The sequence below is a fragment of the Physeter macrocephalus genome, chromosome 11 (assembly GCF_002837175.3).
Source record: "Physeter macrocephalus isolate SW-GA chromosome 11, ASM283717v5, whole genome shotgun sequence".
Classification (NCBI taxonomy): Eukaryota; Metazoa; Chordata; class Mammalia; order Artiodactyla; family Physeteridae; genus Physeter; species Physeter macrocephalus.
This window is the reverse complement of record NC_041224.1, coordinates 171,191,018-171,260,674: the sequence shown is the minus strand read 5'-3', so window position 1 is coordinate 171,260,674 and position 69,657 is coordinate 171,191,018. Positions and strand designations below refer to the sequence as shown.

The 69,657-nt window shown below is 53.3% G+C and overlaps 2 protein-coding genes across 3 annotated transcripts in view; one reads left to right on the top strand and one right to left on the bottom strand.

The window, feature by feature from the left end:
* The window catches only part of LGMN (legumain), a 36,709-nt gene extending 25,051 nt beyond the window's left edge, over positions 1–11,658 (top strand). The window contains exons 6-14 of the mRNA XM_007127325.3: positions 1,382–1,457; positions 2,080–2,142; positions 3,494–3,560; positions 4,448–4,566; positions 4,653–4,742; positions 6,483–6,683; positions 8,534–8,704; positions 10,772–10,839; positions 11,108–11,658. Coding sequence (XP_007127387.1) covers positions 1,382–1,457; positions 2,080–2,142; positions 3,494–3,560; positions 4,448–4,566; positions 4,653–4,742; positions 6,483–6,683; positions 8,534–8,704; positions 10,772–10,839; positions 11,108–11,150 — 898 coding nt within the window. The 3' untranslated portion in view covers positions 11,151–11,658. The remainder of the gene's footprint in view (positions 1–1,381; positions 1,458–2,079; positions 2,143–3,493; positions 3,561–4,447; positions 4,567–4,652; positions 4,743–6,482; positions 6,684–8,533; positions 8,705–10,771; positions 10,840–11,107) is intronic.
* An 8,042-nt stretch (positions 11,659–19,700) lies between these two features.
* On the bottom strand, positions 19,701–45,988 carry RIN3 (Ras and Rab interactor 3). Of its 2 annotated transcripts, none has more exons than XM_028496349.1 (6): positions 45,929–45,988; positions 43,271–44,809; positions 41,016–41,324; positions 29,180–29,311; positions 23,882–24,045; positions 19,701–20,847 (listed from the first exon to the last, which is right to left on the bottom strand). In XM_028496349.1, the coding sequence occupies exons 2-6, from the start codon at positions 44,715–44,717 to the stop codon at positions 20,527–20,529; spliced, it is 2,373 nt and encodes a 790-aa protein (XP_028352150.1). In that variant the 5' UTR covers positions 44,718–44,809; positions 45,929–45,988; the 3' UTR covers positions 19,701–20,526. The 2 variants fall into 2 exon arrangements, with proteins under 2 accessions (XP_028352150.1, XP_054944663.1); XM_055088688.1 differs by lacking the exon at positions 45,929–45,988 and having other exon boundaries at positions 43,271–44,374; positions 44,521–44,602.
* Positions 45,989–69,657: the final 23,669 nt, after the last annotated feature.

Below are 69,657 nucleotides of genomic sequence, written 5' to 3'. Positions count from 1 at the left end.
TTCAAACAGGCCTTGCCCTTTGTTCCCGGACTGTTTCCCAGCAGCGTGGGGCCCTTTGCCCTGACAGGCTGCACAGACCTGGTGGCTTCTTTTGGCGGCCCATTTCTGTAACGAATTAACCCTGTGATCCAGGGTCCCTGGTTAGCCTCAGTGAAACGTTCCCCATCACTTAAACCCACTGCGTTCTGTTGTCTGTGGATTCTAGTGTTGGTCGGCTCCACTACCAGTGGAACACACGCCAAGACAGGCGTGAGGCTGTGTGGCCAGTCGGGTTGTAGGGCCCCCGCCCCGCCTCCTGCCGACCCCGTGCTCTGATGGCAGGTCAGCCCAGTGGGAGGAGGACCTTTGTGAGTTCAGAGCAAACCTCCGTATGGGAGAAAACTCATCCCATTGCTTGCCCTGTTGGCTGTGGGTTAGAGATGTCTTGTTTAGCATCTCTTTATGCAGCATTTTGACGTGACGTCAGGGACCTTAGAGCATGACTTCAGAGAGTCTCAGGTACTTGGCAAATGGTGCTGTTTCCCTTATGCCCGAGGGGAGACCTGGGCACAAGTAGCTCGTGTGAGTTAGAGCAGAGACGGACATCTGCGCGGGATGAACCACATTGCCTCCGGGTGAGTTACTGCATCTCTGCAGCCTTGAAGCAGGGCCCTCTGAGTGGAAGCCTGCTGAGGGGCGCAGGTGGGCATCCCAGGCCGTGTGCAGGCCGAGGGCCCGGAGGGGCAGCTGGAGCTGCAGGACCGTGCTTGGCGCCGTGTCCCGGCTCCCTTACTCGTTTCGGAGCGGTCTGGTGGCCCAGCGTGGCCACCCGGGATGAGGCCCTATTGCCAGAGGCCTTGCTATCCAGGTCACCCTGGGCTGTCTGCTGAGCACCCTCCAGGCTCTGGGATACGCCTTGTGGTTCAGAACGGCACCCAGTGGGAACAGAGGGAACAGGCCGGGCCGCGGGCTTTTGTGCTCCTCCTCCCACCTGGTTGGGAGACTGTAATCCTCAGACCTCTCCTGAGTTGTTTTTTTTGTTTTGTTTTGTTTTTTTGTTTTTTTTGTTTTGTTTTTTGTTTTTGTTTTGTTTTGTTTTGTTTTTTTGCGGTGCGCGGACCTCTCACTGCTGTGGCCTCTCCCGTTGCGGAGCGCAGGCTCCGGACGCACAGGCTCAGCGGCCATGGCTCACGGGCCCAGCTGCTCCGCGGCATGTGGGATCTTCCCGGACTGGGGCACAAACCCGTGTCCCCTGCATCGGCAGGCGGACTCTCAACCACTGCGCCACCAGGGAAGCCCTCTCCTGAGTTTTTTTGATTGGGGTGGCTTTTCAGAGAAATGGAAGTAGAAATAAGCAATGGTCCACTTGGACTCTCATGCTCGTCTGCGTGTCTCTTGGCAGTGGCCCCCGGGACCACGTGTTCGTTTACTTCACTGATCACGGAGCCACTGGAATACTGGTGTTTCCTAACGACGATGTGAGTTTTTCTTACTGTTTTAAAGACAAGCTGGGGGGAACTCCCTGGCGGTCTAGTGGTGAGGACTCCACACTGTCACTGCCGAGGGCCCAGGTTCAGTTCCTGGTCGGGGGACCCACAAGCCATGTGGTACGGCCAAAAAAAAAACAACAACAAGCTGGGAGATTGGGAAACTAAACCTCAGTGTTGGCAGGCCACCTGTGATGTGTGTCTCTAACATCCTACAGCGTAGGTTCATATGTGGCTGCTGAGGGTGAGGTCACATTTAGCAGCTTGAAATCTATCCAGAGGCATCTCTTCCAGCAGGTTTTCCCTGCGTGTCTCCTGACATCACAGCATGAGTCGCCGTCCCTGAGCTTGGGTGCGGTGCACTAGACGCAGTCATAGAACGTAGTCCCCGAATGCTCCGGACAAAGTGATGAGGAAGCACGTCTGCGTCCCCTTTTTATTATGTGATTAAAGCCCTCGATGAGGTTCCGGGATAATGCTGTTCACCACGATTATCTCTCAGGGTTTCTAAATAAGAATTTATAAAGCATCATTCAGACTTGATTAGTGGGTTATCCAGCAAATGGTTTCTCTTGATGTGTTTGGTCTGAATGTCCATATTCTTACCTTTCAGCTTCACGTCAAGGACCTGAATGAGACCATCCATTACATGCACAAACACAAGATGTACCAAAAGGTAATGTCAGTGCTTGGGGTGGCCTTGGGGGAGGAATGTGAGGGATGCAGTGGAAGCAAAGCCCATGGTTCTTCGACAGGCCTCCTAACTCTGGATTGGCTGTGTTTTTTGGAAAGGGTGTCCTTTCAATCAGTCTTGACCTCTGGTCTCCCAAGATTAACTTTTTGTGATTCTACAGCTTTAGCTGTTAGACCAGAATCGCTGGCGATCTTGTTAAAGTACAGTGTGGGCCCCAGCCGCAGAATTTGGCCCAGTTGTTCTGGGGAGGGGCCTGGGGGTTTGATTTCTGAGTTTTCGGGTGATTCTGATGCTTCTGGTCCAGGGACCACGCTTTGAGGACTCCTGTTTCGAGGGCTGTCACCAGTCTGGGGCAGCTGGGGAGGAAAATACCACCTTCTTAGTTTCCCTTTGGCCCTCTCTGGCCCCTTTTGCACCCTCTACGGAACCTGTGTAGCTCAGGCGTGTATGTGTTAGTAACATGTTTTGCTCTTGGAAACTGCTCCCTGCGTTGGATGGCAGATCAGTTTTCCTTAGCATCATCTATGGCTCCATTTTTTTCTGCCTTATTTCAGCGAATAGATCATTTTATTCTATTAGCCGTGCATAAATTTGGGTCCTTCTGGTTTGTATGACAACAGCTTCTGTAGCCTCTGCTTCTTACAGCAGAGATGTCTCCCAAAAGCAGAAGTGAAAGACTCTTAAAATAGACAGCTAGTGGGAAGCAGCAGCCGCAGAGCACAGGGAGATCAGCTCGGTGCTTTGTGACCACCTAGAGGGGTGGGATAGGGAGGGTGGGAGGGAGGGAGACGCAAGAGGGAGGAGATATGGGGATATATGTATATGTATAGCTGATTCACGTTGTTACAAAGCAGAAACTAGCACACCATTGTAAAGCAATTATACTCCAATAAAGATGTAAAAAAAAAAGATAAGTACTAGGGATGTAAGTTACAATGTGATAAATATAATTAACTGCTGTATGTTATGTATGAAAGTTGTTAAGACAGCAAATCCTAGGGGTTCTCCTCAGAAGGAAAAAATTTTTGTCTATTTATTTAATGTTGTATCTGCGTGAGATGATGGTCTTCACTAAACTTATTGTGGTAATCATTTCACAGTATATGTCAATCCAACCACCTTAAACTTACACAGCGCTGTATGTCAATTATATCTCAATAAAACTGGAAGGAAAAAAAAATCTATAGAGCAAATCAATATCCTCTACTAGAGATATTGTTTTAAAGATCTCTAAAAAAAGAAACAGGTCAAGAGAGTGGGCAAAGTCGAAGTAGCATTTGCGAGAGGTCTGTGCCTAGGCGGGGTGAGTTCACCTGTCTCATTCGCCTCCCAGATGGTGTTCTACATTGAAGCCTGCGAGTCTGGGTCCATGATGAGCCACCTGCCCCCCAACATCGATGGTAGGTGGTAGGAGCACTGGCCTCTGGGCCGGGCTGGGTGAGCACCTTGCTACCCGGTGCAATTGGACATTCTCTGAATCTGCCCGTGGGAAGAACCAAGTGTCTTTACATAAGCCAGGCCTAGGCCAGCCTAGTGCTTGGAAGTAGGCGGATACCTGTGGGCAGCTCTGAGCTTCTTCTACTCCTGGAGGATTAGTGGTCAGGGGATGAAGGGATGTAAGCTCTGGATGTGAACTCTGTGGTGCTCTGCCGGGTTCTAGTAGGGCTACTTAAGACCAAAATCACAGCCTTTGCACCGGCCTCTGTCCTTTGAGATGTGTTGCTTGCCGGCTCTCTGATCTTGGGCAGGTGACTTACCCTCTTGGACCCTCAGATTTACTCATCTGTAAAATGGGGATAAAGATAGCGTCTGTTAGGAGAGTTACATTTTAAGCGATGACATTTGTCCAGCATAGTTCTGAGCCCGTGGTAGCTAGGTAGTCAATGGTAGCTATTTCATATGTTCAGTCCATCTAAGTGTTTCTTTAATAAATGTCCACTTTCTGTGGAAATGAAATGAGGTCCATATCCTTCAAGCTTCCAGAGCTACTCAAATCTGTTAGCACTATTCCAAAACAGCTGGATGTCCTAATAAGCACTCCTGCTTGCTCATTGCTGCAGAAAGTGTCTATCAGCTGGCTTCTCTTTTTCCACATTTAGTTTTAGATGAGTTACTGAAACTCAGTGAACAGGGCTGGCTACAAGGAGGTCTCCCTGCCCTCCCTGAGCTGATCATAGGTGACCTGCTTTGATTGCACTGGGAAAGGAGGAGGAACTCAAGCTTCAAGTGGAATCCGCAGACAGCCGAGAATAAAATACCACTGAAGTGTGTCTTTAATTCCTCGTAGTTTATGCAACTACTGCTGCCAACCCCAAGGAGTCGTCCTATGCCTGTTACTACGATGAGACGAGGTCCACGTTCCTGGGGGACTGGTATAGTGTCAACTGGATGGAAGACTCGGACGTGGTGAGCCATCTGGGTGCCGGCTGCTCAGCTGAGGCTTAGCTGTCAGCTGCGATCATCAAAGGACTTGACTGTTTTCATTTTTGCAGGAGGATCTGACCAAAGAGACCCTCCACAAGCAGTACCAGCTGGTGAAATCCCACACCAACACCAGCCACGTCATGCAGTATGGAAACAAGGTGAGTAGGGGAGCCTCGCACTTCTGATGATGCCTCGAGTCTCAGGCTGACTTACCGGGGACGCTTGTCTCCCGGTGGAGAAACGGGATCCAGCCGGGTGAGGCAGGGCTGAGGCAGGGCTGGCTCTGCCTCTCATGGCCGCTCCGTCCTGGAGATTCCGCCTATGCTTTGGAACCGGACTTAGGTTCAAACTCACAAAGTTGTGAGACTTTGGGCAACCTACCTGGCCTCTCTGAAACCTCTCGTTTCCTCCTTGGTCAAAGCCCTAGCGCACAAGGTGATGAGGAGCAAAAAGAAGGGGGTCCATCACGTGCACGAAACACACAGTGAGGGGTTACTGAATCGAAAGCTTCTCCTGTGAGTTTTGTGGCTTTGCCCCGTAGAACCCCACACCCTGAATCCTCCGGGGTCCAGCCTTCCTGCAGTTGCAGGATGTTATCTTGACCCTTTGGCTATAAATTCGAGACTTTTACCGCCCCTAACCCCCCACCCCCAACTACCTTCGGAAGGGACCTAGGTGGTGAAATAGGTCAGTCCATCAGGGCTGTCCGGACAGAGGTCATAGCGGGTGGCTGCTGAAGGCTTGGGCCTTAGGTGCCTCCCCTGGGGCTATAGCCCTCGGGATGTGCAGAGGAGGTGATCTGTGCCGGGTCCCCCGTAGTCTGTACGACCGGACATCATCCCCCGGGTGGCCTGCCACCAGCTGAGAGCTCGCCAGCTGAGTTCTATTCCTTTGATGTGAGCATTGGCCTTCTAGAAGAGCTTGTGAGCAGTCAGTCCAGCTGTTCCCTTCAGCACTTCTCGGCCAGAGCGTGGACTGGAGGGCCCGGGAGCCAGCAGGGGAGTCACAGGCCACGAGAAGTGCCCTCAGGATGTCGTGGGCTTGGTCAGGCTTTTGAGGGGGGGTAGTGGGGAGGTGGAGCAGAGAGAAGGCCAGGGAAAGGTAATTCAGAGGGGGCAGGGTCAAAGGTGGCCCTGCCCCAGCTTTGTCGGGGGATTGGAGGGAGGGAGGGTACCAGCAACCACTCTTCTGCCCTGAGCTTTCTGTTCTCTTTACAATTTCCTCAGCATTAGCCACGTCTGCTCTTGGTTGAGGAGGTATGAAGGATCTCTTCTAAGCACTATGTTTCTACATACGTGTGTGTATGTTTTATTTTTTGTTTTAGAACTGTTTTTAGATTAGCGTCGCTTGGTTTAGGAACATGACTGCTTGTAGCATTTCTTTCCCTCTTAATCGGGATCCGGTCTGCAGTGACCCCTGCAGGCAAACGCAGCCAGGCAGTCGGGCCCGCCTGTTAGCCCTGATGCCAAGTCGGCCCCGCCCCTCGGTGGCTTTAGCTCTGCCCATCTCAGTGGACCCAGACCTCAGCTCTGACCTGGACAGGTGCTCTGCACCTTCCTTCTGCTGGCCACTAGGGGCAGGCGGGTGAGCACAGCCCAGGGTCACCCCTGGCTGAAACGACTCTGGTACGAGCGTGGCAGAGCTGGGTAGCGGTTCTGCTGCAGAGGCCGCCAGGCAGCTTCGAAGTTCATCATCGGTGGATTTCAGGTGGTCAGATGCGTTGCCTCGCCCGCCGCTGAAGACCAAGCGCGTGCTTTCAGGCTGCGATTGTGACCCTTCAGTGGTCCTGAAACCACGTGGGGTGAGCTGTGGACACCAGGACCCAAGGGACGTTTGGCACATCTGCTCCTCTCACTCAAACTGACTCTCTCTCTCTCTCTCTCCCCCTCCCTCCCCAGTCCATCTCTGCCATGAAGTTGATGCAGTTTCAGGGTCTGAAACACAAAGCTAGTTCTCCCATCTCCCTGCCCCCAGTCAAACACCTTGACCTCACTCCAAGCCCCGAGGTGCCCCTCACCATCATGAAAAGGAAACTGATGAGCATCAATGATCTGCAGGAGTCCAGGCGTCTTGTCAAGAAGATCGACAGGCATCTGGAGGTAAGTGGTGGCGAAGCTGCGCCTCCCAGCCTTGCCGGGCAGCGTGTGCGAGTCCCGTCTCTGCCTCCTGACCGTAGATCCGTGTTGGTGGGAGCCAAGCGACAGAGCTCTGGGATCACCCTCCTCCTGCCACGCTGGGAGTACATGGGAAAGGAAACCAGGCTTTGTACTCGCTGTAAGATGGACGCGAGTGAGCAGGGCAGTGGCCAGCCTCATTCTTCATCGGTAAACTGGCCTTGACCTCTTTGGAAGGAGGAGGCAAAGGGAGGGAGCCTGTCTCCTGCCAAGAAGCCAGGGCATATGGGTGTTTCTTCTTTTACACCTAGTTGCTTACGAGACATTTTTATTTTGCTGCTTGGTGAGTTAGTAGCTAATCGTATTTAAAAACAAAAATCCAGTCCACAGAAAATTTCTGCTGCCTTAGGAAATCATAGTCACAGCCCCAAATTCTTCCTAAAATGCTTGAGCAATCTTTTACGGTGACTGGGTTTGTTTTCAGGAGCTCATCAGTTTGTTTGCAACCGGCCGAGTTTCTTTTCAAATTCTAGCTGTGTGGCTGGAACCACCAGGTGTGTACTCACGAGACGCTGGGCAGACTATCTGTTGAACAAAGCCAGCTGTGCTGACTCTGTCCCCTCATCAGCACAACACAGGGATTGATGTGCTGGGATACAGCCTGAATTTTCTAGGAAAGAAAAAAAAAAATCTGTATGGCCTGTCTTAAAGTCGTATATCTCATAATCCTGGCAGGTAGCAATCCTACACGTGGTACATTAACCAGGATGGGGTTTTTGCTGTAGTTGTTGGCACCACAGGGTAATACAACAGTTCTCATATTTTTTTTTGCTCTCGGACCTCTTTACACTCTTAAAATTATTGATCCCAAAGAGCTTTTGTTGGTGTGGGTTATATCAATAGTTACTGCGTTAGAAATGAACACTGAGATTTTTAAAATAGTAACTCACTTAGAAATAATAATAAACCCATTCTGTGTTAATATATGTTTTATGAAAAAGAATTATTTTCTAAAATAAAAACAATTTGGGTGAGAAGAGTGGCATCACTACACTTCTGCAAATCTGTTTTCTGCCTGGCGTTACAGGAGACAGCTGGGTCATCGTACCTGCGTCTGCATTCACTGTTGGGCTCTTTTGTTCTGGTTGAGATAGATAAAGAAAATGTAACCTTACACAGATACATAGTTGGGAAAGGGAGGACATTATGGAGCCCCCAAGAAGCCTGGGGGACCCCCGTGGTCCTGGACCACATGTTGAGACCCACTGGTCTGGCACACAATGGGCAGGGAGCATTCGGGCATGAATGGAGCAAACCCTGGCCGGGGAGCGGGAGGGCCAGGGGGCTCGACTGTAAGTTTTGGTTGACGTGGAAGCAGCTTTCTCCTTATGATGCTGGTTTTCTTTATCTGGGAAGAAAATGAGGTCCACCCTTTGCATCCTTCTGTCTAAGCATCTGATGGTTTCCAGAACGGACAAAGGTGCCTGTGAACACATAGCACCGCTTATGGGACAACAGTCTACTTTGGGGCACAATTTCTACATGCCCTCCCCCCCACCCCCACTTCCTTAACCTGGGCCATACCTGCTCTTCAGGTATGCAGATTTAAATGCTTCCATCATGCCCGAAGATCCTTAAAAGGCAAGGCATTCCTGAAGGGTTCTAGCTGTAACAGAAGCCCCGCGTGTGCATCTTTGGCCGCAGAAAGCATCTGTTGGCATCTCTTTCAACGTACTGGGGTGGAGGCTCTATGAAAGAAGCATCTAACTGGTCCAGGGTTCCAGGAGAGACTACGTTACGTAAGATACATTGAGAAAAGATGTGTTTCTTCACAGGCCAGAAATGTCATTGAGAAGTCAGTGTGGAAGATTGTCGCCTTGATCTCAGGGTCCGATGCCGAGGTAGACAGGCTCCTGTCGCAGAGAGCCCCGCTCACGGCACACGACTGCTACCAGGCAGCCGTGTCGCACTTCTGCACGCACTGCTTCAACTGGCACAACCCCACGGTAAGCCCAGACCCTGGGGCTGCCAGCCTCTGCACCCTGCCTTCCGTGGGCCAACTAGCTTGGCCTTCCTCTGCATCTTAAACCCCAAACCTGAGTTGGTGCTGTCCACTGGGAATCACATTAGGTGCATTGCCTTGTAGAAGGTTCTGTCTTGTAGAAGAAGCAACAGGCTCATTCAGAGGCCTTTGGTGGGGATGTGAGAGGAGAAAGGTCATCCAAAATCACTGACCCTAAATCTTGGCCCCAGACACTCTGAGCTGTCCCAGTGGCTGGGAGAGCTTACCAGTCATAGACCATTCAACTGCCATTTCCATTGGCCTTTGAAGGGGACTTCCTTCTCTTCACACCGTGCCGTCCCTGCCAAACCCCACCCCTCCGCCCTGCCCCTCACACCAGCCACGCAGGTTTTCTCCCTTCTGGGTCTCTTCTGACCTCCTTCCCAGATCTGTTGTTGACGCAGGCCCTGGCCCATGGAGGAGAAGAAAGGACCTAGTTTCTGCAGATTGTCGAATGTCAGGGTTGGAAGGTACCTAAAAGGCCTCCTTTCTGGTCAGTACTTACATGATGCGTGGCTCCTTATAGGGAAGGGGTTGGCAAACTGTGGCCCGCAGGCCCATTCCTGCCCACAGCCTGTTGGGTTTTTCCCTCCACAGCCTGTTTTTATAAATAAACTTTTATCGAAACACAGCCACACTCCACTCAGTCACATAGCTTTCACCCTGCAGCAGAGTTGAGTAGTTCACGCAACCTACAAAGCCTCAAATATTTATTGTCTCGCCCTTGACAGAAAAGTTTGCCAAGTCCCGCTTTAGACCCAGGCTCTTCGATAACAGTAGTCACTAGCCTCACGTGGCTCCTTAAACTTGAATTTAAATTGATTAAGGATTGACGTATACACACTACTCTATATAGAATGGGTAACTAAAAGAACCTACTAAATAGCACAGGGAACTCTACTCAGTACTCTGTGATGACCTATACGGGAAAAGAATCTGCAAAAGAGTGGATATATGTGTATGTGTAACTGACTCACTTTGCTGTGCAGCGGAAACTAGCACAACATTGTAAAGCAACTCTACTCCAGTAGAAAAAAATTAATTTAAAATAAAGAAATAAACGGATTAAAGTGAAAGCAAGCGTAAAAGTCAGTTCCTTAGCTGCGGTAGAGGCACATTTCCCGTGTTTAGGAGCCACATGCGGTGAGTGGCTACCGAGCTGAGGACGTTATAGAACGTTTTCATTGTTGCAGAAAGTCCTCTCTGGGCTGTGACACGCAGACCATGGTCCTCCTCATATACTCCTGAGGATGGAGTGCTGGGCACTTGGGAGGTAGCTCTCCATTATCAAGAGGCTCTGAATTTTATTTTTCATTTATTTAACAAAGCATTCTCTTTATTGAATGATTTTTAAAATTCCCATTTATTTAACAAATACTTAATCCTCTGGTGTTAACATTTTTGCCTGCTGGAATCACAGAAAGTGAATCTCTCCTTTCTTCCTCTCGTGAGTTCTCAGGTTCCCTTGAGGTGTTTTTCAAGGTAAACACCCCCAGTTATTTCCGTCTTAGTTGCCATCTGTCTGGCAGTCACTTACCATCTGTCTCCCTCACCACTGTGTCCCAGACTAACAGCCAGGCTGCCAGGGGGAGGTCCGAGCTAACAGAGGGGAGCAGGGCCAGGGGGTTCTCATCCAGGAGTCCTTACCTGGGCTCGAGGCTGCTGTCCATCCCCTGCACGTGTGCATTTTTCTTGCGAGACGGTCCATAAATCTCACCAGATAATCTAAAGGTGGGAGGGGGTCCCTGACTCGATAAAGGTCAAGAACCACCGGTCTAATTTTTTTTTTCTTTTTTTTGTGACTGCACCAGGTGGCTTGTGGGATCTTAGCTCCCCAGCCAGGGATCGAATCTGGGCCCTCAGCAGTGAAAGTGCAGAGTCCTAACCACTGGACTGCCAGGGAATTCTCAGGAACCACTGGTCTAGATGCTTTACATATTCCCATGTTAGGAGTTGATCGTGTTATAAAATGATGATGTTTGATCGCGCTTTTTGGTTTGTTTTCCTCCAGTACGAGTATGCTTTGAGACATTTGTACGTGTTGGTCAACCTTTGTGAAAACCCTTATCCGATTGACAGGTAACCCTGCACCTGGCATTTAAAGGGTCGGTGTCCTTCTGAAAGCAGAAGGGCACGTGTAGCGCTGCTGTCCTCTTCTGCACCTGGGCACTTTGCTTCTGCCGGCTTCTGCCTCTCCCTGTGGGCGAGTTCAAAATAGATGCATCCCCAGGGTTGCTGGGTTGGGTGGGTCTGTCATACACGTTCCGTGGCGGGTTCTGCTCATCCTCGTTTCCTCAGAGTTGACCAGCTTCGGGTTCAACAACTTCTTCTTCCCGTTTTCTTACAGAATAAAATTGTCCATGAACAAGGTATGCCTTGGTTACTACTGAAATGCTGTCGACGCTTTTCTGAATGTGAACACGTCCCTTAGAATGTGTGCTGATCAGAGACAGAAGAGCTGGGGCCAGAGGGAGGCTCCCCGCGCGGCTGCAGGCCCTCCCGGGGATGTGATCAGGCCGTGCGGGCCGCGCTCCAGGCCTCCCCCAGGATGGCTTGCTCACCTTTACCTACTTCCCCAGCTCCTACAGGTCCTGTGTGATTTGGGAGGCTAAATCTCTGCACTGAGAAAGGTGCATTTGCTTTTTAAGCGGGTTTTTTTGCTCTTGACTTTTAAGGAGCGACACGTTCACTGGGGCTTCTGCAGCCAGTGAAAGTCTTTGAGGAATTTGAAGTCAGAACCTCTTCAGTCTTTACAGTGATTTTATGGAAGAGGGACATAAACCCCAAATGGAAAACTATTTTTAGAAAATAGTATAATTTTTGATTGCTTTTGTATTTTATTTGTCAATAATGGACAAGTCTGAAAAATAAAGATTTATAACTGAATCCGAGTATTAATTTCAGGTCCCCGACTTTGTAGTCTGTGCTCCTGGCCCCTCCTGATGGGGTCCACTCCCCATCTGTCTGTCTTCCAGCCTCCCCTCTCCCACACCGCCACCTACCACTTTGCTCTCCCTGCTCCCCCGACCGCCCGGACTTTTCAGCCTCCTGTGCCTTTGCTCTTTGCTGTGCCTTGTACCCTGGAGTGCCTCTCCCTCCATCTGACCCATCCTCAAGGTGTATCTGAAAGTGCCCTGTCTTCCTCAGCTGCCTTCTCTCCCACACACAAAAGTCCCCTCTCCTCTGTCCGTTGGCATTTTTGCATTTTCCTTGGGTCTTTTCCAGCACTTGTAGGGGTCTGCCCTTACACCGTGCCTGGGGGCTGGGAGGTTATCCAAGCTCCTCTGAGGGCACGGGCTGCCTGCCTTGCCTTTGTTGCCCTTGGCCCAGTGTCCCACACAGGGTGGTACTCACCGTGGGTTTGTAAAAGACATTTAAAAGTAGCACTAACTCTCTCCATGTACTGGAATATTACGCGGCCACATAAAGGATGAAGCATTGCTACAGCTCCAGCATTTGGCCAAGGGAAGGAAGCCAGTCACGCGAGACCCTGTATTATACGATTCGACTTGTATCTAATGTGCAGAATAAGCAAATCTATAGAAACCGAAAGGGGATGTGTGATGCCGGGAGGCAGGGAGAGAGGGAAATGGGGACGTAGTGACTGCTGATGGGCGTGAGGATTCTCCTGGGGGGCTGATGAAAATGTTTGGAAACCGGTCGCGATGATGGTTGTAAAACTCTGAATGTACTAAATAAAACCCAGTGACTTGTACACATCAAATGGAATTATGTGGTTTGCTAATTATGTTTCAGTAACGTTCTTTTTAAAAAGAAGCCATATACCTAGATGACTTTAAATAGAGAGCAAAGAAAAAAGGAACACTAAACCACGACACTTGTGGCCGCCTGTCTTTATGAAGTGAAACCTGTCTTATTTAGCAGTGGCTGACGCCTTTAAAGTTCGGAGGTACGGACTGGAAGTTGAGATACTGGCCAAGAGGGTTATTTATATCCGTGACAGATTCAAGGGTGATACTTTTGTTTCTAATGGGCCCATTTTGCATCAGTTTATCCTTTCTCCATGAGGTTGTCCTAATACATCCAATCACGTGACCAGGATAAAGAACTCTTATTGTCATACAGATTTGGGGGAGCTTTCGGGATTTAAGTAACAAGTACAAGAAGCGTAAGGTGTGTGAACATGTATCACTAAAGCTCAAGAATGGGCAGCCCTGAGGGCCGGCTGATGTTCAACGAAACGCGAATACTGACAAGTGGAATATTTAAAAGGAGTCTCTTAAAAGGCCTCAATGTTCAGGTGGTAAAAATTCTGTTCTTCTATTTTCTAGAACCGTTAACTACTTCGTGACCCCGCTTCTCTCTCATTATTTGTCCTCCCTGTAGAACAAAAATATACTTAACTATTTAACAAGTGCAGTAACTTGAACGTTCATGGCTCTAAAGGTTAAAAGCAGCTTGTTCATTTCTCAAGTAAACGACAGTTTCGTAAGTAAGTCACACTGCCTTGACTTTCCTTTCTCCTCATGTGGTTCATAGGGCCCCAGCAGACATGGCTCTCCATCCCTCGTATTAAGCCATTTTCTGTTGGATTTCTGGTAAGGGTGACCTTTCTATGTGTATCACAACTAGGACCAGCATTGTTTCCCTAGTTACATCCAAAATGTACAGACATGTTCTGTCATAAGAGGTACATAGTACAGAAACCTTCGGAGTAAAACGTGGCCAACCCTTTTCTTCCCCAGAAATCCCAAATGTCAGTTTGTATTCATCATTAGAATGCCCCTTCTACATATTTACATACCTATATACAAATAACACTTTTTTGCCTTTTCATTATAAAATAAAAACAGATCTAGAAAACCTTACAAAACACGTGTAATGCTTAGTGAATTAAAAGATGAACATCCTTGTGACTACCACCCAAGTCAGGAAATAGAACTTTACCAGATGTATTAGTCAAGATTCTCCTGAGAAATAGAACCAGTTGGATGTGTATACATACAGAGAGAGACGTTTATCTGAAGGAATCAGCTCACATGATTGTGGAGACCTGGTAAGTCCAAAATTGCAAGCTGGAGACCCAGGGGAGGAGTTGCGGTCCAGGCCAAAGGCCACCTGCTAGCAGAATCCCTTCTTGCTCAGGGAAGGTCAGTCTCTGCTCTCCTGAGGTCTTCAGCTGATTGGATGGGGTCCCCCCGCATTGTGGAGGGTCATCTGCTTTGCTCAGAGTCTACTCACTTAAATGTTAACATCATCCAAAAAGTCCACAACATCCAGAATAATATTTGACTAAATAGGCACCGGGGCCTAGTCAAACGGACACATAAAATCAACGATCACACCAGCCACCCTGGAAGCCCGGGCTGTGTGTGCTCCATCCCAGTCACAGAACACGCCAGTCAATCCCCGCAAAGAGTAACCACTCTCCTTGTGTTCTTTTTGGTTTTATCACAAGTGTGTATCCCTAGACACTCGCTTTAGTCTTTTTAAAAAAAAATTTTTTTTTTAATTTATTTATTTATTTTTGGCTGTGTTGGGTCTTCGTTTCTGTGCGAGGGTTTTCTCTAGTTGCGGCGAGCGGGGGCCGCTCTTCATCGGGGTGCGCGGGCCTCTCACTGTCGCGGCCTCTCGTTGCGGAGCACAGGCTCCAGACGCGCAGGCTCAGTAGTTGTGGCTCACGGGCCCGGTTGCTCCGCGGCATGTGGGATCCTCCCAGACCGGGGCTGGAACCCGTGTGCCCTGCACTGGCAGGGGGATTCCCAACCACTGCGCCACCAGGGAAGCCCTGGTTTTAGTCTTTATTCTGCGGGTTTCCTCGTCCTTTTTTTTCCTTCCAGTTTCTGTTGAAGAGTCCAGGCTGTGGATCGGTAGAGTTTCCGAGTCTGGACTTTGCTGATTGCACGTTCAAGCTGCTGTTCAGCATGTTTTTCTGACGTCCAGCTCTCTTACGGATCAGCATTAGGACCCAGAGGACTTATATGTGTCTAATGGGTTTCAATCCATTGCACTTCTGTACTGAAGCTCAAATTGTTCATTTTTGGCTGATGGAATCTTAAAGGTGGCCTCCCAAGCCCTTTTGACATGACCCTAGGAAATTTCCGTAGCTTCCTTCGTATCTGGTGTATCAAGATGTTTCATTCTACATTTCCTGTCCCAAAGCTGAGATCAGTTATTTCTCCAGGAAAAGCTGGTTTCTTTTCACGAGACATAGTCTTTCAAGGCAACAGTCTGACTGCTAGGAGTGCTCACCGCTCCCGCCCCCAGGCTGGCCCCCTCCAGTTCTGTTCTACGTGGGTGGAGAATTTCCAGACTCCCTGTGCTGCCAGACAGGGCTATTCAAGGGCCTGGCCAGCTGCCCCTCATCCTCACCTTCCACTACTCTTTGCCTCAGGCTTTATGTACAAGCGATCTGGAAATGACTGGTGACCCTGCATACAACACACTCCTATTTCATTTTTCTGTGATTTTTCACTTTCTTTCATCTTCCTTGTCAGAAACTGTCAAGAGCCAGAGATTTCACCCCACTTGCACGTTAACAAGGTCACCTGCCACAGTTTCACAGGTGCTGGCAGGAGACTCCTGGGACCATGACAAGGGACTTCATTACCCCTGGCAACCAGGCGCACGTGCTTCATATTTGCTTTGACTCCTCTTGCCTGCCGAGTGCCCTGAGGGGGATGCGGAGGTGGGGCCTGGTAGAGGCTATGCACACAGTGGGTCTGGATCAGGCTGAGAAAACTCGAGCTGAGGAAGAAGGCTGTGAGCAGACCTGTCCCCCTTGTACCCTGCGGGGAGACACTCTCTTCCAAAGTGAGAGACATTATTTTATCATCTTGGTCCGGAAAAAAGAATCTGCCCTCTTCCCAGAAGGGAGAAATTATCTTTATCCTCCAAGGATAGTCAAATACTCTTAAGAAGATAGTCTTGGGCTTCCCTGGTGGCGCAGTGGTTAAGAATCCGCCTGCCGATGCAGGGGACACGGATTCGAGCCCTGGTCCGGGAAGATCCCACGTGCCGTGGAGCAACTAAGCCCGTGTGCCGCAACTACCAAGCCTGTGTGCCACAACTACAGAGCCCGTGCACCTAGAGCCCTTGCTCCGCAACATGAGAAGCCACTGCAATGAAAAGTCCGCGCGCCACAACGAAGAGTAGCCCCCGCTCTCCACAACTAGAGAAAAAGCCCACGCACAGCAACAGAGACCCAATGCAGCCAAAAATAAATACATAAGTAAATTTAAAAAAATTTTTTTTTTTTAAAAAGAAGATAGTCTGGAATAAAAGCTGTGAGTCTTCACCAGACATGCAAGAGATCCATGGAGAATTCCAGCAATCTTCAGGGGTTCTTCAATTCCCTTCTGCTTTTGGCCAACCCTTTACCCTTCAAGACCGAGCTCAGGCATCCCTGTCTGCAGGGAAGCCCTCTGCTTCCTCCACGGGGGTTACATGCCCTCCCCTCCCTCAGGACCCCGTCACATCCCATGCTGACTGTTGTCAGCACACTGCTCACATTAAACAGACAATGCGTGCATGGCTCGGTGGCCCCCAGGCTTGAGTTCACCGGGACTCCCCGTAGACCATTTAATGCCATCATATGGAAAAGGTGTCCCTTTCTCTGGGTGGACACAGTCCTGTGCCAGGGTGACAAGTGGAGCTCAGACTGGATTTCAACCCCTCTTGTCCCTCAGCCGTGCAGCCTTGGCCGTGAACAACTTCCCTGCCCTCATGTGCTAGCTCTGAATTTATTTCCCTTTTCTGAAAGATCTAAGGCTTCGCTTGCCCGCACCCGGGAGCTTGTCTGGTCCCTGCGACAAGCCTGGGAGATCAGGGCATAAGCTTTCTTAAGAATGGGGACACTGAGGCACAAAGATGTTGAGCATCTTGCCGAGGGCTCGCAGCTGGCCTGGAGCCCAGGTCTCCTGACTACAAGTGGAGGTTCTTCCCACCTTCCAGCTGAGCAGTTTCCCCGACTTTGAAGCCAGATTTCAGAGTTCCCTTTTGGTTGAGGGCTGCGTCAGCAGCAAAGAGGTTTCCTGGAGGGCATTCCTAGGAAACCGCTGTCTTCCAGCGAATAGCTGACAGCTGGGGAAGAGGAAAAGCCGCAGCCGCTGTGAATCAGTGCTTTTCTCCCCGAAGCCCTGCTCTACGTGACCTTCCTGCAAAGGAAGGGCCCAGTTCCTGCCCCAGCTTCTCCCCCACTTCCCCGCCCCAGATGACCCTGCAGAGCAGGAGGTGGCCAGTTCCTGGATTCCAGCCAGCTGAGCGCACACACAGATTGCATCTGCAACCGCATCTGCAACCGCATCTGCAGACGGGTGCCGTCTCCACTGCACCCAGAGGACCCTCCCCTCCTCCCACTCAGGGCCTCTGCTCTTCTCTGCCCACCCCCCTTGCAGGCCTGTCCCTTGTCCCCCAGCAGAAACTTGCTCATACTAGGGAGACATGGATTCAACACATTAAGGTGCTGTGAGGCCATCGTGGGCCAGGTGTCTGCAGGGGCAGTTTGGGACTTCTCACGATGGGCAGGGCTTTGCACCCAGCTGTCACTGGTAGGACAGCTCTTCCCTGGGGACGCAAGAGCAGCAGGGCCTGGGCATGCCCTGGTCTCTGCAGAAGCCCTCGTGGCTTCTCCCAGCACCGCTGGCTCCAGCCTCAGCCTCAGGGACTGGAGGGGGCCAGTAAAAGCAGAGGGAAGGAGGGAGCCAGCCGGCCAAGGGGAGAGGGGACAAACGCTAGGGAGGACACACAGCCGAGCCCCTGTTTATTTTCTCACAGGGGAGAAATGACACAATGACCGCCTGCTCGGGGCCTGTGGAGAAACCAGGCCGCTTCACTTGCATCTTGGGCCCCTGGATCAGGTCAGCCCTGCCATGCTCACCATGGCCTCAGGCAAGTTCACCCAGAGCGGGCCTGGCGGGCGAGGCTCATCTGACTTTGGTTTTCTACCAACAGGTCACTTGGGATGCTGCACCGGGCAGAAAAGAGAGCCCTGAATTTGGGGGGAGGTTAGCCCTGAGTTCAAACCTCACTTTGGCCTCTAACCAGCTGTGTGACCTTGGGCAAGTCATCCCTTGTTATGGGCCGAGTTGTGATCCCTCCAAGTTCATGTGTTGAAGCCCTAACCTCTAGCATCTCAGAATGTGACTGTGTTTGGAGACAGGGCCTTAAAGGGTGAATTAAGGTAGAATGAGGTCATATGGCTGCGCCCTAATCCAATAGGACCTGTGTTCTCAGAAGAGGAGGAGACCAGGGCTGCTCAGGCCCAGAGAAGAGGCTGTGTGAGGACACAGCGGGAAGGCAGCCGTCTGCAAGCCAGTCCTGATCTGCGACCTCTAGCCTCCAGAACTGTGAGAAAATAAACGTCTGTTGTCTAAGCTGCCCCATCAGTGGTATTTTGTTAAGGCCGCCCAAGTAGACTAACTAATTCTCCCGCTTCCTTTGAGCCTCCGCGTCCTCATCCATAAATACCTCCCACAAGGGTCTCGTGTGTGGATTAAATAAAATCACACAGGGCAGCCACTAACCAGTGCCAGGCACCCCCGTGAGGGCTCAGTACATGAGAGGCTGTTTCTGCGCCCTGAATCGGGCCCCCGCACGTCCCCGGGGGGAGAAGGCATCCAGAAGAGAGGGGTCCAGGTACCCCCACCCCTCCTGCTCTCTGGCCTCTCCTGATGGGAGAGGCCCCAGGACGGTGGGCCCGGCACATATGCTTGTGCACATACATGCATACACACACACACACACACACACAGTGTTCTTACAGTGGTCCCCGGTCCAGCTCACTGGCTGGACAGAAGACTCCCAAGGCTGGGCTGGTGTCCGATCCACCCTCTGAACTCCAACCCCACCCCAAGTTTGGGGCCCACTTGGCCAAGAGGGTCTTTGGGTAAATGGACCCGCCTCTGACGTTCCCCACCAGCCTCAGGCCTAGTGGGAGGCGGTGGGCACTTTGCCGTACAGCTGTGGGCACGAGGCTGTATGGCCAGCTCAGCTCAGGGCTGCAGGGAGCGTTGGAAGCTCAGGAAGGGAACAGTGTCTGCACTGGGTGGTGGGTAGGGGCATGGGGAAGGAAAGGGCAACCTGGGATCAGAGCCGGCTACCCTCAGCTTCTGATCTGAGGGTAGCCTCAGATCAGAAGCTGTTTGCCTGTTTCGTCATGTCTGTTATACCAAGCCCCGGCCTGGAAAGTCCTCCAGGGCCGGCTGGCTGCATCCTGGAGCAACCCCTGCATCTGACACAGGGCTGGCCTGGAGCCAGAGTTCGACAGATGTTTGTTGACTGGCTGAATGAGCTGGTTGCTGCCCAGGGGTATAATCCAGGTAAGTCCAGCCGACCTGCCCTGGGTAGCACCACTCACTGCCGTTCACACTGGGGCTCCACGTGAACTTCGTCTGTTTTGTTCTCTGCTGTTTCCCAGGGCCTAGAAGAGTGCTGACATTTAACAGGCACTCAACAAGCACATATTTTAATCAATGCTGAGGACACAGACACGAAGGGTCCAAACTTGGTGGAGAAGGCAGAAATATCAACAGACAAATGCAATCTGATGAGCCATCTCTTGTGAGAGAGATGATCTGAGGGGGCTGGGGGACATAGACAAGGACTATCTGGCCAGCCTAGGAAGTCAGAGAAGGCTGACTTCCTCCAGGGGGAGGAGACGGGCTTTGAAGGATGAAGAGGAGTTTGACCACACAAAGACGATATGGAACGGTATTCCTGGGCGAGGCGGCAGAGGCAGGAATGGTGGGAACCATGGTGGGAGGAGACAGGAGAGGACCAGGCTGAGGGGCAGACGGGGCCAGGGCCCTGAGGGCTGAGAGTATGCTGCAGATTCTGTCAAAACATAGGGCCCTCGGTGGAAAGGAGGTGGTACTCTTCTGTGCTCCACCTGGGAAGGGGATTAGGCTGTTAATGGGGGGCCTGGCTGGCCGAGCAGAGCTCTAGCCCGAGACAAGGAGACGCCTTTTCCAAAGGGCTTTTATTAAACACTCCCCACACGGTGCCTCTTGCCACAGGTGCCACGGCCCTGGGGTGCCCCCCAAGGCAACGGCCCCGTCAGTGTCCCCCGTGGCCGAGGCTGCGCTCGCCCACGTAGCCATGGAGCTGGCTTCACTTGGAGGTCCCAGTGCACGTCTGGCTGCTCCTGGAGGGACTGTGGGTGCTGAGAGCCGAGCGCAGGCTCTTATGCAGGGGTCGGGGGAGGGCTGTCTCCTCACACACCCTGAGCTGCTCCTGAGATGCTGGGCGGGTCCAGAGCATCCCAGCTCCATCCTGTGGGAAGAGGGGCGTGGGAGCAGCTGGGGCCAGGCCACCCCTCCTGAGGGCAGCCCTGGGGAGACGGGAAGCCCCCCGGGAAAGACTGAGGGTCGGGCGGGCACGGGAGACAGAGGCACTGGCCTGAGGGGCTGTGTGTGAACAGGGGCCAGGCTTGGGCTCTGTTTGCTTCAGGGGGCTGCAGAGTCCCTTCTCTCTCTGAGCCTGTTTCCCTTTCTGCCTAACGAAGAACGTGGCCTCTAGGGGGCTATGACTCTCCTTCAGGAAGCACGCTGGGGGCCACGGATCACATTGCGTAAGTGCCACGTTGGTCTACGCGCGCTCAGTAGGTTGCGAGCACGTGGGACGTGTGGGCATCCCCGTTGGGAGAGTGTGTGTGTGTGTGCGCGCGCGCGCGCGTGCGTGCGCGTGTGTGGGTGTGTGTGCGTGCGTGCGCGTGTGTGGGTGTGTGGGGTGAGGGCGCGGGCCGGGTCTTCTGACGGCTTCTCCGCCTGGGTGAGCACTGCCTTTGGAGGGGCTGCAGACCCGGCCTCACAGGAAGTTGGGCTCCCGCACCACGAGGCAGGGGGGGCCCCCGCTGTCCCCGCCGGCGTCCAGGGGCCGGTACACGAAGTGGAAGTCGCGCTTGGGCTCGCTCCGCAGCAGGTAGCCCTTGATGCGGTGCGGCAGCGCCTCGTCGGCCAGCTGGAAGCAGCGCCCGTCCACCAGCACGAAGAGCCGGTGGTCCTGGGGGTGCACCACCTCGAACTTCTCCGCGCACTGAGCGCACAGCGCCTTGGCCAGCGTGTCCGCCCGCGACGCCAGCGTCCGCGACTGCCGCTCGGGCTCCAGGTACGACACGCAGATGAAGTCCTACGGGGCGAGATGCAGGGGGCGTGGGTCACCGGCGGGGCCAGGCCGGCGTCGGGTCTCACCCCCGTCCCGATGCTGGGAGCTTGGACAGGAGTGAGGAGCTGCGTGGTCTTGAACAAGTCCTTTGTCCGCTCTGTACCCCAGGGTCCTCTCTGTAGAGAGCGGATGGATGGCAGGAGGGGTCGTGAGGCTGGCAGTCGGGGCACCTGCATCTGACCCTGCTGTGTGATCTCAGGCAAGGGCCTTCCCTCTCTGAGCCTCGGCTCTCGATAGGGCCGACCATTCCAGGTCAGTCGGTTGGCTTGCAGTCTCGGCAATGAGTGAGAGCGCCCGCCCCCTGGTGGCCAGTCCACGGGCTCGCCATCATTTATTCATCTGTCACTCGCTTTCTCATCCCTACCTCCCTGAGCCCCTCTTCGTCCCAGGCGCTATGCCGGGCACGCAGGGCAGCATAAATAAAACCAGAGGTTCAGACCCACCCCCGGCATCCCATGGCTCAGCTGGGGCAGCTAAGGCAGGCAGAAGAGATCAGGCCTTAGGGCTGGAAGAGCCTGGGGGTGAGAAGCGTGGTGTTCCGAGGAGGAGCAGGCAGGCAGGGAAGGGCGGGGGAGAAGACTTAGGGGAAGCGGATTGGGGAGCTGGGCCTGAAGGATGGGGGCTTTAGGACAGGTGGAGGAGTTGCACCTCATAAGCTACGTGGGCAAGGGTGAGGCGCTGCCTGCGAGGTTGGGGATGGGAGCATTCGCACAGAACAGCACACTCACACCTTCCTCCACCAGAGATGGCGGAAGGAGTCCCTGCCTGGCTTTGAATCTGCTCCCACTGTGTGACCTACACCTCTCTGAGTCTCCATTTCCTCGACTGTAAACTGGGGATAAAACCAGTCCTTACTCCGTGGCTGTGAGGAAGCACATAAAACTAGCGCAGAGCCTGGAAGAGTCCCCCTTCCCCCAAGGACCCAGAGGACGGGTAGGAAGTGGTGTGCAGGGCTGCCCACTTGTGGAAGGATGGTGACAGCACAGCCGTCTCCTGATGAGGAGGAGGAGGACTGTCAGGGCGATGACCACTTGAGAATGGTGATAATTATGGCTGCAGAGTAGTGGGTGCATGTGAAGGGCAGGCTCGGTGTCAAGAGTCCCTGGGATCACTCCTTTCTTCCGGGAGAGGAAAGCCCACCCACTTCCTTGGGTCTCAGTGGCTGCCTGTGCTCTCCTTGTCCCGCATTAGGCCTCCTAAGGGCCCTTTACTACCTGATGACTGTCAAGCTCTGGGCTTTCACTCCCAGGGGAGGGATTTAGGGCACGGGGCGCAGAGGAGGCACTGGGGGAGGAGGAAGAGGGTGGTGACCTCCCCATATCCCAGAAAGAGTGCTGAGAAGACTCCTCATCCCAAGCCTCTTCCTGAGCTTTGCCTCCCTAAGTGGGAGGCACTGATGCTCTGCCTGGCTCAGCACTGGGAATCCACAGGGTGGAAGCAAGAAGTAAGGAATGCCTGGGTCAGGCTTGGACCAAGAGTGTCCATATTCCAAGAGATGGTGGAGGGACAGCTGTCCCAGGAGGCGGTGGGGAGTGGTGGTGTGCTGGAGCTGGCACTTGCCAACTCATGCTGGCTCATACCGGCTTCCCAACTCCAAGTTCAGTGATGCCAAGTTAGTAGCTTGAAATCAGCCATGGTGGGAGCATTTATACCATGGAAATCGACAGAAGCTGAGATCAGAGGGTTGTTTTTTTTTGTCCTCCCCAGAGAACCAGTTACTAAACATTATCAAGACACCATTGATTAGAGGAGAGGGGACATCAGCTTGGCCGCCTAGAACAGGTACTGGGGAGGCAGAGCTCACATAGTCCAGAGTCCCCCTGTGCTGATAGGAAACCTGAGTCCCAGAGAGGGCAGACACTGCTCGGGGTCACACAGCAAGCTAGTACAGAGCTGGGTCCATACCTTGAGCCTCTTGCCTCCCAGCAGGCCTGGGCTCTGCTGCTTACAGAAGGGCCATCTGGAAAGCCAGGCGTGGGGTTCAGGTCCAGTGAGCTCTGGGTGCCAGGTGAGTGAGTCTGTAGAGCTATTTACAGCTCGGGATCGCAGCCTGGCTCACTGGACTGACGCTGTCCATTCTGCACGCACCCCAGTCTCACTCTGTCTCAGGCCCTGGGCTTGGGACCCCTAAGACACGTGAGCAATGGGCCCTGCTCTCTCAGGGTGACAGCTTCATACACAGACGGTTACAATACAGTGTATATGTGCTGTCAAGGGCGAAGCAGCAGCAGGAAGCACAGAGGAGGAGGGCATCTAACCCAGGCCGTAGGGAATGAGGGGCAGGAGGCCGTGTCAGGGAAGGCTTCTCAGAGGAGGGGCTACTGGAGAAACTGAGAATGGGCAGTGGCAGCCGGGGAAGGAGGGGAGATGGACCCGTATGGGCAGAGGCTAAACCCAGTGTGTTCAGGGAATCAGAGGTAGCTGATTTGATGCAGCCTGGGGGGGGGTGTGGGATAATGGCAGGGGCGGAGGGGGAGGAGTCTGGCCACCAATGGCTTGAATACTGAGTTTGTATAGAGAGAGGTGGGGAAGGATGGGTGGCTGGATTGGAGGGGGCAGGCTTGGGGCAGGGGGACCCCTGGCAGCTGCTGCATTTGTCCAGGCACAAGGGGGCAAGGCTGTAGATCAGCTCATGGGCTTCTCACTGGGACGACTTACTGTTCACATCTCCAGCCCTAACAGCCTGCTGGGACATCATAGGTGCTAAGGAAGAGTGGATAAATGTCCCATATCCCTACCATGTTTGCCCACCGAGGCCTGCTGATACTTTTATAGTCTCCACCCCTTAACTTCCACTCCCATCCCCCAACCGCCACTGGGCTGGGCACACGCTGGCCGACGAGAGCCGGTGCCTTTGCCTCCCACGTGAACGCCCCTGGGGGCTGGGCTGGCTGGCCAGAGCAGCCAGTCGGCATCAGGCTTGTTAGCCGGCGGGCGGTAGGGATGGTCTGGGGACCAGGTCCGCCGGCCCCCTCCCACCCTCTGTCCCAGGCGTCACCTGCACGGAGGAGCGGGAGGCCCGGGCCTTGTTGAGCGTGCGCCGGCGCTCCCAGCGGTGGATGGAGTCCTGCACCTCCACGCTCAGCTGCCGGGTCACCGTGATCTTGTCGTAGTTCTTGATGTGCTCCAGGGCCCCGTAGGTGGTGGTCAGATAGTAGGAACCTGCGGGGGGGAAAGGGTGTGGAGGCTGAGCCAGGACCGCCTCCGCCCACCCCCAAAGGGAGGGGGCTGGTCCCAGCTCGGCCCGCCCCGCCCACCTCTCTAAGCCCCACCCATCGCCGCTGCAAGGAGGTGCCTGCCGCCCCGTTGGTCACCGGTCCAACTTCAGCTCTGTGCCCACCGCAGCCTCACAAGCTTCCTCAAGTCCAGCCCTGATCTGTACGGCCCTGATCAAAGCTTGTTCCTTTTGGGACGTAACTCTTGCTTATATTTAAGTGATGTTTTAAAATGAGTTTTTAGTTTTACGATGAGCTTTACAATGTAAAGATACACAAGAACCACGGATGTCTTTAGGGTGGGGAAAGGGGTGCCTTGGAGACATGGGTGAGTGGGAGACTTCTCATTGTATGTGTCATATATACCCTATTTTAAAAAACGACTTAAAAATATGTGGAGAAAATTTTAATTACAGTCATACTATCACACACTATTTTTTAAAGATTTAAGGCAAGTAAAAACTTTGATTCGTTTATTTCTCCATTTCTTTTTACCTTAAGTTAATTCACACATATTCCTAATACCTAATGTTTCCTAATTTAAGCTTTGAAATACTTCAGACTACAAAATTTACATGAAGTTTTAAGATAAAAGATAATAATTTGCACAGAGGCTTACAAGTTTACTCTCCTTGGCTCGTTGGAGGCTTTGGTTAAAATGTTTGAGAAGCACTAGCCTTGTTTCGCCCCTCACTCTAGAGGGGGCAGGGTGACTTGGCCAAGGTCTTGCAGTGTTTCCCTGGGCCTTCTTCCCACTCACCAAGCCTCTCCCCAGCCCTTTGGGTACCAGGGCAATGAGTTCTGACATGAGGCCCATCTGCTAGTGAGCCACCCAATCCCATCTTCTCTTTCTTCCTAATTAACTGAATTCTACTTTTGTGGGGTAAAGCAACACTCAACTGAAAATGCTCACTTCCTAGATTCTCTTGTAGTTCAGGGTAGAGGGCAGGAGACCCCGTTCTGGCTACTTAGATGTAAGTGGAAGTCCCTGAGTGGCGCTTCCAGGAAAGCCTTTTGCGAGGGACAGACTCAGTTAGTGTATCCCTTCTGGTTTTTGCCTGTCCCCCTTCCTCTTTTCTGGAACACTGAGGTGAGCCTGGAGGCACAGCAGCTGTTTGTGATCAGAGGTGATAGGCACAAAGACAAAAGTTCACATCCTAAAGAGCAATGGAAAGAGCTGGGTCTACGATTTCCTGGTGGCGGGGCTAAAAACTGCCATCATTATCAGCTGCTTACCCCAGGACTTCTTGATGCAAGAGACAAACCAGTCCCTCACTCTGATTTAAACCATTATTAGTTACATCGTGAATCATTTGCAGCCCAAAGCATTCCTAACTGCTCCATTGGATGAAGCTGTCTACATATTCCTACAAATTTCACAACCAGTATGGGAAAAGTTCATACCCTGACTGGGGTGGGCGGGGAATGAGATAAAGGGGTTTATTGCCACAGGATCACTCGCCCTTTCATGGCAGTGTAGGAAGAAGACAGTTTTTGAAATAGGTATATCAAGGCCAACATGGAACTTGGCTTGGTGTCCCTTATCAGAGAAGGGCCAGCAGACCTCTCATGGGTCTCCTTTTCCAGCCCAGCTCAAAGCCTGTGTGTGCAAGAAGCCTTCCTTGGTGCCTCCAGCCCTCGCTGGCAGAGAGCCCTGTCCTCTAGTTGGCATTCCCCCATGGTCATGTTTCCCATCGTGATCACATCCCCCTGGCTGGGAAGGGAGGAGCTGAGAGCAGTGTGCTGACTGCGAATGGTCAGTTTGGAGTCAGAGAGCAGGGTTTAGGTCTCAGCCTTCAACAGAGAGCCCTGTGCTCTCAGGTGAGTTAGTGTCCTCTATGCTTCCATTTCCTCATCTGCAAAATCCATAATGTTGTGGAAAGTAAATGAGATGAATACACATAAAGTGCAGTGCTCGGTAACATGTGAGTATTGCACGGTGGTTAGGTGACCTAAGGGAGCTGCTCTGGAGGTTCCCCACCCTCTTGGGCAAAGGGGAGGAACTCTAAGCCCTGCCAGTGCACTGGCTCTCCCAGTAGACTTCCCTTGGACTTGGGGTCCTGCAGTTCCTTCCATGACCACTAGGTGGCAGGCAACTCCTCGCACTGTGAGTTTTGGAGTCGAGTGTTCTCTTCAGGCAGAGGGTGCTGTCCATTGATGGGAAAACCTCATTGCCTCTCTTAAGAGATAACTAGCCCAGGATGGCCAGCTGTCAGCCAGGGTGCAGACGGGATGTGGGTAAAGGAATCTATGAGGGTGCTTCTGGAGAGGTTTGTATTTTGAGCTGGCTCCAGCCCCTTCCCCTTTCCCAGCAGCTGCCTGGGTCTCCCATCTGCCCTGTAATTGCCCAGAGTGGTGGGAGCGGCAGAGAGAAGGGGGAGAAAAGGGTCAGGGTCCCATCAGCCCAGTGTTCAGGTCCTCTCTGCTTCTTACAGGAAGTCCCTGATCGCTCACTCTCCAGAAGCCTGCTGCAAAAAAGTGGGACCCAGTCACAAGCTTTGCCAAATTCCAGCATGTGGAACCAGTTGAAAGAATGTGACGGTCTTGCAGGCTTTTGGTGAATGCAGATCTGTTTGTTCAGACTGTGAAACACAAGAAGGCAGAGGCCCGCTCCATCTCTCATCCTTCCCCCAGCTGCCTCTGCAGAAGGTGCCCAGATGGTCTGAAAACCCCAAATCTAGCCCAGTGCTTTCCCTTTTCCAAGCCAGGGAGGTTAAGTGACTTGCCCAAGGTCTCCAGCCAATCAGAGGCAGAACTGGGGCCAAATCCAGCCTCCAAACTGCTCTTTTTTCTACACCCTGTGTTAGTTCTCCTCTTAGGATGGAGTAACAAGTTCTCAAGAGCAGGCACTCCCCAGGGGCCTGCCCTTGTCCCGGGCATGTCTGACTCTGCAGGGCACCAGGGGCAGGGACTGGCCAGCAGGGGCTCTGCTTCTCACCCCCCTGCCGCCTCCCAGGCAAGCCCCTCTTCTCACTGCACCTCAGAGGCTTTGGTGACGGAGCACCCTGTGGGCCGCCACCCAGCAAAGACAGGAGGGTGAAGCTGGGGAAACTCAGGAACACTGCCCCCCTGGCGCTCTGTCCTCCTGCTCTTGGGCCCAGATATGTCTAGATGGAGGTCTACCAGCTGGCAGACTTGGGTGGAAGCTCCTGCCCATGTCGGAGACCCCCAAGTCATCCTTCTGTCGGAGTCCAACACCTGTGAGGCTGGGCTGTCCTGGCTGCTGTGACCTCCCACCCTGGCTATGAGCGTAGGACGAGACAGAGGCACCCATGCCACAGCCCACCTCCTGGTGTGTGCAGCATGGTCCTCAGAGCTGCCCTGGGCAGGGTCTGCTGGGAGGGGCGGTACGTGGTGGCATGCGAGGCTCTGCCCTGCCATCTTTTCTTCCAGCAAACACCCCATAGATCCCTTAGAAATTTCCCCACAGGTCCAGAGGTGGGGCGGGGGCTCTGACCCTTAAGTCTAAAAGGGGCAGGCTGCAGGGTATTCAGGCAGCTTTGGGTCAGAAAGTGTGAAATGTTTAAGATCTTCATGTATTCATTTGTACTTGGCTTGCCTCAAAAATACTTAATGTAGCCCTTTACATAAAATAGATAGGCAACAAGGATTTACTGTGTAGCACAGGGAACTGTATTCAATATCTTGTAATAACCTATAATGGAAAATAATCTGAAAAACATATATATATATATATAACTGACTCACTTTGCTGTACACCTGAAACTAACACAATCTTGTAAATCAACCACACTTCAATTTTAAAAAATACTTAATGTAGCCCCAAACAGACTAGCTCTCCTGCCTGCGGGACCTCAGCTTTCCCACCCGAACCCCCTGTGGGTTTCGGGAACAGGAAGAAGGCTCGCAGGAGGTTATGGCAGGATTGGGGTGGGGGGGCTTCAGGTCCATAAGGAGAGGGTAGTTGGGCCAAGGGTGTCCCTGTCCTGTCCCTGTTCGCCACTGCGCCTGGCCTGGAGTCCCGTCTGGCAGCAAGGATGCAGGCTGTGGATGGAACAGGAGCCACGGCGGCCAGGGCAGGGCTGACCACTGCCAGAGAGCCGGCCAGTGCTGAGGTCAAGTGCAGAGCCCCACAGCCTCGCTCCATCCTTCCACCCACCAAAGGGCTCTTTCCCTGACACTCTCTATGACCCTACAACAATCCACGGGGGCAGGCCAGTCCTGCACAGCTTTACACGCTCCCCTGAGCTTCCAAGAACTCACAGAACCAGCCACGTCATACTGTCCCCCCCAGAGACCGACACAGTCTAAAAATGCAAACAGATGCAAAGAGGGCCAGCTTATCTCAAGAACCACAAAGCCCAAAGGGGTCACTGGGGGCCTGAGAGTCTCCCCACCCTTTTGGGGGTGGTGTCTCAGAGGGAGCCTGGGGCTCCGTCAGAACTGCTATCTGGGCTGGCTGCACTTCAGGGATTCTTGGTGGAGGGGTGGCCGAGGCTAAGTGTATGGGACGAAGTGGTAGGAAGGAGGAAAGGGAAGGGAAGGTGAGGGTGGGACAAATTACACCCCTGCCATCATCCTACAGGAGAGTGCATGGCCTCTTGCCCACACCACAGCATTACCCTCCTCCCACTGACGGGTACCTGGCCCAGATCTGGATGAGCAGGGGGGGCTGAGCCCCCAGGGCTACCCCTGTCTAAGAGCTGACCATTGTTCCCTTATCCTGTACACTGCCAGCAACTGCTGTTCCCTCTGTGAAGACTGCCTCTCCTCCTTCTTTATCTGACTGGCCCCTATTTATCCTTCAATGCTCAGCTCAGGCATCACCTCCTCCAGGAAGCCTTCCCTGATTGCACAGCCTGAGTAATGTGCTCTGGTACTCTCTGGGCCTCCCTTGTCTAGCATAGGTGACAAGGTCTCTTTACTGGCCCAGCTCCCCTGCTAGTCTGTGAGTCCCCCAGGACAGGGGCTGTGTCAGGCACTGTTGTGTCCCAGGGCTTAGTGGAGTCTGGCATCCAGGAGGTGCTTGTTGGGCCCTCCAGCAAGCCCTTGGTGTGGCTGGGTCAGGAGTGGGCGATGGGCCCCAGGGTTCCGGAGATGGGCCTGGGGTGGTGACTCACCCTCCCCCAGCTGCAGGGCAGGGTCCATGAGCTCCATCATGTACTCCACGTTGAGAAGCATCTCCGTGAGATTGCTGCGGGCCAGCACGTACATGAGCACCGGCAGGAAGTCGTCCGCCCCGTAGGACTTCCCTGGGAGAGGAAGGAGGCAGAAGGTGGTGAGTGTGAGGCTCTCCTTGTGAGCCGCTCCCTGCCCGGGGCAAGGGGACAGTGGTTTCCTGGGTGGGGGGTGGTCACCCCTGGAAGAGGAATCTTCCTGTTTTCTCCTGACTCTCATGACAGCGGGCGACCCTGGGATCAGCCTGGTCGGGAGGCCTGAGACACAGTCTGGGTTTAGGAAGAAGGAACCGAGAAAAGTGCCCTTTGCTGCATGGGCAAGACCCAGCCCCTTCCCCTTTCCCAGCTCTTCCCCTGCAACACCTTCAGTCAAGTTCACGTCACACTTATTCATGGAAGCACCCAGAAGCAGATGTCTGTCTAACATTGACGTCTTTTGGGAACCACACATCTCTCTCTCCACTTGCAAAAGTGAAGCCCTCCCTCGACCAGATGCTACCAGGCCTAAAGTTTCCCCTCCAACCTTCATTATTTTGGGTTAAGCAGTGCCCTTTCCCTAGGGTTTCTTCTAAGACGTAAATACCTCTGAAAGGAATAACTTAGCACTACTGCTTTTGTGGGAGATGTTCCCGGGGCTCAGAGCCTCTTGACAGTAATTGATACCTTGGGGAAGGAGGTGGGTGGAGATGGGCCTAAAAGATGCCCTGATGGCCTTTCACGTTTTCTGAGAGCATGAAATGAGAAAAAGAATACGAAAGTGATTCGGTACCCATGGAGGGTAATGGAAAAGTGAGCTATTATTGACATCTCCGTTCTGCTTTCTCAGGCGGCCTCAGTTTTTCCACCTGTAAAATGTATCGGCTGATGGGGTTGGTAACACACAGCACTGAAAAGCAGAGTCAGACCCGGACTCCTTACCAGCTATAAGACCGTGGGCTAAGTGTTCTACCTCTCTGAGCCTGCATTTCTAGACACATGTGAACTGACACAGATAGCATGACATCCAGTGGGGTTTTGGTGAGAATTCTAGGAAATGATTTACAGTGGAGTGCTCCTATACCGCCTCCACGGAAATGCCCACTAAGGAAGAATGTTGTTCCTCTTATTCCAGCTCTGTGTCCTGAGCTCTCTGATCATTTCTTTCAAGGTTCTTGTGCCTCTGTGCACAGAATTAGTCAGTTTGGGAGAACATCTTCCATAAACCTTTATGAGCCTGAGACACGACTAAAGAGTACCTGGGGAAAGATTATTTTGTGCCTGCAGTTGTCTTCCATGTTGATAATTTAATCATTAGAGTTCTGGCACACGGGAGATGCTTTTCTTGTTTGATTTATGAATTAGGGAACAAGGCATGTCTGGCAGCATGGATGTGAAACAGTTCTGTGCCTTTTGGAATTCACCTATAACTCATGCACTGGTTAAGAGCCGACTGAATTTTTACTCCGCCTCCAAGAATACCAATTTTTTCTTGGTATTGTATTAATAGCTCACCCAAAAATACAATCAGGCAAGTTCACTTGCTTTTGAGCAGTAGTTCTCAACCAGGGTGCTTTTGCCCTTCAGGGCCCATTTGGCAATGTCTGGAGTTGCTTTTGCTACTGGCATACAGGCCAGGGACGCTGCTAAACGTCCTACAGTGCACGGGACAGCCCTCCATAAAGATGAATTACTCAGTCCCCACAGGTCTGTAGTGCTAAGGTGAGAAACCCCGCTTGAAGGGACAGTGACCTTCAGCCGGAAGGATGGTCCAGCTCCAGCCCAAGGTCTGAGGACTTAGAGAGATGGGGAAGGAAGCCCTCTGGACTGCGGCTCTGTGCGCGGTGGGGATGGAAAGTGCTTTGCCCTTTTCTTCTTCTCCCCAAGCCCTTCTTGAGAATCTCGGCTGATTCCCAGGAAGGGCTTTGGGGTCCATCTCCTTGGTTCCATGACACTGCGTTCAGCTAGCCCACTGCAGGGAACTCCTTCGACCCCAGGTCTGTCCCTCCAACTACCGGTGAGCACTTCCTCTCCGTCTCCCCAGTACACAGAGCACGCACGGCAGAGGTGGTGCTGGATGAGTGAATGAATGAATGCTGAGCTCCCAGCAAGAGCTCAGAGCCCGGGCCTGGCGCTGACTCGGATGGGCCTCTACACAGACTCCAGGAGTCCTTCCCCCATTAGGGGGAACTCAGAACGACAACTTCCAACTCAGAATGGCATTCTGCCACCATCACACTCCCACGGGACACCCCACTGTGCTGAATCTCGGTTGAACTCCTCGGGCACTTTCACTCCTCTGTGCCTTTGCACACACACAGTTCCCTCTGCCTGGACCGCCCTCCCTACCTTTCCCTTACTAACTTCTCCTTGTCCTCCCACATGCTCAAGCACAAGTTGGATGGTTCCTGCTCTAGTGCCCATACCCTTGACTGTTTCAGAGCCTGCCCCTTTCCTCGGATTGTGAACTCCCTGAAGGCACGGTTGGAGGCTGTGTGAGCTTGGGCAAGTCCCTTAACCTCTCTGAGCCTCTGCCCCATCACTGCCTTCCCAGTCTCCAGCACAGGGGCTTGGGATGTAGGACACCGACAGTGAGCTGAACTGGACCCACGTGGGCTCCCACCAGGCACCGCTCTGTCTTGCCCATGGTTGGGGCCATGGTCAAGGAAACTAGGATCCATTATGGGCCTTAGACAGTGGCGTGATGGGAATCCTTAACAACCGGCTCTCCAAAGAAAAGAAAAAAAAGCTCTGATTTGCAGCATCTGTCAATTTGCATGGCATAAATCTTTCCACAATGGCCAACTTCAGGCTACCAACATGAACATGGAGCGGGGAAGAGATGCAGACGGCTAGCTCCCATGAGATGGTTCGTATCATCGCTGACTTAGCACACCAGTGGCCTTGGATTCATCAAGTCAGACCTCACTGTGAGGAAACTGAGGCTCAGGGATGGGAGAAATTTGCTCCAGGCCCCACAGGTGGTCAGTAGAATCTGGGTCTCTCTTCCCTGATGTGGTGAGAAATGCCCACACAGGATCCCTGACCTGAGAGCTATTTGTGGACAAACACGAGCTTTAAGCCTCATTTAAATGCACTGGCTCCCACCCGATATCCTAGGGATTGTTAGGGCTGCATTCTCCTTCCCTGAAGCCTGGAGCCCAAGGCTTAGGGCTCGGGGCTCAGCCCTGCACACAGTGGGGCCTCAGGCAGCAGCACTGGGAGGCTGGGGCACAGCTACAAAATAATTCACCTGCGGTCAAAACATCCGTCTAGCGTGAATCAGAGATCGCATCCATCAGGCTGTACCTCTGAAAGGCCTGCTGGGCTGCAGCCTGCATTTCCTGCTGATTCCTGCTTTCTTTTTGCCAGAGTCACATCTGTTTTCCATCTGTAGATGTTGGGGGAGCCGATTACATTTAAAAGAGCTGGCTGGGGGCCTTATGCGTGTTTCATCAGCTGGGGGATTTTGGAGAAGAAGAGCTCTGATAAAAATGAGCTAAAGCGTGTACACCTGGGTCACACAGACCGTGAGGACACTGGATTAGGAGGCCCCCGACGTGTCCACTTAACCAGCTGTGTGATCTGGGGCCACTACCTCTGAGCCTCACTTTTCTTATCTGCAAACCGGAGGTAATAACAAAACTCAGTCTGTTACTCAGAGCCCTTGTGAGCGCAGAACAAGTGGCTGGATTAAAAATAAAGTTTTGTCTTCTAGGAAGCACTTCTAAAAGAGGGGTTGGCAATTTTTTTCCGTAAAGGGCTGGATAGTAAATATTTTTAGTTTCATGGGCCACATGGTCTCTGTCCCAACTCTTCGACTCAGCCATTGTACAAAAGCAGCCAGAGACACTGTGTAAATGAATGAACGTGGCTGTTTCAATAAAAATTTATTTACGAGATCAGGTGGCAGGCCAGAGTTGGCCTGCAGACCCCGATCTAGAGGAAAGAATCTATCATCTTATCATAACTGCCCCTTGGAATGTGTTGACTGGGCTCTTACTGAAAGTGGGTGTGGCTGGTGCAACGATCCTGGGGCAGCACACGGCTCACGGCTGTGATCTGCTTTGGCCCTAACCCTCCGCCACGATTCCCACCTGAAGCCACTTCCTTCCTCCAGGAAGTTTTAACCCAAGACCCCCACTCCCCACCAGCTAGGTTCAGTGCCCTTATAATGGGTTTCCCTGGGCTTGTCATTGAAGAATGGAAAAACAAATACATGTTAACTCAGAGAGGCCTCCCCTGACCTCCCAACCCAGAACAGCAAACTCCTTCACACTCCCCAGACCGCTTAGCCTGTTTTATTCATTCTAGTGGCCTGTTTCAGCATCTGATGATATATTTTCTATTTCTGTTTCCTTGTTTATTAGCTGTCTCTCCCCAGGCAATGAAAGCTTTATGAGGGCAGGGACTATATTGTGCTCACTGTTTATATCCAGTGCCTCAACAGTAGTAGGTGTTTAATAAATATACTTGCTAAATGAATGAATGAATATCATTTATCTCACTGCATGGTTGTCTCCTGTTGAATATACTCTGTTTTTCCACTTGACTTGTGACCATCCTAAAAACAGGGGCTGGGTCTTCCTGTTAACATCCATACTGTCAATAAATGTTTGTTGAACTGTTGAATGAATGAACTTAACTGATAAAAACACAGGATGGCAGGAAGTAGAAAGCCTCTAGAACAGGAGTTTTAAAATTTACTTTTGCAGTGGAATCCTTTCGTTAAGGGGTATCTTATACAGAACTTGGCTGCTCTGGCTGATCAGAGTGGGACAGCAGGGCTGGTTTGCTGTTTCCCCTCCTCCCCGCTGTTCCTTGCAAGATGTCCCCAGTCCCTCGAGTCCCTTGAGAGTTCTCTGGGACCAGTTGGAAAACCACTGGTCTAGTTTGAACTCCCAGCTGCACGGATGAAAGAGCTGGAGCCCGAGGGAGGGAAGTTCCCTGTAGTCTGTGGCTGACGTGAGAAGCCAGCCTCTCTCCCACTGAACTTCCCAAAGCGACCCTGTTGGGTTGTTTGTGCCTTTTGCAGATGCTGCTTAAGTCTCAGTTCTGCTTTGAGCAACACTGGATCCCTGAGGAAATCACTCCAGCTCCCTGGGTTCCTCTTTGGAGAGCTCAGCCCACAAGCCAGTCAGCCACACTGGCTGTGGGTGCAGAGACCAGAAGCCAAAAGTCCCAGCCTGGATGGAAAATGCATGAAGCCACTGGGATTGGGCCTGGCCTCCCTGAGGTCATCTCTGACCCCAGGGCACCCTGGAGAGGCAGGAGAACACAGCAGTCCAGCACAGGACCTGGATCCAAGTCCCAGGGCCACCACTCACCTGCTCAGGTGTGACCCTGAGCTTGCTGCTTCACCTTGCCGAGCCTCAGTTTCCTTGGCTGTAAAATGGGGATAACAGCAGTGCCCACACCTCGTGGGGGTGGTTGTGATGTTTCAGTGACAAGACAGATAGAAGGTGATTAACATGGTGCCTTCTGGGTTATTGGACTGTGAGAAATGTTACAGATGGTTATTATGCAAGACAGGAGGGTAACGTGGCTTCTAAGCCTCAGAACATGACATCTTAGAGGTCCTGAACCCCATTTCTGTTGTGGGCATAAAAACAAGGTTATGCTTTGCTTCCAGGCCTGGCACATAGGTTCTCTGTCTGTCTCTTCTGTCACCTGCATGTCAATGCCCAGGGGGACTTAGAAAGCCTCCCTCAGCCTGGATTCCCTGGATGGCTATGTATGGAGCAGAGCCCACTCCCGCCCCCCAACCCTCCTCCATCCAATTGGACTTCCATGCGTGAGAAATAAATCTGTACTGACTTAGAGATTGCAGGGTTTGTCTGTTATAGCAGAAAGTATTTCCTTAACTAATTATCTATTTACCTACCTATCTATATCTCTTTCAAAGAGACCAGATAGAAATCTACCACAATACTAATCATCTTTTTCTACAATAAACATCAGTGACTTCTGTCATCAGAAATCAGTTTAGATTTTTTTTTTTTTTTTTTTTGCGGTACGCGGGCCTCTCACTGTTGTGGCCTCTCCCGTCGCGGAGCACGGGCTCCGGACGCGCAGGCTCAGCGGCCATGGCTCACGGGCCCAGCCGCTCTGCGGCACGTGGGATCTTCCCGGACCGGGGCACGGACCCGTGTCCCCTGCATCGGCAGGCGGACCCTCAACCACTGCGCCACCAGGGAAGCCCAGTTTAGATTTTTTAACATCGATTTTTAGAAACCAACAGACTGACCTCCCTCTCTGTCCTGTCTACCCTCAGTCAACGTCCATAGGCCTGTCGATCCCTGCACCTGGGGTCTCCCAAACCCCGCCTCTGCCCTGCCTGAGCCAGCTACACAGACTCTCGAAGGAAGAGAAGAAAGCAGCCCGCTGGCCTTCACTGCCCTCTCGGATGTTGCCTGCTCTTTATTCTTTTAGAAGGAGTTCCACGTTTGTGTGCACTGCATTCTTCTTTCCTTCCCCCAACTCCTATTTTACGGAGGAGTTCTTGGGCTTGAAGCTATTTCTCCCCAACACCAGGGCCAGCCCTGAATGCCGGGTCTTAGACACTGAAGAGGTGGGAATAGCTTGTTTGTCACAGTAATGGGACAGATGATTCTAGAAGTTCTAACTGCTCTCACCGAGCCTCATGCAGTCTGCTCATCCAGTCTGCTCCTGGCTGCAGGACAGAGGGCCAGGTCTATCCAAAGCCATTGTCTCCGTGAACTCCCCACCCTACCTGACACACGGGCCCCTAAACCTGCTATAGTGGAGGAAGCACTTGATCAGGATTTGGGAACTTTGCGATCTGTTCCCAGGCTGGCTGCTTGGTACAGTGATGGAAGCACAGGCTCTGGAGTAAGGATATCCTAGCTTTGAATCCTGGCCCATCTGTATCATGGGCATTAACAGCAACTACCTTTCTGGAAAAGACAGCCTGGCCGTTACCTCAGGCTTTGTGTCTCCAAGTTCTGCCTTTCCCACTGTCCCAGCCGGTCTCGCCAGCGGCCAGGCCGTGTGGATACCAGTTACTATTGCCAGCATCGTGCAGTGGGAGAGACGGGCCGGTGGAGCTTCTTTCCTGGACTTGAGGGGCTGGGGCAGGGCGGGTGGGGGGGGAGGGCAGTTTTCCGCGTAGAGGGGGTCAGCGGTGGAGGCCGGCGGCAGCCGAGCCGGCGCTGTGCCCTCCACGGGGTCGCCCATGCCTCCCAGGGCTTCCACGGGGGGCGGCGGGGCTGGGGGCCACACTCAGAGTAGCAAAGCGCTGGAAGCGTCTGGCGGGTGAGGGGGCGAGGGTGTGGGAGGGGAGCGGGGCCGGGTGGGCGGAAGGCCTGGTTCTAATGTCGCTGCGTGTCAAAGTCAGAAGAGAATTTAAGAGTCAGTCCGGATCTGGCTGAAAATGCCTGACCTCAGTCTAATCATGCGGAAACATCTGACAAACACAAAATGAGGAACTTTCGTGACCAAGAAAAGATGGGGAGGGGGCAGGGAGGGAAACCTGTATTCCTTAAAGATGCCAATGCCATAAAAGACAAAGAAAGGCTGTAACGTTCCAGATTAAAGGAGGCAACTAAATGCGATACCTGACCTTGGATTGGACCCTGAACTGGAGGAGGAAATGCTACTAAGAGCCTTGTTAGATCAGTGACCACCTGGAATACAGGCAGTGCAGTGGAGAAAAATAGTGTATTGATGTAAATTTACGAAGCAGACAACTTTAATGTGGTTACGTGAGGGAATATCCCTATTCTCAGAAGTATTTAGGGGTAAAGGGCCAAGATGTATGTAACTTGCCTTTATATGATTCAGGAAAAAATTACATATGCATAGAGAGAGTATACATGATAAAGCAAACGACGTAAGATATTAACAGTCCACAAGGGGTAAGTGGATGTTCCTATTTTAATGTACTATTCCTATTCTTGAAGTTTTTGAAGTCTGAAGTGTTTTCCAAATGAAAGGTTTTCTCAAAAAGCCAAAAAATATAGCAGCAGAACTGGTTATTTCAAACAAAATCCCAGGTGGAACCCTGTGTGTAAAACAGGGACAAGCTGGGTTGTCTGGGGTCAAGCCCAGTCCTGTGTCCCTCTGGTGACCCCTGGGGTGCCTCCTGGAACCCAGCTTGGAAACCACTGAGTGGCTGCATCCTCCACATTTGGAGCAGCCATTCCTGCACCCTCACATCTACTGGACACTCACCCACATATCTGTTCGCATCTGAGCCTCGCCACAGCCCCGAGAGAGGTGTTCCCAGCCTCTTTTTGAATGGGGCTAGAAACCAGAGGCTCTGGAAGATTAGTACCTCCTTGGGGCCACGCAACCCAGGTGTTTTCTATGTGCTCCCCCCACCTCTACCCTGCACGGCAACCTGCAAGGCAGGTCTTAGCATCCCCATTTTACACACAAGCAGAGGCCCCATGAGATTCGAGTCTAAGGCTACAGCACTGAAGCTGGGTTCAAACCCATGTCCTTGAATGAACCCTCAAATCCCTGCTCTTCTTGGCAGAACTGCTTCCTCTCAGGGGAAGAGGCTGAGGTTCCGAGTGGGGCAGCCCAGGCCTGCTCGGGGCACAGGTAAGATTGGGGGCCACTGGGTTCACAGGCCAGTGCTCTCTCAGCAGTGGGAGGGGAACCCACTGTCTGGCTCTTGCCAAGAAACCCATCTGTTCCTGGTGGGGAATCTTCACACGGAGCCTTGATCCCCGTCCTGAATTTCTGGGCTCAGAGTCTCCCTGCCTGGAGCTGGCTTCTGAATCAGCAGAGGTTCCTGTCTCCCTGGCCCCGCCAGCCAAGGACAAGGAAACTGTGAGCGTCCTTGTTCTGTTCAGTCTTTCACGGGCTGAGCTCCGGCAGTGCCTTTCTGTCTTTCTTTTCCCTCAGATTTAGCCATTCCCTCCCCCATTCCCTGCTCGCTGGTAAGTTTTTAGTAAGTAAAACTCAGAGTGTTTGAAGTCACTGCCAAGACACTGAGCGTTTAAAGGAGCTGCAGGAAGCTCAAGGCTTCTGAGTAAACGGGGACTCGCTGAGGATGCAATTGCCCATTTCAGGCCCAAAGCTGCCTCCCTGATAACGGCTCAGGGTCTGTAGAGCCCTGGGCCCTGACTTTGCCCCGAGCCTCCGCAAGGCAGGGAGAATGACTGCCCAAATGAGAAGTTCGGAAGGGGAAGGTAACTGTCCTTGTTAAGTGCCAGCTACCGGGCTGGATGCAAACTGCAGACTCATCTCCGTCTCACAACAGCCCCGTAACGTGGGTGTAGCTGTGCTGACTTAACACAGGAGAAACTGAGGCTCAGAGCACCGAAGTAACCTGGACACAATCACATAGCTGGGAAGGAAAGCTGGATCTCTCTCCTCCACATTCCTCCAAGGTCCCAGGCCCGCCTGTCTGTTCTCGCTGAGGCTGCTCCCAGCCAAGGGTCCTACGGGGCTTGGTCTCTTTTCCTGCCTGGATCTAGTTGCTCCGTCTACACACCACGCAGGACACCCCCTGAGCCTGCCTCCCCCCCCGCCCCACAACCCCCGCCGCTGCTGATCTGGGGCTGCCTCGCTCTGAGAAGGTCTGAGAAGGTTCCTGGCCAGCCCTCTGCCACGCCACAATGGGGACTTAACCTCCAGCCTCACTTCGCTGCTGTGGGCTCCTGGACAGCTTCCCGGGTTCCACACCCCTGGGACAGAGCAGGTCCACCTCTGAGAGCTCTGGGGGGTGCAGGCTGCTTGCTGACCCCCACCTTACTTCCTTGGAGATTTCCGAGGCAGTTTCTCAGCTGTGGAGCTCACACGCTGGCCTGTTCTCTGGACTCTACACCGCATGGGACACCCCATCTCGAGGTCTGACTTCCACTCCATGAAGAAAACCCTCCACTTCAGCATCCCGTCTCCACTGCTACAACCCTCTCTCTTCCAATCACATTTCCCATATTATGATAAAGGGTTAATGTGCAGCTGTAACTCAGGGTGGCATCTGCTTACGGGGAACAGTATTCATTCTCACAATTGACTGTCGGACCCAAGTCAGTTTAATCCAAAAGAGTGACTCCAGCCTGGAACTGTGGCCTGTTCCAGGCCTGTGAGGAAGTTTTTCTAGGGTGAGGGGACCTTGCACCATCCCCCAGTCACACACTAACAAATGTTTTCTGTTGGCCTGTGGCCACACTGGCCTGCCCTTCTCCAAGGCAGATGGAGAATCCCTCCCCTAAAACAGCCACCACTGGTTGAGCCTGCTAGGCGCCATGCATTGAGGTTGACATTTTACATATGCTGTTTCCAATATTCACAAGTGACCAGGCGTGGCTTCTGAACCATTAGGGGTCTTAGTTTTGCCTCTTTGTAAAACAGCTTCCTCAGATGAGGCAACTGGGTCTTATGGGGTTAAGTGAATCACTCAAGGTCACACAGGTAGTAAGTGACAGATCAGGAATTTGAACCTAAGTCTGTATGGCTACAGAGGTTAACAATCCTTCCACTCTCCATTACCATGGCTGTCATGTACAGTTGCGCAGGTTGCTTACTGCACAGAGACATCCAGCTGAAGGGGTAGTCAGGGGATGAAATCCAGCCAGCATTCTGTTCAGTAAGGTGTGCACCACGGTGCAGTGATGCCCGTGCTTGTCTGCCTGGAGGAGCGCATGGGGTAAACTGATTATAAAGGGTACTAATGATGCCCTCCCCTACATCTGCACCCCTCGCTCTGTGCCTTTGCAGCTCTTCTCACCAAGGAGGGAAGTCCGGTTCCTCACCCCTTAAATCTGGGCTAGTCTTGTGACTAAAGGAGTCAGTGAAATGTGGCAGACTGGCGTTGTGCCAGTTCAAGTCCATACCGAGAGGCCTTGCAGGCTGTACTTGCCCACTTGGACCCCAACTACCGCCATGGGTACAAGCTTGGGCTAACCTGCTGGAGAATGAGAAACACGTGGCCCAGTCACCCCCATCCCAGACCAGTCAATAGCCAATCAACCACCCAACACATAAGCAAGGCCATCCTAGCCCAGCCAGCCTCCAAACAACCCCCTCTGACCACAGACCCTCGAGTCAGCCCAGCCAAGCTCAGGCACACCTGACCAGATCAGCGTAACTGCCCCACTGACTTCTGTAACTGATTTATGTGGCCATTATGGGTTGAATTGTGTCCTTCCAAAATTGATATGTTGAAGTCCCAGCCCTCAGTACCTCGAAATGTGACCTCATTGGGACATTAGGTCTTTGCCGATATAATTAGCTAAGATGAGGTCATACTGTTGTAGGGTGGGCCCCTAATCCAATATGACTGACATCCTTATAAAAAGGGGAAGTTTGGACACAGACACGTACACGGAAAGCACACCATGCAAAGACTGGAGTGATGCTTCCACCAGCCAAGGAACGCCCAGAAGCTAGAAGAGAGGCCTGGAACACCTCCTTCCTTACAGCCTTTAGAGGGAGTAGGGCCCTGCTGACACCTTGGTCTCAAACTGCCAGCCTCCAGAACTGTGAGACAATAAATTTCTGTTGTCACCAGTTTGTGGAACTTTGTTACGGCAGCCCTAGGAAACGAACGCAGCACCTTTTCCTAATTCATACAAAGGCACAGTATGGGCTGGCTTCCTTGGCTGCTTCCAGTGTGGCAGCCAACCATGGCTCTCCTCCAGGCCCCCAGGGAACCCACCGTGGCTACTCCTGCCCCAACAGGCTTCTGATTCTGGGTAGGCTTCTCCAGTGCTTTCCAAGGGCTCTGGAGTTGTTGAGGGGAAGGGGTCACAGCCTCATACGATATCGCTGCTCCAGGGATCCGGAGAGCGCCCCCAGCCCGGGTCCCTCCCGGCTGCCCACCTACCTGGGTTGCCAAGGGCCATGGAGTCGTAGATGAGCTTACAGGTCTTGAGCAGGGTGGAGATCTTCTTCTCGGGCGAGTAGGCCTTGTGCATGCTGGCGAACTTCTGCAGGATCTTCTCCATGATGGGCACCTCCGGCACGCTAGTGGTCACGCCCAGGTCGGTAGTCGTGGTGGCTAGGATCACCAGCTGGTTCTCCTTGAGCTGCTGCAGCGAGCCGTCCTTGCTGTGGATCTCATGCAGGCATGAGTTGATGGCTTTCTTCAGGGGCTTCAGGACACACTTGTACAAAGCAGACTCCACAGTGGCTTCTGCAGGTGGGCGAGAGCAGGAGGGTGAGGAAACCAGCTGCAGGGATCCTGCCCCCACGTCCTGTTGCCCGACAGTGTGGCTATCCCCATCCCATGTCCCTGGAAGGACATACTCACAGCCCCGGCAGGTACAGCCCACAGTTCTGACAGGTGAGACAGTGTAGTACATTCAACAGAAAGCCACACTGCCAAGGGCACAGGAGCCACACATGGTATCTAATGCTTTTCACAGGGCCTGGCACAGATGAAACTCTCACAGGGCTGCTTACTAGTACACCACCTCAGAGAGCACTATGTACATGGGAGTTGTGCAGTATACAACCTGTGCCGCTGTACCTGGAGGGCCTGGGTGCCCAATAAATGTTTGGTAGAGTTATTCTTGATGTGCCTCTTTCAATTACCAGATCCATTTGAATCTAATCTCAAGAATACAGTATAGCCAGAACCTGACTTCTTACCATTTCCACGGCTACCACCTTGAGCTAGGCTGTCATCATCTCTTACCTGAGTTATATTAATAGCCTCTTGCCCTGGCTTCTTTTAGTCCATTCTCAACACAGCAACCGGCATAATCTTGTTATACCATGCTTGATCATGACATTCCTGTGCTCAGAACCCTGTAATGGCTCCCATCTCATGCACGATAGAAGCCGAAGTCTTTCCCGTGGCCCAAGCCCCCTCTGTGACCTGTGCCTGTGACCTCTCTCACTCATCACCTTGTTTGCTCCCTGTGCTCATGCTGCTCCAGCTACCTTGGCCTTCTTGCTGTTCTGCCAACCGGCCAGGCTTGCTTCTACCTCAGGGCCTTTGCACTTGCCATTCCCTTTGCCTGGAGAAATGCACATGGCTATCCACATGGCTTATTCCTTCACTGTTCAAATGTCATCTTATCCCAGAGGCGTCCTGATCAGCTAGTGGAATGAGAATTAGTCATCTCTGATCTCACAGCAACTGTGCAACATACATGCCATAATCCCCACTCTACAGATGGACCAACTCAGGCTCTGCTGGTGCAGGTCACACAGCTAGTTGGGGCCTGAACAAGGATTTGAACCCACGTCAACTTGACACCAAGGCAATGTTCGGCTCTGGTTGGCAGTAGGGAAATATTCTTGGAAAGTCTTTTTGGCTCCACCCGATCCCCAGGGTCTCAGCTCTTGGCTCAGTAGGGGAGGTCCCAAGTCCTGTCCCTGTAGGGAGACACCTGAGCTGCTCTATCCCTGGGAGGAGAGGGAGGGGCCCATGTCCCCATGGCTGAGTCTCAGTAGAGGCCAAGATAACCCTTCCCTGCCACGCACGCCTGGGGTTGGCCCATGTCTGGGTCTAGGGCTGGTCCTGGCTGTCTCGGTCCTCATCCTGCCGCCTCCCTCTTCCCCTTTGCTTCTCCAGCCTCTTCAACAGGACGACACACGGCTGCCCTTGCCTCCGTCACCCCACTCCCGTCGATCCTTCCAGGCCCTCAGAGCCTCTGCAGCTAGAGGTGCGGTGACCCGGAGGCAGGGACCTGTGGTCAGCTTCCCCACCGCCCCTGGCTCCCGTGTAACCTTGGCCAAGTCCGTTCCCCTTCCCGGGCCTTCTTCCTCATCTACGGAATAAGAGGGTCCGTGCCCTCCAGGGTCTCTACATCTCTGCAGCCAGCAGATCTCCGGCAGGGACTGCCTCTGACCCTCAGCAGCCATGCGTGTTAGTGCTTTTTTTTTTTTTTTTTTTGCCGCTAATCGCTCCTGGTGACTTGTCTCCCTAACAAAACCAGGAGCATCCTGAGGGTGGGGGGGTCCTGCCCAGCTCTCAGGCGGTTGAGGTTCGGCCATCTAACTGGGCCCATGGGCCGAACTCAGACGGAAGAGACAGAACAGCAGAGGGGTTAGTTCGCGGAAAGGGAGGATCATCTGGGATTATCCCTGGCTCCCACCCGCTCCCAGCCCCTGCCCAGGATGGGGACCGACCTAGCTCCTCCTCGGAGTGCAGGGCGGGGTCCACCAGGGCCTTGAGCTCGGTGCTCTGCAGCAGGTAGCTCTTGAGCTGGGTCATCATGGTGCGGATCTCCTGCAGCATCTCCATACTGGAGGTCTGGTGCGCCATCATCTCCAGGCTGTACACTTTGTAGTCCTGCACCAGGTTGCCGAAGTACGAGGCCTTGTCCTGGGCCAGCTCCACCACCTTCTTGTACAGCTTGCGGTTGTTGGAGAGGAAGGCACTGAAGACGCTGGTGAAGCTCACAAAGCTCAGGCGGTGGCGGGCCTTGCCCAGGATCATCGACGACTTCTTCTTCACGTTGGGGCTGCTGAACTGCTCCAGCTCCTCCTCCGTGCTGCTGGTCGAGTAGGAGTCCTGGTCTGTGGCCGAGGCGGGCACTCCCAAGCTGTCCGAGAGGGAGGCCAGGGAGCCCTTGAACGCCGGGGTGCTCTGGGGCCGGGCCCCGGCCCGGGCACGCGGGCTCTGAGTGGGGGCAGGACCTTGGCCTTCTCCAGGTGGACCGGGCCTGGGGTTCTCGGGGGCCTCCCCGTCCGTGGGAAGCTCGGCAGTCTCCAGGGGAATTGGGAGGACCGAGGCCAGCTGCCGGGAGAGCCGTTTCTTCCTGGGAGGTGGGACCGGGGCCTGTCGAATCTTCCTCGAAGGCTCTGGCATGCCGCCCAGATCGCCGGCTTTGGCCACTGCTTCCTGGCCTTGCTCTGTGGTTCTCCGAGGCCTGTCCCCAGGGCTGCCGGAGGTCCCCTGGGGAGGCAGGCGGAGCGGGGATGCCCTGGAAGGTCCCACCGGGTCCCCCTCTGCTGCTGCCCCCCTGTCCGCCTTCCCTGCACTCTGGTCCTCCGGGGAGACCTTCTCCACGATGCGGCGTCTGGGAGGGGCGGCGGGGAGGCTCTTCTTCGTGGGCGCTGGAGGGACGGGGGCCTGCAAGGGGCTGGGGGCTGCCCCCGGCTTCACCTCTTCCTCCCTGAGGGGGCCCAGGCCTGCGAGGGGCCGTGGGAGCCTCTCGCAGGCTGTCATGGGTGGCTGGCTTGGAAGCTCCGGGGGGCCTGGGGTGTGGGGTGCCCGGCTGGGGGCAGATGCTGGGGGTGAGGGAGGAAGGGCCTCAGGATGCGGAGGCGGGGGAGCAGCCGTCGAGGGAGAGCCCGGCAGAGGGCAGGCCGGAGGGGGGGCGGGGGGGTGGAGCGGGAGCGGCGGGGGACGGGGAGCCGGGCGGCGCGGGGCCCACCTGGAGGCGGGGGAGGTCGCGTCGGAGGCGGGAGGCGACGGACGCAAGGGGCAGCTTCCCGGGGGCGGCCGGTCAGCCGGCAGGGAGCTGCCGCAGTCCTCGATGAAGACTGGATTCACAAACCACAGGCGGCCGTTTCCTATGGACAGCTCGATTTCACACGAGCAGTTTTCGTAATGGGCGGATGACCTGAGCATGGAGGCGGGAGGCGCTCCCGGGGCTGGGTCTTTCGGGGCCTCTGCTGGGCTCCCACATCCTTGCCGGGGGTTCAGCGAGGAGTCCCAGAAGCCTGTCGAGATGAGGGAGGGAGAGGAGGTCAGTCCTGAAGCCGGGCCCCAGCCTGGCCTGGGCGGTGTCTGTGGGCTGCGCGGGGGGGCAGGACGAGGGAAGGCGGTGCAGTGCTTGCTTCACCGCTCCGAGGGTTGGTTTCCCCTCTTGGACTGTCTTAAACCTCTCCCACTACTTCCTGCCTTGAGAGGGGAAGCCCCACGCCATCCTCTTCTGCGGTGCCGGGCTGGGGCCTGGACGGCGCTGGTGACAGGCTCTGCTTCAGTCCTGTCCCCTGGCGTGTGAGACCCCACGGGGTGGGGGGTGGTGGCACCCATGCCCCGGGGTGCAGGTACGTACGGGGATGGAGGGGACAGAAGCCCGGATGCTGACAGGCTGGGTGCTCTGGGGCAGGTCACCGGACCTTTCTAGGCCTCCATCTAGTCATCCCTAGAATGGGGTCCTGACAGAGAAGTTGCTTTGGGCCTGTTTGGGCCACTGCAGTTGTCACAGCGGGAAGAATGAACTATGGATTGTAGCCAGTGAGCTCAGACCTGACCACCCAAGTGGGGGAATGCCTGCCCTCTGCAAAATGATTCTGCCCTGGCCAATCTCAGTGTTAAAACAGGAAGCTGCCCTGTGCCCCCAGCTCAGAGAGTTGGAGCTCCTGCACTGCTGAGCTAAGTCCCAGCACATGCCTTGCTCTCGACTCAGCCCTTAGCTGTGGCCACCAAAGCAGGCCTGCCCTGATGGTCAGCGCCAGGCTTGTTCTGAGTAATGGGCATGGGACGTCCAAACTGAAAGGGCGCTGGGGCTTGACTAGCTCAGAGGAGTTCTTGACCTCTCGGTACCAGGCTCTATGGAGAATCTGACAAAAGCTCGGGATACTCCCAAAAGGCCACAGGAGCACATTTTGAGAACAAGGTCACCTGGCTGGCAGGTCACTGCAAGCTCACTCAAGCAGCTCCTTTTGGAGGAGTATGGAACCCAGGTCTTGTTCCACGTGTTCATTTTAGAGATCGATAGTGCAAATTCCTTGCTAGTGATTGCACCAGGCCTCCAGCCTCTCACCCAGGGCTCGTTACCTCTGGGAGGGAGTCATCAGTAAGAAAACTACCAAAAACAGCATCAAAGACAATACCAGGAACAAACGTGCATTGCGTTCTGGCTGTCGTGGATTCCTTGCTCTACAGGGACCATCTCACCGATCCCGGACCACAGGCCTCTGGTGTAAGTCCTCATGTTGTCACCGTATGGCAGAGGAAGATGAGAAAGCCAGGGAGATGAACGGTCACCGGGTTGGTGAGTGAAGGAGCTGGAATTTGAACTAGGTCACACTAGCTCTAAAGCTGAGAGTGGCATGGACATATATACACTACCAAACGTGAAATAGATAGCTAGTGGGAAGCAGCCGCCTAGCACAGGGAGATCAGCTCGGTGCTTTGTGACCACCTGGAGGGGTGGGATAGGGAGGGTGGGAGGGAGACGCAAGAGGGAGGGGATATGGGGATGTATGTCTATGTATAGCTGATTCACTTTGTTACACAGCAGAAACTAACACACCATCGTAAAGCAATTATACTCCAATAAAGATGTTAAAAAATAATAATAAATAAATAAAGCCGTGTGCTGCGCCGCCCTTCATAGGAACTTGCGAAACTTCCCATCCTGGTTGCTCTCCTGGCGTGAGTGAGTAGTGGGGTGGTGAGCACCCCAGAATGGGGAATGTGGTAAGAAAACAACAGGCTCTTGACTGCGAAAGAAAGGAGATGTTGCAAGATGGCCAAGGGCAGCCGTGCGTGTGTGTGCGCGTGTGCGTGCCCGCCCTAAGGGATGGGCGCTCTCGGGGTTGTGGGTGTTTGCCACCTTGCTGGCCAAAGGGGTCAGAAACCCAATCAAGGTGGGCTGCCGAGAAACTGACTGAAAGAGAGCCGTGCACATCCACAGGGGCGCAGAGCGGGACTCTTGGTTCAGCCCTGTCCTGGGCAGAGACTCCCAAGCCTGGAAGTGCTGTGGCCGGCTGTCTCCACGGCATCAAAGGTGACAAATTTTCGTGTGACTTTCTGACACACCAGGCTCTGTGCCCATGCCAGCCACCACCCGAGGACGTGGAGAGCCCGGAGCGGGAGGATGCGTCTCCAGGCTCTCCCTAGATCCAGGTGGGTTGCTCCTGAGGGCTGCCCGGGCCCTGTGCTTCATTATCTTGGGCAGGTATGACCCCTCCATGACCGGTCCACTCTCCTGGGTACTTTGCACGGTCTCCTTGGAAGGTTTCTTAGCAAGGAGCAGGAGGCGGCCAGTCTAAGGTGACTGGGCTGCAGCCGCATGGGTGAGCTGAGGCCCCCGAGGCTCACCTCCAAGTTCTCATAAGACCCTTCCTTTGGGAGAAGATGCAAGTTATGGGGTAGACGATCAAGAGAACCGCCCACCCATGCTCAGACACTCTTACCTCTCACCTAGATGGTGGCCATAGGCTGCCTCCATGCCCCCACCCCGCCCCCAATCCGTTCTACTCCTTGTGGCTCTATGCTGGGCGTATGGTGGGCCCTTGATTGCTATTTGTCCAGAATCGCTTCCAGACCTTTAGCCTGGCATTCAAGGCCTGTGGATCTGGCCCTGTACACCCTTCCAGCGCCGCCTACTGAGTCTCCACCCACTCCCTCTGCTGTTCACTTCTTCCCGAACACGCCACGGGCTGCCTACACCTTCAGGTCTTGGCTAATGTTGTTCCCTCTGCTTGGAATGCTTTTCCCACCCTCTCCACCTGGCAAACTCCTACTCATCCTCCAACACTCAGGTCAAATGTCACCTGTTTGGTGGAGCCTTCCTGACACATTCAGGCCTCACCTACACTCCCCTGGGCTCCCCAGTCCCGGTGCACACTGACGGGAGAGACCAACCCTAGGACTGTACTTCTCTGGTTTCATCCTGAACCGTGGGAAGAGGTCTAAAGACAAGAAAAGAAGAAGTGAGAAAATGAGAAGAGGGAGGAAAAAAGGAGGGTAAAGAGCTCCGTACGTGATGGACCACCAGCTGGACTGCCCGCCTCAGGAGAGCAGGGGGGTCCATCACGCACAGAAAAAAAGAACACATTTTCCACCGCTCAGATTTGTATTCCTACAAGAGTGGAACAGACAGTGGGGTTCGGGGAAATGGGCCCGGGGCCTGGGCGATTAGGAACCGCTCCCCTGCCCCTAAGATAGGCCTGGTGGTTGTACCTCGCAGGGCAGAGGCCCCAAAGCGAATGCCGCTCTGAGGGGTGGCGAGCTGCACCCTGGGGTCTGAGGGCCTATTAGGGAACTCAGTGGCAGTGCAGGTCTTTATGCTTAAAAACAAGGAAGTAGGTAACTTTCTCTGCAGCCTACACAATGCCAAGGCCAGGGGAGAAGCAGAACGCTGTCATGCAAGCCTCACGGTTGGCCCGGCTGTGGGCATCTGTGCCCACCGGCACTGGGCCAAGCTCAGCTCAGTGGCTGCAGTTCCCCTAAGGGCCTGTGCCCTCACTGCCTCTGTGCTGCCCTCGGACTGAGGCAGATGTTTTGCTGGCCCCGTGGCTTCCTGTGTCTCAGCTGGGAATGCCTTCTGCCAGGCTCCTACAGCCCTCAGAGGTCCCGGGCCAGGCCAGGTACTGGGCTGTAGACCCTGAAGGCAAAGGTGACAAAGGTTTCACACTTGAGGAGCCCTGGGCTACAGGGAGAACAAAGAGGGGGTGAGTAAATGCGGCCAAGTATTCCAGATGCCATGGAAACAGCTAGAAAGTCTGGTGAGATCAGTCGGTGAATGTTTTTGTGGCATCCTAAAGACGGGCTGTTGGACAGCCGTTCAATCTGGAGTTTTCAATGAATTTTTAATAAGTAGGAAAATTCTCATTATCTAATGTAAAGGAAAAAGCAAGTTACAGGCAAACTTGGAAGCACTATAGAACATATGCTTTTTCTAAACATATTTTAAAAATATTAAACATATACATACTACAAATATGTCTGAGAACCTCTGCAAATCTAACCCCTACCTATCACTGCTTTCTCTGGATTCCTTTTGCACTTAGAATCAACTGCATGCAGTTTAGTGCTGAACTGCGCCTATGTTAGTTTTGTGGGCCCAAGCTTATACCTACATAGACCTTTTGAACGTTGGCTTTTCCAAGGCCAAACTCAGACTGTCTTACATCAGCTCATGAGCAAACATTCTGGGCGATCCCGTGGTGCTGAGCCTGTAGGTCAATAGCCCCGTTTCAGCAACATCATCCCTGTCTGAACAGCAGGGCTTGTGCAATGATTTGGATATTTATGACATTCTATTCATTTTGTAAAAAGTGAGTAGAGTGCCAGAAAAAAGAACCACTGCTGACACTAGTGATAGAAAACACATATGCCTCATAAACTTATTCCAACTATGAGATCACCAGGTGGGGATGTGGGTCGGGAGTCAGAGCCTGGCCGGTGGAGGGTCGGGAGAGGGGACCAGGGGTTAAGGAGGCTGAGCTGTGTGCAGAGATAAGCGTCTGCTGCCTGCAAAGCCAGGCTGACCTTCTGCTCCTATCACGGAGATTCCCCGGCATCCTTTCACTAAATCCCCTTTTATCTAAGCTCGTTTGAGTGGGTTTCACTTCTCTGCCACAAGAGTGCCTTGCCTAGGACAACGTGTGATGCGCTGGGCACGATGCCTGGTGTGTCTGGGCCCTTGGCAAGTGCTGCTCTTTGCATATTTATCATCACAACACAGGTGAAGGTCAGGGAGTTCTGCACATCCCAGAGCCAGGGCCTCTGGCCTCTGACAGGACGTGCCCTTTCAGCTCCGGGTCTCCATCCATTCTGGGGATGGACTGAAAAGTTAACCGTTCCTCGGCTCCAGGGAAAACCTATTCTGGTGAACCTCGCTTCTGACCTTCAGCCCTTGGGGATACCAGGCCTGATCAGAACCCTCTGGTTCTTGGGACTTCCCTGGCAGTCCAGTGGTCAAGACTCTGTGCTTCCAATGCAGGGGGCGCGGGTTTGATCCCTGGTCGGGGAGATAAGATCCCACATGCCGCGTGGCATGGCCAAAAAATTAAAAAAAAAAAAAGAACCCTGATTCCTAAGCTTCAATGCACTCAGATTTCATTTCAATCCCCTTCCCAGGGAAGTGGATGCTGACACACAATCTGCCACCAGAGGGCACCTCCCCTCTCATTTCCTCAACATGCCCGAGGTGAAGCTCACCCAGGATAGAAGGGCTTGTCTATTCCAGAAAGGAATGTGCTTCTCCCCAGAGGAGCAGCTTGTCTTTCATACAGCCGGTCCTAGGGCTTAGGGGCAGCCCCGCCCCCGCCCACCCAGGTGAGAGGCAACTGCGGGTCCCTGGGGCAGTGGGTCTTAGGGATGCCTGCCTCGACCTACCCACAGTGAGGCTACTAACCGACCCCCCTCTCAGAGGTAAGCCTCTCCGGATGGAGCTCATGCATCTCACTGGCCCTCCCAACTTGGCCTCAAAGCTGGCAGCTGACTGCTCGTTGCAAAAAAACTGAGAAGGTCATGAGGTGCAGCTGAGGGGCAGTGGAGGGGCTGAGCTGGGAGTCAGAAGCCCCTGGCACACTTTGCTCTTGCCTGCCTGGAGCATCTTGGACAAGTTTCTCAGCTCTGCTAAGAACTGACTTTCTATCTTTAAAATGGGGATGCAAGCATTGCACAAGATAGTGCCAAGGGCGCGGCAATGAGAGCGTCACCTGTGCCGTTTTAGACCTTAGGAGGGGTGTCACTTGGACCGTATGAGTTACAAGACTCTCACCTGTCCCACACGAAGCTTCTGGAAGGGTAAGAGCCCAACAACTATAACATCTGGGGCCCAAGTTCAGTGTTTATTCCCAATATCAACGGAAAACTGGCCCTGAAGTTTATAAACCGGGTCAACCGGACCTAGGAGAGCCTGGATAAGGAGTTAAGGGGCAGCACAAGCTAGTGGGTGAGGGCTGGAGCGCAGCTGCCCAGCCCTCCATGGACCCTGTGACACTGGACATGTCACTCAACCCCTCGTGTCTGTCTCTTCTGCCATAAAGTGGGGATCACAATAACAGAACCTGCTTTACAGGGTTGTTTGAAGATCTGATGAATCAATGCAGATAAAGAGGTCAGTGCTCATTAAATGCAGACATCCGAGGGCCTGGACTCCTCCTACTCCCTGGCCTTTGACCACGAGCTGCCTGTGGCATCTCTTGCATTGTTGTCTAGAGGCCTCTCTGGGTGGTGGACAGTGGCTGGCTTGGGAACCAGGGGGTATCGCCTCTGATCCCAGGTCTGCCTCTAACTTCCTCTACACCCTGGGCCTGCCCTCTCCATCACCCTCTCCTCCATTCAGCCAGCACTGGTGAAAATGTACTGCTGGGCTCAGCCACGTGTGGTGCAGGTTCCTGGGTATGGTTTAGACTTTTTAATTAAAAAATCGAGGTATAGTTGACTTACAATATTATGTTAGTTTCAGATGCACGATATAGTGATTCAAAATTTTAATAGATGATACTCGATTTAAAGTTACTATAAAATATTGGCTTTATTCCCTGTGTGGTTTAGTCTTGATAAGGACTTATTAACTGCTTTGTTCATAACGAGACCTGACCTCTGCCTAGGATTGGGGGCCCGCAGAGGCGGCTGGCTTGTCTTCCTGGCAGCTCCAGACTTGGTGAGCTTGGGCTCCCCGAGGGTTACCATGGTGAGGCCATGTCAGAGGTTGGCACTGGCTCAGAGAAGCCCATCACATGGAAGGGGCCCAGTAAACATGAGCTCTTCTTACTATTATGTGTTAGGGCTGGGATCAGAAACGCTCTTGTCTTTTACTCTCCCCTCGTCATCCCTCAAAAGGTCAGAAGGGTAAGGGGCAGGGTGCGTGTGCTGAACCAGGTGGTTGGGTAGGGGCAGGCCAAGGGAGTGGGGGGCACACTCTAGCTCATGGTCACGTTCATGCTGCTTTTCCTTCTGACGAGGGCAGGGCTGGGGGCCAGGGCTGTGGCAGCTGCTGGCACCCAGGTTCCTGGCCATCGCTGAGAAGTCCCCTGGCGTTTGGTCCAGCTTCTCCCGGGCCACGCCCTGCCACCAGGTCAGCCTGTGTGGGTCCTGACCAGACCCAGCTCCCTCAGACCCAGCAAGGCTGTGCATCAGACCTCCTGACAGCTGTTAAGGGCGCCACTCCGAAACGAGGGAGAATCTCCCTGCTGCAGGGGCTCAGCACCTGGCGCGGGGGTGCAGGTGGTCCCGTGGGAGCTGGGACTCAGGATCCAGCTTGGGGTCAGCCTGAGGGGCTGTCCATCTGCACAGGCGGTCAGCGGACGGCAATCCAGGGGCTCCACTTCCTAAGGCCCAGCCACCCGCCCCGACCCCAGAGGGGACTTACCCAGGCCCAGGTTGGAGATGGTCTTGAGGTCTGTGAAGCTGCTAGCCTCAAGGATGGCCTGGGGCAGCCTCAGCTTGAAGGGCAGTAAATCTCTGTGGAGACACGAGGGGTCGGAGGTCAAGTCCGGGGAGGGGTCTGCGTGTCCATTCTCGGCCCCCACCACCCCCAAATCCTCAGCCCATAAAGGAAGAACCCCGGCAACCCCGCTGGCGGCTGGGACTGCCACACAGACTGGAAACTTCCCTGGGGCCGAAGGGAGGAGTCCTGAGGCTAAGGGAGCAACCAATCAGATCCGGGTCCTGTGCCTGCCCTGGCCCCAGAGATGCTAAGACCCGCCTTGGGCATGGAGGGGGTGGGGGGAGAGGCTTTATCCCTAGTTTTCTTGGCCCTGGAAGTCCAGGCAGCTTCTTCTAAAGGTGCTATTCTGGGTAAGGCGAGTGACCCACCCCTTCCAGTCCTCTGACCCTCTCTGCTCCACGCTGAGATGTGCAACGGGCTCACAGCCAGACTCCCCTGGTGAACCTACAGCCAGGTACCCCCTGGCGAGCACACAGCCAGACAGACACCCCCGACGACACAGTCAGCCAGCTCTATCTGCTGCCTTTGGTCTGAATGGGGATCTTTTCAGCGACCTCTCCAGAGATCTCCCAGAAGGGATCTAGACACCCTCCCCCTTTATTGTACAGATGGGGAAACTGAGGCCCAGAGAGGGAAAGGAAGATGATCAGGCCTGGACACACGGTGGGTGGAGGGCAGAGTGTGCTGAGCCCCAGGCCTCCTGACTTCAAGCCCAGGGCTGTTCCGCGGGGCAGGAAGGGGAGTGTGGCCCTGCGGGGCCCCAGGATGGCTGGTCCCAATTCTACGTCTCAGCCTGGCATTCAAGGCCCGTCACAGTCTGACCCCGACCCCCTTTTCCGGCCGTATCCCCAGCTCTGTCAGCCTTCTCCCCAAACCCGGATTCCAGTCATTGAAATCCCATCCGTCCAGGCCCACTGACAGCCTTGCGTGATGGCCGTCTGTCCCCGCGGGTCTTCATGGCCGCACTGTCTATACCGCACCCTCCGTCTCCTCCCTTTGAACTACATGAGAGCCCTGGAAGTTCCTGGAAGGGGCGGGCAGCTTTTCGCGTCTCCGATGCCCCCAGAGCCCTTAGCACACACCACAGAGGCTCAAACAGTGTTTGCCGAATGGACCCGTCTAAACTTCGGGAACTGGATTGGGGGAGAGCAGGGCAGAGGCCGCCTGGGATGCGGGTTGCCGGGGGGGGCTTCCCAGACCACCTCTGCCCGTCAATACAGGCTGCGCTGCTCCGCGGGGTGCCCCCACCCCTTCATGGGAAGTGTTTTCACGGGGGAAAAACACTCTGCTTATGGAATAGCAGGATGGGGGAAGGTGGGAGAAGATTCTGGGCCCTTTTCTGAGTTTCTGGGTCGTGGCCTTTGGCTTCTCCATTGTCAATGGGGTGGGCGTGGCCCGTTGATCTTTGCTTCCTTGTCATAGCTGTGAGATTCTGAGCATCTGAGGCCGTCTGTGGGCCTCCTGTCAGCCCTTCCAGCCAGGCCAGGCCTGGAGCCAGACCGGATGGGCCCTCAGCGCTCCACCCCCACCTCAGGCCCCGCCCGGTCACCATTGGGGTCAATCTCTAAGTTCGAAAGGTGGCAGAATTCACCCCGGTGTTGCCTGGCTACCTGCTTGGCTGTCTGGCCTGCCACTGTGGTTTCCAAAGGTTCCTGGGCCACTGCATATATTGAAATGGCCAGCAGAATCGCTCGGCTCATCTGGCACCGACCCCCGACCACCAGAGCAATCTCTGACACCCCCTCCGCACCTCCTCTGTGTACTGCTCAAGATGCTGCAGTGGTGGCTGCCGATCACACCCCAGCCCGGGACCCCGGGGTCCAGGGCCTGCCCCAGCCTGCTCCCCGGCTGCTGCCCACCACAGAGCCTTCCCTTGCACTCGGGGCCTCCTCGCTGCCTCCCAAAATGTCATCTTCCTACAGTGAATGTCCCCTGCTCATTCCCTCCTCTGAGCTCTGCGTAGAGGGAACGCCCCCCTCGTCCCTTCCACCTATGTCTACTTAGATTCTACACGTTCTTCAAGGCCGCACCATGGACCTCCTCCTTCTCCATAACCCAGTACTGTTCAAGGATTTCATGAACGTCTGCCACCCCACTTCCATCATCCAGTTCAGCACTTTATCCAGGGGCCACCTCTTCTGATCCAAGGAAATGCATACACAGGATGCGGGTGTTCGTTGAGCATCTACTATGTGCCAAGTATCGGGCTGGGTGTTACCCAGTTGGGGCCTTATATCACATCGTGTTATTATTATTACTACTACTGCAACACAGCAACCCTATGGACAGGCATTAATACTTTCGTATTAGTGAATTCCGCATCAGCTCCTAGGGGAGCTGCTAAGATGCGGATTCTCAGATCCACGCCCAGGGGTTCTCAGTGTTGAGTCTGAGTGTGGGTCAGGAATCCACATTTTTTTTTTTTTTTTTTTTTGCGGTACGCGGGCCTCTCACCGCTGTGGCCTCTCCCGTTGCGGAGCGCAGGCTCCGGATGCGCAGGCTCAGCGGCCACGGCCCACGGGCCCAGCCGCTCCGCGGCATGCGGGATCCTCCTGGACCGGGGCGCGAACCCGCGTCCCCCGCATCGGCAGGCGGACTCTCAACCACTGCGCCACCAGGGAAGCCCAGGAATCCACATTTTTAAACAGCTCTCAAGTAGATCCTGATGACCACAGCCTTGGGTGGGAATCAGGGCCCCCAAAGCAAAAATAGAAATTAAGCACTTCTCCAGATACATAATATATATATGTACATAGATATGTACATTAGGTTCATTAGGAATAACAAAAGACACCCCCGTCATTCAGGAAATTCCAGGGCGTCGTTAGGAGCTCTGTGTCCAGAAGCTGGACAAAGGCCAAATATATTTTCGTACTGATACACTGTTACCTCCTAGTGGGCTGTGACCCACAGATTAGAAGCCCCATGCTCCACATATATTATCTCATTAGTTCTTTCACACAGCCTAGCTTTCTCTTCCCCTCAGGGGCGTGGCTCCCCCCGCCCCACCCGAGGTCCTATAAAGCTTTGGGGTGGCCTGGGGAGTGCTTCCAGCGTGGAAGGCCCAGGCCTATGAAGCCATATCTGCGCCCCTCGACGCCCCACGGCTCCGTCGGCCTACAGATCCTGGGTGACTTTTGCGGTTTTCAGAGTCAACCACTGCAGAGGGAAAAGCGTGACTTCCTTTCAGTTAAAAGAATTTTAATTTTTTTTTAAGTGAGGGAGAGGCAGAAAGACAGGAAAAGCCAGCATGAACTTTGGAATCGAAGGCCCTGGTAGGCCCCCTAGCTCTGCCATTCCTGGCTGGGTGTCATTTCCTTCTCTTGGTCTGACAGTGGACAGGATGCCCTCTTATGGGGTTACGACAGAAACTACGCAGCACAGCAGGGGAGCACCTAGTGGGAGCTTGTTCCTTTCCTCCCCCTGCTGGGAGCTCGGGTCAAGGGAGCTTCTTGCGGGCCTCCGAGCAGTGTGGTCGGGCTCCTTCCCTCTGATCCCCTAACCAGACCATCCAAAGGCAAGACTGTGGCTCCTGGTCAAGGTGGCTGGGAAGGCAGCTCCAGACATAGTGCTAACAGCTTCCTTCAAAGGAGGAGAGGCCCAGCCCGCCTCCCCCTCCTGCCAGGAGGACGGTGGCAGCCTAGTCACAACGCTGGGTGCCCGGCCACCTCCTAGAGAGGGTGGGCCCAAGGGGCTCCTCCTTTCTTTCCTCATTTCGGTTAATGGCACCCATTTCACAAGGCTACTGACTCCTGACCCCAGGCTGTGCTGAGGATCAGACCTCACCATCCCCGAAAGGGGCTTAGCAGAGTGCCTGGCGTGTAGAAAGTGCTCCAGGAATGGCCAAGCGTGTTCACGCTCCTGCACCCAGGATAGGAGCCCGGACGTCTCCCCAGGCTTCCCCTACTGCCCCGACTCCTCCCTGCAGTGACTGCCCCCACCCTGCTCGCCTCCCCACCCCCTGCCCCGCAGACACCTCCTCCGCTGGGGCCCGGATGGCTGCGGCGCCCGGCTGGTGTCCATGCTCCCCTTGCTTCAAACTACCACCGTCTGCGGCCACGTGGCTCTGCTTGAGTGCAATCTGTCCGTGGGCAGCAGCGAGCCCCCAGCACCCAAGGGAGGGAGTCCCCGCACGCAGCTCCTGGGCACGGCGTTCCAGGCCTTCCGGCCTTAAGCCCCCACCCATGTGGCCAGCTCTCCCCCTGAAGCCGTTCCCAAGCTGCCCGCAGCTTGCCTGCTGCCAGGCCTGTGCCCGTGCCGTGTCCTCTAGCTGAATTCTCTTCCTGTCCTTCTTTGCCTGGCCTCCAGCGTCACCCTTCCCACCAAGAGGGCCTGGACTCGCCCCGCACGGGGAAGGGGAGGAGCTGTCGCTGGAGGGGAAGCAGCACAGGCGTCCTCTAGGTGGAGAACTGAGCTGTGTGACCTGAGGCCGGTCAACGCCAGCTGCAGCTTCTTCATTTACGGATAGAACAGCAATAAGAGTACGCTTGATCCTTTCTGGAGGATTCATTCCGTGCCAGACGTTCTGCTGAATAAGCTCCTTGCAAGGATCTCGCGTCTGATCCTCGGCACGACCTGGGGCGGGGTCGAGAGCCACATGAAGTGGGGCTGCAGTGATAACACCTCCCCGGGCAGCACCGTGCAGGGTTAGAAAGAGCTCTGTGGGCAGCGTGCTGCACAAGCCCGACCCAACGCAGACGCCCGGTCCACAGAGCTGGTTGTAGCAGTCACTGCCACGGTCCCACCCGGACCCCCTGGATGCCTTTCACCAGCTCTGTGCACCCACAGCCCAGCCTTGGAAGGGTTTGCTCCTGAGGGCCAGCACCTGTGACCCTCAGAGGCTCGTCCGGACACACTGGAGCCTCACTGCCTGCCCCAGTGGCCCTACAGAGAGCCACAGATGCCTGGGTGTGCTGGCTTGGGGGTACAGAAGCCCAGCCCCGTGGCTTTATAGTGGACCCCGAGGTCTGCTTTATGTTCCCGAGCTGCTGGAGGGACCTGGCTGAGGCTGGGACGGCCCCTGCAATGGACCCTTGCTGGGTTTCTCTCGGGTCCCTGTCCTGCTCCCCAGTCCCTTGTCGCTTTCCTCCTTGGGGGCAGGTCCTTTAGCGCCCCCTGCACATGGATCCTCCTTTCCAAGTGTGCCCCTAGGAGACCCCCAGCTAAGCTGTTACTATCATTTTCTTAGAAGCAGTTCCCAAACCCTGGTTTGCAGAGAGCCTTGTTATAAATGCAGATTGTCTGTCCCTTTATCTTACCTCTTCCTCCAGCATCTATGGCATGGGTATTACCGTTCCCACTTTACCAAAGAGGTAGTTGAGAGATTAAGATGAGCTCAAATTCTGGGCTCTGCAATTATGTCATCATTCATTCATTCATTCACTCACTCGAAGCACCTAGCATGGGCCAAACACTAGACCAGTGCCTTCTACTAAGGTAGAACTTCTCAGAATAGGAAAGGGCCTGACTCTGAGAGCTTGACAAGTCATAACGTACAAAGGGTCAGGGAGCCACTGACGCTTTGCTCTGTGGGCCTAGAAGGGCATGCTAGGTCATCAGAATCCTCGTGGAGCGTACACAGTGGGGCGGCAGTAGAAAGGATCATGGACCTTGGAGCTCTATCTACTTTGAATCCCCACGCAGTCATTTACCAGGTACGTGACCTTGAGCAACTTCTCTCAGTCTTGGCTTCCTCATCTGTAAAATGGGACCAACAAGAGCACTTACCAGGTGGAATTGTTTGCAAGATTTAAAACGATAATGGATATAGAACTCTAGCACCATGCTGGGTACCTGGAGAGCCCTCAACAGGCAGCAGCTTATTATCAGTGTCACCTGTTCTGCCCACGGGGTCCAGGAGGGTCCTGGTAGATGGGGGTGGTGGTGTTCTGTGTTGAGTGTGGCTTTCACCAGAGGCAACATGAATGGTCTCTTTGAAGCAGGGGGAGGTGAGCCTGGGGCCCTGGACCCCAAGACATCTTGCCCAGCTCTGCTTAAGTCCCTGTAGCTTAAGCCATTGGTTTTTGGCACCAAAATGTATTTTTCAATTCGTGTTGACCTGCGACCAGTTCTGAATAAATAGAGCAGCTCTGAGGGTGGTTACCAGACACCCTCTCCACCCAGCAGCTGCTTCACAATCACAAGCCCTTCTCCCACGGAGGGAGGGTATCAGCCCTTCCTGCTGTTCCTACAGGAAGTTCCTTCTATAACTCCTCCAACGGGGCGGGCCAGGTCCGCACGGGACTCCAGGCTGTCCTGGAAGCCGGAATACAGGAAGCTGGTATGACGGGCAGTGAGCCCAGGGGGCAGGTGGTGGTGAGGGAGGGGACTTTACCGGCCGGTCCAAACAAGCAGCAGAGCCAGCACCCCCCTTCACAGTTACCAGGGTGAAGCCGGGGGACTGTTCCCTCTCTGCATCCTGTGGGCGGCACACTTCCCTCTGGGGGCTTCCCTGTGACACCCCCGTCCCCACCCAAGTTTGCATGGACATCTATTGCCATCAGATGCCCTCCTGGGGGCCTGGGCTACTCACCTACTGACACAGTAGAATGCGATCAGTCTGAAGATGTCCTCAAACACAAGAACCGAGCCTTCCAGGTACAATACTGAGGAGAGATGACAGAGGCCTTGGATGAGTGTCCCTGTCAAAGGGGAGGAAGGTCCCCGGGGAGGGCGTGTCTGCTCTGTGCTCACTGTAGGTCACAGCACCTGCTGCAGCACCCGGCCTGCTGCGGCCCCATCAGCTGCCCACTGGACCACAGGGAGGTGAGAAATGAACTTCTGTGGTGTTAATCCATTGAGATTTCAGGGGCCTTTCTATTATAGCAGATGGTGTTACCTTAACTGATACACACTCCTCATTTTGAGCAAAATAACACAGAAGACTCTAGATTGTAAAAGCAGAATTTAAAAACGTCTTGAGGGAATTCCCTGGCGGTCCGGTGGTTAGGACTCGGCGCTTTCACCGCTGAGGGCGCAGGTTCAATCCCTGGTCTGGGAACTAAGATCCCGCGAGCTGCACAGTGTGGTCAAAAAAAAAAAAAAAAAAAAAGTCTTGAATTAAACTTTCAAGGTCATCTCCACTTGACAATTCTGAGGGCTGTGAGGGGCCAGCAGGAGGACAGTTTCCCTGTTCTGCTGTGGCCTCCAGGAGGTTCATTGGTCCAGGGGTGCTGGACCGGGGCCACTGGCGTTTTCCCCAAGAACCCCAGAGCCTGTTAGAACCTCACTTGATTTGGCTGCACATGTAATCCAAGAGTGAGGGTGACCCCAATATTTTTCAGCTTTGACAAGGAAGAGGGATTAAAGCATTTGCCCAAGAGCCCGTCCCAGGGTGGATATGGCTGCTCGGAGGGGCAGGGCACCGGGGTACGGCAGTCAGTGCCTGAAGCTGGGGTGGACTGCCCAGAGGAAAGCGTGGCACCACACCGTGCACGGCTGCAGAGCCGTGCTCACCCAGACGAGTGAGCTGCTCACCAGGGGTCTCAGCAGCCGTCCATCCGCACACCTCCTGACTCATCCCAGGGCTCCATATGCCCAACAGGTGATGCTCCCTGCACGTGGGACCCCACAGTGTACTTTCTTGGGCCTCAGAGGGGCCGGGAGATATGTGTGCATCACACTTCAGTTCCAATTTCCTGAGGTTCTTCTAGCGTCCATGGGGCAGAGGGGGAAGGCAGGACCCGGGTTCCAGGCCTGGCTCCAACCCTGGGATCAACAGTGTGACTCTGGGTACACCCCTTCCCCTCTCAGCGCCTCAGATCCTCCACCTGCAAAGGGAAGGAGCCCTTCCAACCCTAAACACTTGTGCATCTAGGTGACAGCAGCCTGCTGTCCTATTTTCAAAGCCTAGGACAGCTCTCCGCTGCATTGGTGATCTGAGAGATGGTCACAGGGGACACATGCACCAACACGTTTTGTTCTAATAGCTTTATTTTAATACATTCCTTCCTTCTAATACTATTGCACTCTTCTACACAGTTAACATGATTTTTTAAAAGATTACATTCATCATTTATTTATGGCAAAGAGATCATGGTATCTCATTAGGATAGATATAAAAATTTTAAAGGGAGTTTAAAGAAAAATATTAGATAGATTACAGTACTCGGAGGTACCGGGAAGATGCCCCGTAAAGGACAAGTCTGAGAAACATCCGTGCATGGAATTACCACCCTCTATGAGTTAACGGCCATGAGGCAGCCCATGGCGCCACCTAGTGGCACATTAGTGCATCGCCCACTCTCTCCACAGGAAGCGGCACAAACTGGCCAAAAGATCTCCGGTAGTTGGGAGAGGTAAAGAGAACGCTCCAACTGCAAAATGGGAATGTAAGGACCTTTCTCAAGAATCCTTCATGGGGGATTACTGATGATGGACGCAAAAAGCCTAGCCTCCTATGCTGGGCCTGCTCAACAATTAGCAGGTTTGCTTCATCATTGAGACATGGTCTGACCTCTGCAGACACAGATTAAACCCTTAAGATAGTCAGTCCCTCCCTCTCCTGTGCCCCTGGCACTTTCTATAAAGCCTGCAGCTCCTTTAGACTTGGTTTACCACACTCTGGTCCGCTCCTCGGGTGCAGGGACCAGGGCTCATTCATTTTTGTAGCTGGGGCCAAGCAAACTTCTAGTGACCCAATCACATTTTTACAGTGAAAACTGTAGATTTGTCAAAGCACAAGCAATGGTCAAGGCTCATGTTTGTTTCTTTGTAACCAGGTCTCTTCTGCCCCAGCCCCCTGCTCGTACCTTCCCGTCCTGCTCGTGGGAATAGCACCCCTGCACACCAAGGACACACCCGGGGGAGCTCCTGTACGCCGGGGCCAGGGCTTTGCCTGCATTTGAGTGTCCCTCAGTGCCCAGCACAGTGTGTGGCATGCGGTTTGGGAGATAATAAATGTCTGCTAAAAGTCTGTCTGGGAGGGAGACCCCAGAGGAGTCGAGGCCCCCAGGGGCGTCTGGTTAGAGTCTCAGACCTCCCGCTGCGTAGATCATGGTCCTCCCTGCAGGGGCCCAACGGGACACCTGGGACTTGAGGGAGGCCCGACGGGCAGCCTCACACTGTTCTGGAGCAGAGGTGAATGCAAACTGGCAAGAATTAGACAATCCTTTGTTCCAGTGGGTGGTGGTAGAGCTCAGCTTCCAGGACCACCCTGTGTCCTGCACTGGCCTGGTGGTTGTATGCAGGCGCCCAGGCCAAACAGCCTGAGTGTGAACGTGTCTCCAGCACATTATTGCTTATCCTCCCTGCGCCTCGGTTTCTTCAGCTGTATAACAAGGATAGTAAAGTACCCACATGTTGTGGGTTGAACTGTGTCCCCCAAAAAGATACGTTTCAATCCTAACCCCAGGTACCTATAAATGGGACCTTATTTGGAAAGAGGGTCTTGTCGGGTGGAATCAAGTTAACACAAGGTCAGAATGCATGGGGTGGGCCCTAAAGCCAATGATTGGTGTCCTTATAAGAAGACAGGTAGGACTTCCCTAGTGGCACAGTGGTTAAGAATCTGCCTGCCAATGCAGGGGACACGGGTTCGAGCCCTGGTCCGGGAAGATCCCACATGCCACGGAGCAACTGAGCCCGTGTGCCACAGCTACTGAAGCCCGCGAGTCACAGTTACTGAAGCCTAGAGCCCGTGCTCCCCAACAAGAGAAGCCACCACAATGAGAAGTCCGTGCACTGCAATGAAGAGTAGCCCCTGCTCGCCGCAACTAGAGAGCCTGTGCGCAGCAACGAAGACACAACACAGCCAAAAATAAATAATAAATAAATTAATTAAAAAAAAGAAAGACAGGTAAAGACCTGGGACACAGACACAGAGAGGAAAAGACCATGTGAATGGAGGCAGACATTGGAATACAGCTACGAGCCAAGGATTACTGGCTGTCACCAGAAGCCAGGAGAGTGCCTTGAACAGATTCTCCCTGGTCTCCAGAAGGAGCCAACCCTGCCAACCTCGACTTGGGATTGCTGGCCTCCGGGCCTTTGCTCATGCTGTCTCCTCGTGCACGGAGGATCCAGCTTCCCCGTTCCCTGCCTTTGAGGGATCAGCTCCAGGTCCACTTTCTGCCTCAAAGCCTTGCTGGTACTCCGACCTCTCCCACAGGAAAGCCGCACGCAGGAGGTACCGTCCAAATCACACATTCTTGGCTCAGGAAGCAGGGTATATGTGCTCACACTGTGACGTGAGCCGAGGCTTCCCAGACGGTGAGACTGAGAACAGGAACGGGTCTCACTGTGCCCAGCCCTGAGCCCCGCACGCAGGGAAGGCTCTGCGGAGGACAGCTGGGCTGACCAGGCCTCCTGGTGTCAGAATCAAGAGTGAACCAAATCTCCAGAGATACAAAGTACATCCGTGGTTGCTTAGGGCTGGAGGGGAAAGGGGACAGGGGACAGGGGATGGAGTTTCTTTTTTTTTTTTATTGTGCTAAACTATGAAAAACATAAAGTTTAGCATTTAAACCATTTTTAAGTGTACAGTTCAGTGGCATTAAGTACGTTCACACTGTGCAACACGGGGCTTCTTTTCTGAGGTGCTGAAAATGTTCTCAGATTGACCTTGGTGAAGGCTAGACAACTGAATACACCAAAAGCCACTGAATCGTACACTTTAAATGGGTGAATTGTATGACACTGAACACATGGAATAAATACATCTCAATAAAGCCATTATTAAAAAAAAGAAAATGCATACATACAGAGTGGACTGAATTTCACTTCCTGAATTACGTTTTTCTGGGATTTTTATAATGAGCATGTATGAGCATTTATAATGAGCATATACGTGAATTCTCTAAATTTGTCTTGCTTTTCCTAAATCTCTCTGTACATTTTTCTCAGAAGCCGATGGGTTTCCAGAGTCCTCTCCCTCATGCTGCTTCAGTGACCCTCACGGCACTGCGGGCCCAGCTGACAAGCTCCCCGCCTCAGCCGCTGCCGGCTGGGTCCTCCCAACAAAGATGCCGGCTCTCTCCGCTCACCTTTGAATCCTTGAGCAGCTACTCCTCCACTGTGTACAGCTTCCAGCCTCCTCAGCAGAACCCGCGGTGGGAATATGCCAGACCCTGTCTAAACCATCCCGCTTTCAAAGAGTGAGGCGAGAAAAAGCACCAGCCAGACCCAGCTGCTATGTCCCACGGTGACAACAGGTGACAACGCTGGGGCTGCCTAGAGAAAAGGAAACTTTTCACCTCATGACTCACCATCAAGGCTGAATCGGGACAAGGTGGAGACTCCGGGTCTACACACGCTGGCCTGGCTTCTAGCATTTACAATCTCAACGTCAGTTATCCATGAAGAACCAAAAGCCGTTAGAAGACTTTTTGTTTCAAGAAATTCCATTTTATCACTCAATAATACAAATGAACTGCCAAGGCAGGAACTGTGTATGTATCTTTTGTTCTCCATGGTACCCCCAGCACCAGGCATGGCGCTTTTAGCAAATTGCTCCATCTCTGTGATTACATTACTGAATGTCGTAAATGGAGTCATGCAGTACATATTCTTTGAGATGGGCTTTTCCTACTCTGCATAATTTCCTCGAGGGTCATCCAAGTTATTGAGTGAATCAATATCCCGTTCCTTTTTAGTGCTGAGTAGTAACCTATGGTCTGGATGTACCATAGTTTCCTTGGTCATTCACCCACTGAAGGACATCTGGGAACTTCTGGTTTTTAGTTACTATGCACAAAGCTGCTGTGGAACATTTATGTACATGCTTCTGCATGAAAATATGTTTTCCTTTCTCTGGGATATATGACCAAGAGTGCAACTGCTGGGTCACATGGTAAGTCTACCCTTCATGTTCAAAGGAAGGGCCAAACTGCTCTCCCGAGTGGCTGTACCATTTTACGTCCCACCAGCGATGAAGGAGTGATTCAGTTTCTCCCCATCCTCGCCAGCTGGGTGTTGTCACTATTTTTTATTTTGGCCATTCCACTAGGTGGCGTGATATCTCATTGTGGTTTTAATTTGTATTTCTCTAATTTGCATTTCAAAAAGATATTGAATGCCCTTTTGTGTGTATATCCTCTTTGCTCAAGTGTCTATTCATGTCTTTTCCTATTTTCTAATTGGACAGTTTCTTTAATGTTGAATTTTTAAAAAACGTTTTATTAAGATATCATTCACACACCATACAATTCACCAATTTAAAGTGCATGATGGTCGTAGTATATTCACAGAGTTGTGCAACCATCATCACAATCAACTTTAGAACATTTTCATTAGCCCCCAAAACAAACCCTGTACCCATTAGCAGTCACTTTCCATCTCTCCCTCCTCCTAGCTTCTGGAAGCCACTAATCCACTCTCTGTCTCTATGGATTTGCCTGTTCTGGACTTTCCATATACGTGGAATCATACAGTATGTGGCCCTGTGGGTCTGGCTTCTTTCATTTAGCATCATGCTAAATGTTCGTCCATGTTCATCCATGTCCGTGTTGCAGCAGGGGTCAGCACTTCATTCCTCTTTACGGCTGAATAATATTCTGTTAGATGGATACACCACATTTTGTTTATCCATTCATCACTGATGGATATTTGGGTTGTTTCCACTCTTTGGCTACTACAAATAATACTTCATTGAACATCTGTGTACAAATTTTTATGTGGACATATGTTTTCATTTCTCTTGGGTATATTCCTAGAAGTGGAATTGCTGGGTCCTACAGTAACTCTACATGTTTAAGAAACTGCGGGACTGTTTTTCAAAGCAACGGCACCATTTTACATTCCCACTAGCAATGGATGAGGCTCCACTTCTCCACACCTTTGCCAGTACTTTGTCTCTCTTATTGAATCGAGTCATCCTAGTGGGTGTGAAGTGGTATCTCCTTGTGGTTTTGATTTCCATTTCCCTAAGGATTAGTGGTGTCAAGTATATTTTCACGTGCTTATTGGCTATTTGTATATATACTTTGGAAAAATGTCTATTCAGATCCTTTGCTCATTTTTATTTGGGTTGCTTGCTTTTAATTTTGAGTTTTGAGAGTTCTTTATGTTATAGTTACAAAGCCTTTGTCAGATGTGTGATTTGCAAATATTTTCTCCTAGCTATAGCTTGTCTTTTCATCCGTGAACAGGGTCTTTCAAATTTTATGTTAAGAATGAAAAAAATGGGACTTTCCTGGTGGCACAGTGGTTAAGACTCTGCTCTCCCAATGCAGGGGGCCCAGGTTTGATCCCTGGTCTGGGAACTAGATCCCACATGCATGCTGCAACTAAGAGTTCACATGCTGCAACTAAGAAGCCAGTGAGCCACAACTAAGGAGCCCGCCTGCCACAACTAAGCAGCCTGCCTGCCGCAACTAAGACCCAACGCAACCAAATAAATAAATAAAAATTTAAAAAAAAAGAATGAAAAAAATGAATACTGTCCAAGTTTGCAAAATAGTAAGCACTCGACGGGTGCTGCATAAATGATTCAGTAGGGATATTTCCAACCTGCTGTAATGAACAGTCAACTCTTCTTTGCATTTGGCAGTATCTATTGTTATAATTAATGTATGAGGGGTCTTTAACCAGTTATTATCCTTATCTAGACCAAGGCCCCTGTGCAATCTTACTGACACTAATTAAGTCCCTCTGCAGACATTTTGTTCATAGTTGGTCCAAAGGTAAAGTTTAGCCAAGCCTGGCTCAATTACCACACATTCCTGGTGAGTGAAGTTGACAAGTGAGACGTTCTACGTCATGTTCATTTTAAGCAGGGAATGGCTATTGGCATGTGCCTTCTTTAGGGTCTGATTTGTCTTTACTAACAAGTGAAGGATGAGCATCTGTTCACCTAAGCCTGACCCTGGGCTTTGATGAGGAAAAGATGGTCACAGGAAAACGCAGAATGAAGGTACGCCTTGCCAACAGTGATTAACATTGTGAAGTGTACAGATTACTCAAGAAACGCAAACCGTCTTCCTTGTTGGCAGATGCCCTTGTTAACCTAAGAGATCTCTGTTCAAACACAGTTCGGCTGACAACAGGAATTATAAATAAATCTCCAGGTATGACCCTCATTTGAAGGGCTGGGTCAGAGTTACAGCTAGGACATTATGGATTCAACCATTGACAAATATTTATGTGCTCATACTCTGTAGAAATAAGGGGAAATGGATTTAGAAATCGAGAGGAAGCCTCACGGTGGGCAGGGTGACAGGAAACTGGCCAATGGTTTGGGCCCCAGGACCTAGCTGAGACTCCTTCCTGACGGGCAGAGATTCTAAACAACCCGCTCATTCTCTTTTATGATTGAAAATTTGGTTGGGTGAGGGTGGGAGAGATGTTCATTGATTTTTATCTAAGAAAAAACCCTGTACTTAGCAAGGCCTCAGTATGTGCGTTTATGGAATGGGCACATTCCCGGATGGATGAGAACTGCCCGGGAAGGACACTGTCCCCAGAGGGACACAGGAAGGGCCGGTGTTGGCAGAAGAGGTCGGGTCTCGGGCCTCTCCGAAAAGGCCATCACACCTGGCCGGGGGAAGTCTGGGTCCAGGAAGTGGCCTCACTCCAGAGCCTTATGTGACACTGTCGAGCCAACCTTCTCTAAAACGGATCACCCAGAACGGGCTGGAAGACAGATCCTAATGGATTCTGATCTCACTTCCTAAAAGGGGCCCTAGGTCACCAAGCTGGGTCCCTGACAGCAAAGGCCAGGAGTGCAGAGCCTGAGGATAAAAAGCCAACGGGACCAGAGGCTGGGGAGTGGTTCACAGCTGGAGCAGGAGGGGGGGGGGGTCACCTGCGGGCCGGACAGGTGAGGCCAGGCCCATTCTTCCAGGTGTCCCTCCTATGCCCCCTCAGCTCCTTCCCTACTTGGAAGGTCACAGTTGTCTTCTGGCTCGCGGGACCCACCGCTGCACGGCAACCATGCCACGGGAGCCACCACCTGGACAGTTTGTGGCTGAGGAGGAAAAGGGACTGTTTGCTGCTACCATCAGGCCCAATTTTCCGTGATAGATGAAAACTACTTGCCCTGTTCCCAGGGGTGGAAGTGGGTGGGGAGAGTGGCAGTTTCTCTGGAGTCCAGGGGACCCCGTGGTTCCAGGCCCAGCTCTGGTACCACTTCCGTCAAGATGCCGCTGCAGTGCAGCTGGGTCACCTGTGAAATGGGAGAATGGCACCCTCCAGAAGGAAGGGTGCTGCTGGACTAGGGCCTCCGGAAGCTCTGGCTCCAGCAGAAGGAGAGCTGCCAGGAGAAGTGAGAACAAACAGGCCAGCGCCAGGCAGCAGATCTCCTGTGCTCTCGGAGCTGACTTGCTGCCCAGCCATCCAACGACTGGAGCTCGGAGTGGGGCAAACTCCTGTTCCCGTTCCAGGCAAAGCCCAAACCCGGACGGTACCGACCGGGCATGGGCTCCTGGTTCCAGCCCCCACAAGCCTGGAGACCAAAGCCTTCAAGTCTCTGAGACTTGACTTCTCTAACGGCCAAGTGAGGATACGAGTAACTGAGGCCCTTCTGGGCCCTGCCGCTGGCTGTGCAGAGGCTGAGTGGTACCCCACAGGCAGGCCCTGGGTGAGGAATAGCAGCCCCTCCACCAAAGATGACACAGAGATCTGGAAGGTCTGGGGTGGGGAGTGGAGGGCAGGGGCAGTTAGAGCTCAGGGACCTCGGAGAGGATGCTCATCTGCAAACGTGCTGAAAGCAGTTCCCTTTCTCTGTCGCTGGCTGTTACTGAGGGTCCAGGGTGGGCATCTTGGCCCCTGCTTCACTGGCTGGCCCTGGAGTCCCTTCCCTGTCTATCTACCAGCCTGTCCTCTGTAAGTTCCGCACACCCCCACCAGCCCTGAAGCCTCTCAGTGTACATTATCCCTCCTTAGCCCTCAGTCTCCCCCATCAGCCATGGGCCCCTGGGGGCAGGACTTGCTGCAGGGCCTTCTGTTCAGAGTTGGGGCACAGCAAGCCTCTGCCCTATGTACCTTTGACTAGAGGCCAATGGGAAAGGAACAGGGGAGGACCTAGCAGCCATGGCCAGGGGTCTAAGCAGGGGGCCACTTCCACATGCTCCCAGTGCTCCATCACAGGGTTTGGCAAGGGAGCAAAGAGGTGGCTGCAGCCCTGCACAAAACTGCACAGCCTGACGAGCAGAATGCCAGCCGGATTTAATCCTACCCGGCAGTTTTGAGCAGTGCACAAGCTGGGCAACTGTCCATGGCAGCCCTGGGTATGAGTCATGGCCATCTATGCTGGTTGTTCTCGGCCTAAGGAGCAATCTCCTCTTGATTTCATCTTAAGAATTTGAGGATGTAAAAGGCAGCAATGTCTTTTTACTGAGTTCTCTACCACACCCCAAATTTGCCCAGACGAGACCCAAGCACACTCAACTATGCCTCCCAGTGGATGGGGAACTATTGAAAGTCAGAATGAAAGGGGCCTTAGAGACAGCTCTGGTTCGAACTCCCTCACTGCACACATGGGGAAACTGAAGTCCAGAGAAGGTGCAGCAGCATCCAGTGAAAGAGGATTAGCCTGGGTGTTTTCTACAGTTTGATTCTGTTGCTCTCTGGAATCTAGATTCTGAGCCTGGACTACCGTTGTTCTGCCCCCTTCTTCTAACTTCGCAGTGTGGGCTTTGTTCAGAGTTGAGCCTCCTGATTAGTAATAGAGGGTTATCATTTTCAAAGCTTTAACAACAACAACAATAATAGTATCATCTACCATTTACCAAGTGCCTACTGTGTTCTAGCCTCTGTATTTCCAACCAGCATGACAACTCCATTATCCTCATAAGCAAGGAAACTGAGGCTCAGAGAGTTTAAGTAACTGGCCCGAGGGCACCATGGCCAGGTGCCACCAGCCTGGGAGCTTGGAGCGCTAGGCACCTTTTGTTCAGCAGCGGTGGCGTGGGGCAGAGGGGGGACATCCCAGTGCTTCATACCCGAATATGCGCTCAGTGTGACCGCCTCACCTGTCGGCTAACAGAGACGCCTTGCCACGGGTCACACACCTCCTCGGTCACCAGGCAGGCCCCGTGTTACCCTCAGAGAGGGCTTCCTTCCCTCTGGCCCCAGCACCGGACACACACTCCAATTTAGAGCATGACTACACCACATCATGATGTGTTCACAGGCCTGACTCTGGCCCAGAATGAAGATCCCGGAAAGCAAGGGCCAGCCCTTTCTTCTTTCCCAGATCCAGGGCCTCGCCTGGATCACCCCGTACGTTTAACCGGCCTTGCCATTATTGAAAGCATTATCTCTGAATCCACACTGGCAGCCACATCTGCAGTCACTGCCACTACACTGTCCAAGCTGTAATAAAAGATTCCTTTTCTTGGATGGTGCACTTCCGTAGTTAGCAACCGTGTAGATGAGGATTTTGGTCTGGGAAAAGGAATACGGAATGCATTGTCACAATGCAGATGGGACTTTGCCTGGGAACTATTTATAGGTTCAGATGCCGAAACAGAAGGGGAGACGTTGGACAGATGT

Coding starts and splice junctions, on each gene's coding strand:
- RIN3 (XM_028496349.1), bottom strand. CDS start 44,717: ATGCTCAGGTCATCCGCCCATTACGAAAACTGCTCGTGTGAAATCGAG. Junction 29,312..41,015: donor CATGGCCCTTGGCAACCCAG/GTAGGTGGGCAG, acceptor TTCCTCTCCCAG/GGAAGTCCTACGGGGCGGAC. Junction 20,848..23,881: donor CCTCCCGCTCCTCCGTGCAG/GTGACGCCTGGG, acceptor CTCGCCCCGTAG/GACTTCATCTGCGTGTCGTA.